Genomic DNA, 72,089 nt, shown 5'->3' with positions numbered 1-72,089 from the left:
AAACTCCTGGGCTCAAGCGATCCTCCTGCCTCAGCCTCCTACATGTAGGCACCGCCATACCTGGCTAATTTTCCTATTTTTTTGTAGAGCCGGGATTTCGCTGTGTTGCCCAGGCTGGTCTCAAACTCCTGGCCTGAAGCGATCCTCCTGCCTTGGCCTCCCACAGTGCTGGACTGCGGGTGCGAGCCGCTGCACCCGGCCGCTCCCACGGGTCTGTCTTTACAGCCTGGTGAGAGGCCACTCCTCCATTACCGTGACTGCAGCTGAGGCACAGGGAAGGCAGAAAACCCTGGAGGAGGGCAGACTTCTGCCCCGTGAGATTGGCATGATGCAGTGGGTCTGTCGTTTTCCTGAGCAGTATTCCGCACAGACCCGCCACCACTGGCCACCCAGAGGAAGCGCCTTTAGGAGTGGAGGCCAAGGAAGTCTTCCTTTACGGAGCTCCTCTCTCCAGCCTACCGGGCAATAGTGCTGCGGTTCATAGAAACTGCTGACACGGGTCGGTCCGACAAGCCTGAACAGAACACAAAAGAGCAGGAGCCAGAGAGGCTCAGACACCGGCTGCTCACGGGCTCCAAGCACAGGCCCGGCTTATTTCCACGACAGCTGGAAGTTCAACGCGCACTATTGTTCGCCACCCCGCAGGCATCACCCTGGATTCAGGAGGCCACCTCTGCCCCCACTCTCAGGGAGAAGGAATCGTGGGAACAGACGTCCTCTACTGGCAGCTCCGCAGGTTGGCAGTGCCAGATCATCTCATCACAGTTTAGCTGAGCAGTAAGTATGCACGCTGGGCAAGACGCTGCAAGGGTCCCGAGCCCCTCCGGGTGGACAGGACAGCCCAGCATCGCTAGTGCTGCTGTTGCCGTTGCCCTTGACCCCTTTTCCAGACCTGTGGAAATGGAGCCTCCCCTGTCCCTGCACTAGGGACCGGGCAGCTCCTGGACCTCCTCCTTCCGCCAGGAAACAACTGCCCTCTCCATCACTGCCCACTCTCTGGGATGCACGTCACGGACCACACTGCCAAGCCCTCAGAGACGCTGGGGCACAAGCCACAGACTCCTGGGGGCCCAGAGCACTAACGACTGGCTGCTCATTCCCCTCTGGAATCTCTGGGCCGACCAGTGACAAGCTAAGATGTCACCACTGGTGCCACAGTGGGCACCACTTATGATAAAAATCTACTGGTCACGGTGGCTCCCCTCCCTTTCCTACATCCTATTACGGGCCCAGACATCTTAACCTGCTGATGCCCACATGGAACAAACCCAAGTTCCTGGCCGTCTTGGTGGGACTGGTATGTCTGCCCTGAACAGTGGCAGTGACTACTTCACCACGGTATGACCTGTGCTAAGGAACTGAGGGGCTGTGGCTCATGATAAAATGTCCTCTAGAAACCAACATTATTAAATATACAATATACTCTTTCAACTGTCCCATTTGGCCAGTCCTTAAACATGCTGTGAGTGAGTGACACCTAACCAGTGATCATATTAAATAGAAACCTCAGTGCCCAGGTACCCCCATCAAGGCCCAAATCCCAAACACAGTTTGGTTAACAGAAGACAAAGAAACCAAACCAAAGCCAAAATTAGTATAAGAAAAAAGTAATAAAGAGCAGAAATAAGTGAAACACTAGACTAGAAAAGTATTTCAAAAACATGAAACTATGAATTGTTTTTTTGCAGAGATAAATAAAATCAAAAACCATTAGCTACTTTACAAAAAGAACTCCAAAAAATCAGAGGTGAAAAATGAAATGTTACAACAGATTCCACAGAAATACAAAGGATAATAAGATATTATCATGAAAAATAATATCTTATTATTATCTTATCTAATAATAAGATATTATCATGATATTATCATCCCAAAATTGGAAAACCTAGGAAAAAGAGAAAATTCCTGGACACATACAGTCTACCAAGTTTGAATCATGAAGAAATAGGAATCTGACCAATAATGAGAAACAAGATTGATCCCGTGTTGAAAAGTCTCCCATGGGAAAAAGCCCAAGACCTGAAAGATTCACTGCTGAATTCTACCAGGCATTTAGAGAAGAATTAATGCCAATACTTCTCAAATTGTTCCAAAAGAATTGTAGAGAAGGGAATTCTTCCAAACTCGCGCTTTGAGGTCAGCATTACCCTGGTACCAAAACCAGACAAGGACAAAACAAAAAAGGGAAACTATAGGCCAATATCCCTGATGATCATAGGTGCAAAAATCCTCAACATAATAACAGCAAATAAAATTCAACAGCACATTAACAAGATGGTTTACCACGATCAAGTGGGTCTTATCCCAGGGATGCAAGGATAGTTCAACATATGCAAATCAATGTACATGATACATCTTATTAACAGAATAAAGGACAAAAATCACATGATAGTTTCAACAGATGTAGAAAAAGCATTTTGAAAAAAATCCAATACTCCTTTATGATAAAAACTCTCAACAAATGAGGTATTGAAGGAATGTACCTACACACAACAAAGGCCACATATGGCAAAGCCCCAGCTACCAATCACACCAAAGGGGGAAAATTTGGAAGCCTTTCCTCTAACATCTGGAACAAGACAAAGATGCCCACTTTCACTATTTTTATTCAAAATAATATTGGAAATCCTGGCCAGAGTAACTAGGCAACAGAAAGAAATAAAGGGCCGGGCGAGGTGGCTCACGCCTATAATCCTAGCACTCTGGGAGGCCAAGGCAGAAGGATCCCTCGAGCTCAGGAGTTCGAGACCAGCCTGAGCAAGAGCAAGATCCTGTCTCTACTAAAAATAGAAAGAAATTATCTGGACAGTTAAAAATACATATAGAAAAATTAGCCGGGCATGGTGGTGAATGCCTGTAGTCCCAGCTACCCGGGAGGCTGAGGCAGGAGGATCGCTTGAGCTCAGGAGTCTGAGGTTGCTGTGAGCTAGGCTGACGCCACGGCACTCACTCTAGCCTGGGCAACAGAGTGAGACTCTGTCTCAAAACAAACAAACAAACAAACAAACAAACACAGAAAGAAATAAAGGGCACCCAAATTGTAAGGAGGACGTCACATTGTCCCTGTTCACAGATGGCATGATCTTACATAAAGAAATCCCTAAACACTCCACCAGAAAACCATTTGAACTGATAAGCAAGTTCAGTAAAGCTGTAGAATAAAAACAAAAACCACAAATCATCAGTGATTTTTTATATTTTAATAGCAAACTATCAAAAAAGATATCAAAAAAGATATCAAGAAAGCAATTTAGTTTACAATAACTACAAAGAAAGCCCCAAATACCTGGAATGAATTTAACCAAGGAGCTGAACAATCTCTACAGTCAAAACTTTAAACCACTTATGAAAAATCTTGAAAAGGACCTATGTTCATGGATTGGAAGAATTAATATTTTTTAAACATTCGTGTTACCCAGAGTAATCTACAGACTCAATGCAGTCACTATAAAAATACCAATAACTTTCTTCCCAGAGATAAAACAAAAAGTCCTCAAGGGAGAAGCTGGTGGGGGCTGGAGGAACCTGTGCAGCCGGAGACGGGTGAGTGTGGCCCAGACTTGGACCGAGGTATTTGTAGAGCAATTGAATTGTTGGAAAAGCTGCAAAGGGGTGGAGAGGTGCCACCAGAGAAACTTCAGGCTTTACAAAAAGTCCTTCGAAGTGAGTTCCGCGGTGCTGTGAGAGGCAGATGCACACGGCTCGAGCCCGTGGACAGCAGCAGCCCCGCGGGGAGAGCTGACGCAAAGGCTCCGGTGGCTGCATTTGCTGCCAGCGAAGGACATTCTCATCCCGAGTTGCTGAGCTACCAAAAACGGAAGGCGGCCTTGGATCCAACATTATGGGAGGCGAAGGACAAAAACTCTCCTGTCTACGTATCTCGAATAATTCCAGATGCAATTGCTGATAGACGTGGGCGACTCAAACGAGGAGGTCAACTCCTTTCTGTTAAATGGAGCGAGCGTGGAAGGAGAAAGAGCATGAAAAAGCTGGAGAACAGCTGAAAGCCGCTCGAGGGAAGGTTAAATTCGTTGTTCGACATACACCCAAAGTCTTGGAAGAAACGGAGTCACGCTTCGAAAAAGTTAGATCAGCCCAACCCAGGCAACAGACCTAATACAGTTTTGCTTCTTAGCTAGAGAAGTTTTATTGTCACCTACTGAGGGCCGCAATGCCCAGGATTGTAAAAAACAGAAACTTCCCATGAAATTCTCTTTGCCGTTTTTTATATGCCTATTTTAACAACACTTACAGTTCCAGAGATGCACACGCTTTTTTTCCGATGAGAAAAAGTCAAAGGTGATGAGGGGAATTCTGACCTGCTGTTTTTATAGGCCTTTTTCAAAGACAGATTTTGTCATAAACTTGTTACAGATTTTTCAAAATGCTTTTTAAATATTTTTTTTAGGGTCCTGATAAGGTCTAAATTTTTGTTAACCTGATCCCCAAAATAAACAAAAACAAAGCAAAACCCAAAAGACCAAAAACTGGGAAAGTAGTTCTCTCACAAGTTGTTCATCCTACTAGCAGATTATTCATCTTCTTTTTTTACTTTGGTTGCACGAACTTGAGTGTTTATTTATTTATTTATTTCAGGATATTATGAGGGTAAACATTTTGGTTACATTTTTGTCTTTGCCTCACCCAAGCAAGGATTAGAGGTTTGCCCTTCCCCTCTACAATGCTCACCGCGTCCATTAGTTGTGAGTTTACCCCCCCAACCCCCTAATCCCTGGAGAAATTACTACCGTGTGAGCACCATAGTGTTGATCAGTTAGTGCCAATTTGACGGCGAGTACATGTGTAGACTATTCCTTCCATCTTGTGATACCTCACTGCAGATAATGGGCTCAAGCTCAATCCAGGAAAATATGAGGTGCTAGATCACCATCGTTTCTTATCATTGAGTAATATTCCATTGTATACATATACCAAATTTTAATAATGCACTCATGAATTGACAGGCAGTTGGGCTGTTTCCACATCCTTGCAATAGTGAATTGTGCTGCTATAAACATTCAGGTGCAGGTGTCTTTATTATAGAATGGCTTTTGCTTTTTTGGGTAGATGCCTAATAGTGCTATTGCTGGATCAAATGGGATTTCTATTTTTAGCTCTTTGACGTATCTCCAAATTCTTTTCCACAGAGGTTGCACTAATTTGCAGTCCCAGCTTTTTAAATACTACAATGTACTTTTACATTCTTAGTCTTTTTTTACGAAAAAATGTTTTCTTCCTTTGGCTGCTTATTGAAAAGTAAGAGTTCTCTAGTTCCTTTTTTTTTTTTTGGTTAGTCGATTTTTTTAAACCTATGAAATTTCTTTAGTTTTCCAAGAAATTAAACGTAACAGTCTCACCTACAGTAGCTTGTTACATCATCAATGTTAACGTGGCTGCTGCATTTTGCACTTTGAACACACAAACACACACACTCAATGGTAAATCATAACCCAGCACAGTGGACATTTTCCACTTTTAAATGTAATGTTTAATGAATATGCATTTATACTGATTTATAAGTTTTTAAACACGGAGGAGGAGACAATCGTTGCTAAAATATGTATTCTTAATATTTGAGTATTGAGGCAAGAGGACGTAATTTGGTTGTTAGCATTATCCTTTTCTATTTATATTCCATATACCATAAATTTTACATATAAAACAGGGTCAGATTTCATCTATTGCAAATTTTTTAATGCCATTATTCATTTTTATTTAAATATAAAGTATTTCTTTTATTTTGGTCCTGTCATTCCTAGAGATGAACTAATTATTTTGTGGTGGGAAACAGCAGAAGGAAGAGAAAGTAATACCTTTAACCTCACTAGTCTCAAGTGTTACATATTCTTACTAGCTCAGTTTAAAGAATTGATTTTTTTTCTTTTTTTTTTTCCTATTTTTGACTGAAATTGAAGTGCAATAAAGAATTGATATTAAATAGGAAGAAAGGATATATTTAAGATATACAGAGATTATATGAGGTGAGTATTCATAAGAATCTGTAGATTCTGTCAAAATGAGTAAGAACTCATGCTAAAATGGTTGGATTTGGAGACGCAGTCTTTATGTTTCAGATATAATGATGGGAATTTTGAGAGCTACCTTACTTCATTTGTCCACTAGATGTCACTGTTACACCAACAGGCGGCGTCAGTGCCTGCCCGGGACCGAGGTCCGAAGGCTGAAATTAGGGTTGAGGTTCATTTCCAGTTACAACTTACAGGCACATTTGTAGTTTTTAAAAAATTTTAAGTGACAGATACTAAAAAGAAGACAATGGATTGAAATATATAAGGAATGTGGCATCATTATTGACCCTGTGTAAAGAGGTGGGCATTTTGTCATATTCCTTCAGGAAGAATAGAAATGTACACTCTTTTCTGCGTGTTTGTGAGCATTGTGAGTCTCAGAAGATTATTCCAGTTTTCAATGATCTTTCAGATTAAAAGTCAATCAGCACTGTTATTTATCATTTAGGGATCGCACCCTAGGTTGCATGGTTGAATGTATCTTTAATCCACTCCAAAATGTGCTTGTTATTGACAGGATCACGTTGTTAAATTGTATATTTTCAAAATCAATTGATGTTTTTAAAATGTAGTAGACCACAGTAGCATAGAAGAGGTACGGACTTATTTTAATTTAATGGTATAATTATTAGAGGTATTTGCTGTAGAGCTTTATATATTAAAGAGAGTTATTGGTGCATATACAAACAGTAATATTATTATTATGCTAGAATTCTTGCATGACAGAGTAAGTAAACTCTAAAGAAATCTTGTTTTAATATAGCTACAGCTGCAGTAGCTTTTAAGGACATAACAGCATTTCACTATAACTTAGAGCTTCCTGGTTCACTGTCTAAGCTGTTTCAGAACTTTCAGCCAAATTAAGTCTTTTTTGGTGTTGCAATTTAGTAAGTTGAGCAAGCTATTTTTTTCCCTTCTACAGTAATCCACAATCTGTTCTTTGTGTGAGTTTGCACCTATTTATAATTCTTAATATAAGGATAGTTTAAAGGAGCCAAATGCAGTAGTTCTGCTTGCTGCTGTTGAGCATGAGGAGCAGCCGTTTGTTTTCATTACCGTAGTTTTTAGAGTGGATCCCAGAATTTTAAATCTTGATCATAAAAAAAAAATTCAGTCATTCAGTGGCAAGATGTATAGTAGCGGCCCAGTATAGTAAGGAAATGAAGGGAATCTTCATCTTATGAATGGATGACTCATGAATAAAATTAGGCACACAGTAAGTATATGATAGGTATTTGATTTATAAATTATAAACAATTTCCATATTTTTTTTTGTATTTCAAAATGGGTTGACTTAGTGGTTCTCAGACTTAGGTGGGTACTGGAATACCTTGCGGAACTTTAAAAAGTATTGTTACCTGAGTCTCATCTCATAACAACTAAATTAGAATCACTCTTTTTTTTTTTTTTTTAAAGCTTCCCAAGTAGTTCTAATGGAGACCCAGGGCCGAGAACCACTAGTTTTCTCCATTATAAAATGATCTGATTACACTGGACTCTTTGGTAGTATCAGAATAGAATAATTCAAATTATAGCTGCTTAATAGGTGATTATATTTCTTAGTAATTTCATTAGGAATAAAAGGTAGCTGGCATACCTTATTTGGGAAATAATTACAGTCTACCTATTTTTTTTTTCTTTTTAAAATATCTACCAGGAATTTAAATGCAAACTTTTAAGGTTTTTCATCATTCTGCCCTCTTTGCTTTTAAAACTTACAAAAATAAAATGTTACTATTTGAGAAAACATGTTTAAAAATTGCATATGAGGAATATTGTCACGATAATTACGTGCTGTCCTAATGTGGCCACTTTATCCATTAGTATAATACTAGATTATAGCAGCCTAGTCCTTTAGGATTTGATGAATGTGTGTTTTTTTTTAATCTTTGTCCTCCTAAGTTTTTTTGCTCAAGTACTTAAGTAATTTGGCCCAAGTACTTTGTTTACAATTAAAATGGATATTATAGCATTTAACAGAAGAAATGGTTATGGCTTATCTGAAAAGAATGTCAGCATGCCTTCGTGTAGACTTAAAAGAATCCATGTTGTGAATATTTTATAATGTGGAATGATCATTGAAATATCAAGGACGCTAGTAATTGCATTTCCTGAATAAATGTATATTTATGAATTTTCTAACTTACGTTGTATTGTCTCCTTTGCCAACAGTATGGTTTCATAGTTTTTATTGTCTAAAATTCACTAGCAGTGTTTCTTCAAAGGTTGTTGTAGTTATGGTTAAACAGTGGAAAAAAAAACAAATGAGTTGCTTCATCACTGATTTTCAAGAACTTTCAAACTAATTTGCATCTGGACATGGTTTTTTAAAAACACTGGCACATGTTATACTTCTACTTTTTTAGTTTGTGATAAATATATCCAAAATGGATGTAAGGTAACACTTCAATACATGACTTCATTTATCAATTTAATTCTGATTTCTAGGTTTATTTAAATAGATTTGAGCTATGTTCTTATTTGGATTTGAAAAAAATTGATATAACTACCCACTAGATATGTCTCTTAAAGCTTTTTATAAAGTAACTTTTACATAAATTGAAAGCGTAATTCATGGTGACGGCAGAAATGCGACTTTGAAGTTCTGTATTTGCTTTGTCTTTCATAAAATTTAAAGAAAACACAGCAAAAATAAAAATATATACATAAAACAAAAAGCCCTAAAATCTGTATGTGTGTTAGTCCATTTGGTGCTGTTATAAAGGAATACCTGAAGCTCGGTGATTTATAAAGACAGATTTATTCAGCTCATGTTCTGCAGCCTGTACAAGAAGCATCAAGTCAGCATTTGCTTCTGGTGAGGGCTTCAGGCAGCTTCCAACCAGGGAGGGGGGTGAAGGGGGAGCAGGCGTGTCACAGTGTCACATGGTGACAGAGGGAGCAAGAGGGGGAAGAGGTGCTGTCAGGCTCTATAAACTACCAGCTCCTCTGTGAACTAATAAAGCGAGGACTCCCTCACTGTTACAGGAACAGCACCAGCCCATTCATGAGAGATTGGCCCCCCATGACCCAAATACCTCCTACCAGGCCCCGCATTCAACACTGAGGATCAAATTCCAACATGGGATTTGGAGGGGCCCAACATCCAAATTACATCAGTATGGAAATAAAAAGGAATGTAAATACCCAAAGCAATTTTGAGCAATAGAACAACAGCAGAAGCATCACACTACTTGGCTTTAATATACACTACCTACAAAGATACCATAACCAAAACATGGTACTGGCACAAAACCAGACACAGAGACAAATGGAACATGATAAAGTACACAGAGGAAAAAAAAAAATCCACGCACCTAGAGCCAACTGATTTTTGACAAAGGCACCAAGAACACATATTAGGAAAAGGACAGTCTCTTCAATAAATGGTGCTGGGAAAATTTGATAGCCACATGCAGAAGAGTAACACTAGACTCCTGTCACCATATACAAAAATCAACTTCAAATGAACTGAAGTCTTAAATATAAGACCCAACCCAAGAAAACTACTAAATGAAAACATAGGGCAAACACTTCATGAGACTGGGTCAAGATTTTTTGGATAAGACTTCAAAAGCACAGGCAACAAAAGGAAAAAGAGACAAACATGATTAAATGAAACTAAAAAGCTTCTGCACAGCAAAGAAACACTCAACAGAGATAGGCGACTCCCTACAGAAAGAGAGAAAATACTTGCCAACTATGCTTCTGACAATGGGTTACTATTGAGAATATATCAGGAACTAAAAAACTCAATAGCCAAAAAGCAAATAACCCAATAAAAAATGGGCAAAAGACCTACACGGATATTTCTCAGAAGAAAACCTACAAATGAATACCATGTGAAAAATGGTATGAAATATGAAAAAATCCTCAATATCACTAACCATCAGGAAAATGTAAATCAAAACCACAATGAGATCCCATCTCAGGCTAATTACAGTGAGTAATATCAAAAAACAAACAAATGCTTGCATGGATGTAGAGAAAGGGGAACGCTTTGGTGGGAATGTGTATTAGTGTAACGATTATGGAAAACAGTATGGAGATTCCTCAAAAAATTAAAAGTGCAACAAATACAAAAATGGCAATCAAAAATAGCAATCCCCCCACGGGGCACATATTCAAAGCAAATGGAATCAGTCTGTCAGTGAGACGTCTGCACTGGCATGTTTAATGCAGCTCTGTCCACAATAGCCGAGATCCGGAATCGACCTAAGTGTCCACCATAAGCCTAACGGGTAGAGAAAATGCGGTGTACACGCACAGCCCGATGCCACGCAGCTGTAAGAAAGAATAAAATCCTGTCATTTGCGGAAACATGGCTGAACCTGGAGGACATTATGTTAAGTGAAACACGCCGGGCACAGATAGACAAGCACCGCGTGATCTCACTCACGTAGAACCTAAAAACGTTATCTCGTGGAAGTAGAAAGTGGAATACTGGTTACCAAGGCTGGGGAGGTGGGCGGGGATGGGGAGACATTGGTCATGGGTACAAAGTTACAACAAGGAGGAATAAATTCTGGTGTTCCATTGCACAGTAGGGTGACAATAGTTAAAAATATTGCATGGTATTTCTCAAATAGCTAGAACGGAGGAGTTTGAATGTTATTAATATCACCACAAAGAAATAATAAATGTACAAGGTGATAGATATGCTAAATATCCCGATATGATCATTACATACATAATATATACATGTATCAAAATGTCCCACTATACCCCGTAAATATGTACCTTATGTGTCAAAACTTCTTAAAAAGAGAAATAGACATAAATAATGCTAAAATTCATATGGAACCACAAAAAGCCCTGAATAGCCAAAGCAATCCTGAGAAATATGGACGAAGTTGGAAGCATCACACTGGCTGATTTCAGTTTACATTCCAAAGCTATAGGAATCCAAACAATCTGGTACCGGAAAAACAGAAACATAGACCAATGGATGGAAAAAGGGAGCCAAAAAATAACCCCAGACACACACACACACACACACACACACACACAAAACTCATTTTTGAAAAGGGTACCAAAAAGACACAATGAAGAAGAAAAAGTTTGTTTAATAAATGGCTTTGAGAAAACTGGACACCCACAGGTGCAAGAATGAAATAGGACCCTGATATTACACAATACACAAAAATCAACTCTAAATGGATTGAAGACCTAAACACACCGTCTGAAACCATAAAACCCCTAAAGGAAAACAGGGAGAACGTACATTCAGCAACGTGAATCTACGCTCCCAGGTTGGGAAATAAAGAGAGAGGATAGGACAGGAGAGAAGTGAGAGAGGGAGAGATGGAAGGAGGGAAGGAGGGGAGGAAGGAAGGGAGGAAACACTGGGGAATAACCTCACTAACAGTGGTCTGTCAATGGTTTTGTTTGTTAATGGGACGCCAAAATCGCTGGCAACCAAAGCAGAAATAAACACGTGCGACGACATCACACAGAAAACTTCTGCACAGCGAAGGAAACAACCAGCCAGATGACTAGGCATCCTACAGATCCCCAGAAAATACTTGGGAAACTTATATCTGATAAGAAATTATTATAAAAAATATCCAAGAAACTAACACTATTAAGTAGTAAAAAAAAAAAAAAACCTCACAAAAACAAAAAACAAACAACCCCAAGTAACAACCTGAATAGATATTTATCCTAAAAAGATATAAAACTGGCCAACAGGTAAAGCAAAGGTGCTCAACACCCTAGTCACCAATCCAAGCCACAAGGAGCTCTCACTTCACCACTGCCAGGGCGGCTGCTGTCCAATATACAGAAATAACAAGTGATGACAAGTGACAATACCTTCGGCGCGAGGTGGCATCTGAAGGTGGTGCCGCGCGTCTCCTGGATGCGCGGGGAGATCACGTTGTTGCCCTTAACGTCGCAGCGCGCGGAAGGAGGACCGTCCCCAGGGCGGCGGGTGGGGCAGAGGTCCCCTCGCTGGCGGCGCAGACTCGGCCCCGGCGGCCCGGGACTAGCGGGGAGCTCAGCGCGGCCCCGGAGGCCGGGGAGGGGACGCAGCCGCCCCCCGCTGCCCGCACTCGCGCCGGGCCCTTGGGCTCCCAGGACGCCCGCAGCGCCCCGGCTCCAGCACCGCTCCCGTCCCGCCCCGGCCCGCCGCGCTCCGTGCCAAGGACGCTCTGCGCTCCCCCTAATTTTGTTTTTTAAAGTCACAGAAATAAACAATGCTGAAATTCACGGGAAACCACAAAAGGCTCCGGGCACACAATGCAATGCTGTCCAATATAAACCAACTGGGAGGCCACAGCACAGAACAGGACTTCCGTGAATATCTGTTGAATAAATGATCAAAACATTTGCACAAACAGAAGAAAAAATTACTTTATATTTTCTTACAGAAAGAGTTGGTGGAAATGCAATTTGTTAGTGAAAATGTGTTCTATGCTAATCACGAGAGCATGGAGCATGTACATACTTTGTGTTGGACAGAAGCAGAATGTCACTGAACAGAAAGAGGTGGCGCTTCTGCCTCTTCCAGCCTCTCTTCAGTTCCACCGGGCCCTCCATCACCAGCACATGGTCGGTGGCCTCCAGTGACATCATGTTTTCACGCTGGGTGTCCACCTCAGGAAAACAGCTTCTCCTGCAACACCCTAAACACAACAGCACTAGTCAGTGGTCAAATATGTGACAGCGCTTTATGCCAAATTGCAGCGGTGACAAAATCTACAAATTATACTTGATCTCCCGCTACTGGTGGGAGCCACATGGAAGAAGAACAGGCAGACGGTAGGAGCAAACACCAGCCCCCAGGGGACAGCGAGCAAAGAAGGGGGGACCTCAATACCCCGACCTCAAGTAACTGAATGCAGCCACACACTTGGGCTCCGAAGCAGAGTCTTCCCCAGAGCCCCAGTGAGGAGCGCAGCTCTGCACAACTCCACCAGCCTTCTGGGGTCCCCTCGGCAGAGGACCCAGTCAAGCCCACCTGAAATTCTGGCCTACAAAACTGTACCATAAATTCCTATTGTTCTAAACCACTAAGTTTGCAGTGATTTGTTATAGCTGCATAAAAACCAAATACGGATTCTGGTCCCTGGCAGTGGCGGCTGCTGTAATAGACACCTAAACACGCACAGGAGGCTTCAGAATCAGCAGTGAGTGGATGTTGGAAGAATTTGGAGAAGCGTGATAGAAAGAAAAGCCCAGATTGTCTTGAAAAGACTGTTAGGAAAAAAATGCACATTAAAGACTGAGGGTGTGGGCGCAGAAGGCGCTGAGGACCAGTGTGGGGAAAGCCTAACCTGCCTTAGCACGTACCAAAATCATGGTAAAGAAACAGTGGAAAGAAATGCGAATTTTATGGCTGGGTGTGATGGCTCATGCCTGAAATCCCCGCACTGTGGGAGGCCAAGCTGAGAGAATGGCTTGCACCAGGAGCCTGAGACCAACCTGGGCAACCTGTTTCTGCAAAAAAATAGAAAAAATTAGCCAGGCATGGTGGCACGTGCTTATAGTCCCAGCTACTCCAGAGGCAAAGGCAGGAGGATCACTTGAGTCCAGGAGGTTTTGGTGGCAGTGAGCTATGTGACCCCACTGCACTCTAGCCTGGGTGACAGAATGAGACCGTGTCTCAAAATAAATAAATAAATAAAAATAAAAGAAATATGGATTTTTTTTTTTTTTTTTTTGACAGAGTCTAGCTCTGTTACCCAGGCTAGAGTGCCATGGCGTCTGCCTAGCTCACAGCAACCTCAAACTCCTGGGCTTAAGTGATCCTCCTGCCTCAGCCTCCCGAGTAGCTGGGACTACAGGCTTGTGCCACCATGCCTGGCTAATTTTCTCTACGTATATTTTTAGCTGTCCAGATAATTTCTTTCTATTTTTAGTAGAGACGGGGTCTCGCTCTTGCTCAGGCTGCTCTCGAACTCCTGACCTCGAGCGATCCTCCTGCCTCAGCCTCCCAGAGTGCTAGGATTACAGGCGTGAGCCACCATGCCTGGCCAGGAATATGGATTTTTAAAGGCACTGCTGGTAGGGGTTCAGAAGAAATATGTTACTGGAAACTGGAAGAAGAGAGATCCTTGTTATAAGAGGGCAAAAATCTCAGTGAAATTGTGCCCTATAGTTCTGTGAAAGCAGACTTTTTACAAGGTAAACTTGGATCTTTTGATGGAAAGATGTCCAAGTAAACAGCTAAAAGAGTGGCTTTTATTTCCTTTCTGCTCACAGTAAAATGTGAGAGGAGAAGGATAGATTGAGAGCAGAATCAATCGTTAAACAAAAGAGAAGCAGAACTGGATGGTTTGGGAGAGTCTCAGCCTATCCACATGCAAAGGATGGCAAACTTCAGAGGCTACTTTAGGAAGTGTGGCCTAGAACAGAAGCCGAGTGTGCGGCAGGACAACCTGTTACTAAATCTTCGCAAAGATCAAAAGATGAGAGTATTCAGTCACAGAAAAGGCTGTTTGAGGAGATTAAGATTGTGGCTCACAGATCCCCTGGATCTAACCAGAGGCCCTCAGATCTCCAGGGCATTGTCCCCTCAGCCATGTCAGCAGAAGACAAAAACACACAAGGGATTATCTCAGACAGACTGCTGGACCTGACTCCTATCTACTCAAGTAACACCACTAACAACCATGGGAGACCCACAAAGTTCTTGAGAATTTTTCTATCAGCAGAAACACTGTCAGACTGGACTGAGAAAGAAAGAGCGAGCTGAGAATGAAAGAAGGTTGTCAGATCCCCAAATCTTACTGGCAGAAAACACACTGATACAACTACTCAGCGGCAAACATGTGCCACTTTCCATGGAAAGGTAAGGATGACACAGAAAGCAGTGACAAAAGTCCAGAGGGCAGAACCAAGGCCCAAAGGGTGGAGCCAAGAGCCAAGAGGACTTGTTGCAAGTGTCCTTAGAGATACTCTCTTACAGGTGATATTACAATACAAGATATGTCTTGTATACACCATATATCTTCAAAGACCGTTTAAAAATTTAGACTACCCATGTCTCTAATCTAGCAAAATGCTGATGGCAGTAATAAAACAGAATGTAAACCTGGAAAAATAGTGTCTATTTATATGGTTATCATGAAACTTAAAATGAAGTCAGATAGCAAAAGCATTCTTAAACTCTAAAGTTGCCATAAATATTTGTTGCTAGGTAATTCTGATAAGAATGACAGATATGTCATCCTTAGAGAAAAGTTAACATTGAATTTTTGGAAAAAAAATCACATTTCCCTAATGTTTTACACTTCTCTAAGAAATGTATTTGTGTTTCCATGGAATCACTTAATACTTACTCTACCTAAGCCACTGTGCTACACTCTGCAAGGAAAACTCAGATAAAATCTAATAGTTTTTACTCACCAAGCATTTAAAATCCAGTAAAGAAAATATGGAAATATTAACAAAGAGACAGAAAGCCTAAAAAGAAACCAAAAAGAAATTCTGAAGCTGAAAATTACAATAACTGAAAAGAAAAATTCATTCATTCAAAGGCAGGTTTGAGCAGGAAAAAGAAATAATCAGCAAATGTAAAGGACCATGGAAATGATGGAGGCTGAGAAATAGGAAAAGAAAAGATTGAAGAGAAGTGAATGGAACCCAAGGGCCACACGGAAGTGAAGCAACATATGCATTGTGGGAACCACAGAGGAAGAGAGAAAGAAAGAGACAGAGAGAATATTTGAAGAAATAAATTCCCACTTTGATGAAAGACATGAACATAAATGTCTAAGAAGCTCCACAAATTCCAAGTAAGATGAGCTCAAAGAGACCCACACCGAGACCCCTGTAATCGAACTTTCCAAAGTCAAAGGAAAAGAACCTTTAAAGCACAAGAGAGAAGGGACTCATCACATGCCAAGAGATGCTCAGGAAGATCACGGGCAGAGTTCTCAGCAGAAACATTGATGTCTAGAAGGCAATGGGCCAATATATTGAAAGTGTTAAAAAAAGCTGTCAACCAAGAATCCTGCATTTGGCAAAACTGTACTTGAAAAGTGAGGGGGAAATTTTCACATCCCCACATAAACAAAAGCTAAGGGAGTCTGTTGCCTCCAGACCTACCTTGCAAGAACTGCTTAAGGGAGTCCTGCAGGGTGAAACGAGGGACACTGACAGTAACTCAGTGACGTGAAAGGACACTGACAGGCTATGTGAAGAAATAAAGATCTCACTAGAGGTAACTTCATGGGCAACTGTAAAAACCAGTTTTGTTGTATAGTGACCTATAATGGCAGTCTTTGTTTTCTATGTGATTTGAGTCTAATACATTTTTAAAAAACAATCCGCTGGTATTATTGTAACTTTAGTTAGTATCTCCATATTTTGTTGTCTACATAATTTAAGAGACTAATGCATTTAAAATAGTAACAGGCATATCTCAGAGACATTTTAGCTTGGGTTTCAGACCACCACAATAAAGTGAATATCACAATAAAGTGATTCACACAAAATTTTTGGTTTCCCAGTGCATATAAAAGTTCTGTTTACACCTCTATGCTGTAGTCTATTCAGTGTGCAATAGCATCATATCTAAAAGCACGTGCATACTTCAATTACAAATACTTTTTGCTAAAAAATGCTAAGGGCCAGTTGAGCCTTCAACAAGTTGTAAACTTTTTGCTGGTGCACGGTCTTGCCTCAGTGTTGATGGCTGCTGGCTGAGCAGGGTGGTGGCTCCTGAAAGTCGGGGCCGCTGTGGCAATTTCTTAAAAGAATCCAACAGTGAAGTTTGCCACATTGAGCAACCGTCTTTCATGATAGATTTCTCTGTAGAATGCGATGCTGTGTAATAGCATTTTACCCACAGTGGAACTTCTCTCAAAATTGGAGTCAGTTGTCTCAAACCCTGCCACTGCTTTATCAACTAACTTTACGGAATATTCTAAATCCTTTGTTCGCATTTTAACCATGTTCAGGGCATCTTCACCAGGAGTAGATTCCATCTCAAGAAACCACCGCCTTTGCTCTTCCCTAAGAAACAACTTCTCATCCATTAAAGTTTTATCAAGAGATTGCAGCAATTCAGTCCCAGCTTCAGGCTCCACTTCTTTTTTTTTTTTTTTTTTTTTTTTTTTGTTGAGACAGAGTCTCACTTTGTTGCCCAGGCTAGAGTGAGTGCCGTGGCGTCAGCTTAGCTCACAGCAACCTCAGACTCCTGGGCTTAAGCGATCCTACTGCCTCAGCCTCCCGAGTAGCTGGGACTACAGGCATGCGCCACTATGCCCGGCTAATTTTTTCTATATAGATTTTTAGTTGTCCATATAATGTCGTTCTATTTTTAGTAGAGACGGGGTCTCGCTCAGGCTGGTCTCGAACTCCTGACCTTGAGCAATCCACCCGCCTCGGCCTCCCAGAGTGCTAGGATTACAGGCGTGAGCCACCGCGCCCGGCCCAGGCTCCACTTCTAACTCTCATTGCCTTGCTGTTTCCACCACATCTGCCCTTACCTCCTGCACCGAAGTGCTGAACCCCTCAAAGTCATCGTTCTGATGAGGCCCAAGACAGAAGTAAGGAACATGTTATTTGTCAATGGAGAAAAGGGAATCCTTGTTATAAAGTGGCCAAAAATTTGGCTAAATTGTGTTTCTTTCTTTTTTGTTTTTTTTTTTTTTTTTTTTTGAGACAGAGTCTCACTCTGTTGCCTGGGCTAGAGTGCCGTGGCATCAGCCTAGCTCACAGCAACCTCACACTCCTGAGCTCAAGTGATCCTTTTGCCTCAGCCTCTCAAGTAGCTGGGACTACAGGCATGCGCCACCATGCCCAGCTAATTTTTGTATATATTTTAGTTGTTTGGCTAATTTCTTTCCATTTTTTTAGTAGAGACGGGGTCTCGCTCTTGCTCAGGCTGGTCTCGAACTCCTGAGCTCAAACGATCCATCCGCCTCGGCCTCCCAGAGTGCTAGGATTACAGTAAATTGTGTTTCTATTTTAGTGTTTTGTGGAAGGTAGAAATTGCAAGTAATTATATTGGATATTTAGCTGAGGAGATTTCTAAGCAAAGTGTTAAATGAGCAACTTGGTTCCTCCTGACTGCTTAGAGTAAAATGCAGGAAGAGAGATAGGAATTGCTAAGCAAAACAAAACCAGAACATAAAGATTTAGAAAATCTCATCCTATGCACGTAAAAATATTGAGAAAGCATGCTCGGAAGAGAACACTGAAGGTGGGGCTGGGCGACCATTCGGTAAGCAGGTTAGTGCGGGTGTGAAACGTGGCCCTAATCAGAAATCTCAACAGAAGCCAAGAATAGAGATGGGATTAGATTAACGCACTGACAGCTGGGATTAAAGGAAACAGAGAAAAGGGGGTGAAATGAAGGAAAATGATCAGACTTCTGAAGACTCTACAGGACTAGATTGTAGAGCTATTTGGCTGCGCACATGGGCTGTTCTTCACGATGAGGGCAGATGACCCAGAACGTGTCCATATTTCTACCAACATTCTATACGAGGTTATTTATGTATTCTCTAAGAAGCTGGAAGCTTTCTCTTCAGCTCTCCGCTTTTCTTTATAAGCCCTCATCAGAATTGCCTTTCAAACTATCTTCTTGGCTTTTTCTAGCATGAACCTCAAAAATCTTTCAATCCCTACCCATCACGCGGTTCCAAAGCCACTTCCACATCTTAGGTATTTGCTGTAGCATCATCCCACTCCTGGTACCAATTATTGTCTTCATCTGCTCAGGCTGCTATAACAGATTACCACAGACTGGGTGGCTTACACCAACTGACACTTCTCACCGTTCTGGAGGCCAGTAGTCTGAGAGCAGGGTGCCAGTGGAGCCAGTGTCTTGCGAGGCCCTCGTCCTGGTTGTGTGCTCACGTGGCCTTTCCCTTGGGGCATGCACAGAGGGAGATCTCCTGTCTGTTTCTCTTTTCATATGCGCACTAGTCCCATCATGGGGGCTCTGCCCTCATGACTTAATCGAACCCTGTTCGCTTCCCAAAGTCTCCAGCAACAAGTACCTACCACATTAGGGGTTAGGGTTTCATAACTTCTGGAGGGATGGTGCTAACATTCAGTCCACAGCAGAATAGGCAGGTATCTGAGAAATACAGTGGGACTTACTGGAAGGTTTAAGCAGGGAAGTGACATAAACTTAGATTTCAAGGGATTACTCTGGCTGCTGAGTGGACCATCAATGTGGGGACAGGTGTAGATGTTGTGATTTCCCCTCATTTGGCTTTGAGGTCTCGCTCTGAAGAGTGGCTAGAGAGAGGTTTTTAGAAAAATCGTAGATTTTTAGGAAACTCTTAGAGGACTATGCAACTCGGAGGATCTACACCAGTGTTTAAACTCCAGCCCTGCCCTGATGGGGCTCTAGGAGAAGTGGTCAGGAGTGTTTGTAGACTGCCTTGCCCGGCGTCCCTCTCACAGGAAACTTGTCTATAGTTTTCTTTTCTTGTAATATCTCTGTCTGGTTTGGGTATGATAGCAATGCTGGCCCCATAAAATATGTAAAAACTGTTCCCTCCTATTTTCTGAAATAATATTTGTAATACTTGTGTTCTTTCTTTCATAAGTACTTAATAAAATGACAAGGTAAACCCAAGGGTGTGTGTGTGTGTGTGTGTGTAAGAAAGTGCCTCATTACAAATTCAGTCTAGGCACGGTGGCTCAGGCCTGTAATCCCAGCACTCTGGGAGACGGAGGCAGGAGGATAACTTGAGGTCCAGAGTTCGAGACCAGCCTGATCAAGAGCAAAACCCCGTCTCTACTAAAAACAGAAAAAATTAGCTGGGCATAGTGGCGCATGCCTGTAGTCCCAGCTACTCGGGAGGCTGAGGCAGGAGGATCGCTTGGGCCCAGGAGTTTGAGGTTGCTGTGAGCTAGGCTGATGTGACGGCACTCCAGCCTGAGTAACAGAGTGAGACTCTGTCTCAAAAAAAAAAAAAAAGTTTCTAATTACAAATTCAGTTTCATCAATAGACATGATAGTAAGCATTTTTGTATTTTCTTACCTCAGTTTTTGTTCTTAAATGAATTTTTCAGTTTCTTCTCAGTTGGTCATGAGGTGTTATTAACATGTCACCTGGTGAGGAGGGAGGACATCAAGGAGGGGAGGGGAGAGACTGCCAGGTGTGGTTTCCCATGGGGTGGGAAAGGCAGGCCTCTCTGCAGCCTATTTTTGTAGAACACTATTCATTTTACCCAGGTTTCTTCATTAATTTGCAGAAGCGTGCTAATTATTCTCTGATAATTGTCCCCATTTCACCTCTCTGTAGCCATTTCTTCATTCTCTTTTCAACTTTGTGATTTCCCCTTTCTGCCTTAATTGGGCTGCATGGTGGTTTAGCTATTATATTGGTTTCTTAAAGAACTACTTCCTCATTTTACTTATTACTTTTATGTATTTTTCACCTTCAGTTTCATTATGCTTTTCCATGAGTTGGCTTTTATTAGGTTTATTTGGTGTGTGAATGTTTTTTTTTTTCATTGCAAGTGTAAATAAACATATGTACATACCTGATATATTTCTGACATACATATGATATATAAATATCCAACTGTGTTTAGTAACCTGCTTTTTGCCTGTGTAGCCTCATTTCACCTGCTCAAACACTAGTTTTTCTTTCACTGCCTTTCTCTTCTTATTGCCCACAAAGAAGACCAGCAGTTTTCTGCATTTTGTCCCTTCAGAACTAAGGGGAATCAGAACTCTGTGTCATTTGGGGTTGCCTATGAGAGTTGTAAGGTAGACTGGTTTGCTACTGGATTCATTATTAAATGTAACCACCCATCCATCCATTGATTCTCCCTTCACATAATAATTGAATACTTTACTCTTTGCCAAGCACCACTGTATGTGATGGAGAGGGAACTGGGAAAGACCAGGCCAAGCCCCTTCCCACGTGGCCCTCACCATCTATTGGTGAGAGACCAGCAATACCCAGGTATATAAGCTGCATGGTGCCCAAGGATAAATCTGTCACATGACCTGTAAGACCAGTGGGCCGCAAAATTGTAAGTACAACTTTCCTCACAGCCATTAAAGATGACCTACTGGCATCCAGGTATCATGACGAGGTAGGTACGCACTGAAAGATGCGCTCCACGTGTGATTAATGCAGGTTCAAACAACATTTAATGAGCACCTGCTACACACAGGTTCTGGGCAGGACGCTGTCCCCACAGCGATGTCTGAGAGTGCCTCACCTAATCCACTGCCCCAGAGTTTTCTCCTCTCTCCTTATCCTCTCTTGGTTTACCTCCCACAAGCTGAACTAGACTCTTAAACAAACCAGAAAACACAGGAGAACGGCCATTACCCAGCAGACCCTTAAGGCTGGTTTCTATGACTAACTCCTAGCAGTGCCCTGAACACTGCAGGCATCTTCCTTGGGATCACTTATGAGCACTAGGATTTCTTAGGAAAACCTCCGAGGACTCTGCAAGTTGGAGAATCTAAACCAGTGTCTAAAATCCACACAAGCCCACAGTAACAGGACAGCAGAATTTATTACATTCTGGAGTCCAATGCAATCAGTTCATTTGAAAAAACAGCCAGGAATTTTCAAGTGCTTAGCAGGTCCAGGTTTTTCTAGTCTTTAGAATACTTTCAAGATATAGTAAATGAAACAACATGCTGTTGGTGGACCACAGACCGTGCACAATTGAGTCACACGCAGGTTTCTGTAGGATAATGCTGGCATTTCAAAGCAGTAAGATAAAGGTTAGTCAAGAGAAGGTGTCTGATAACTATTAAATATTTCTCTCTTAATTCAATGGGTATTCAGTGTGTGCATCAAGGATTTGAATATAAAACAAGGCAACCATAAAAATATTAAAAGTATGTGATTTAAAAGAAAAAACTTAACTGGCAAGGCCAAAGAGTGACAGAAACCTGGAAGCAATCAAGGAAAAAATGAGTTTAACAGACATAAGGTTTTTTTTTTTTTTTAAATGATCCAAAATACTCAACAGCTTACAAATCACAGAGAATCCACTTGCAGGATCTGTGCCAAGGAGGTGATTACGGATGCGTCTAGATTTAGAGCTAAGGACGGTTGTAGCAGCTGCATCAATAATATTGGCAACATCAGGGATTTGGTTAAAGCCATTAAGCGGTAATGGCCACATTCTGGGGCTCCAAGTGTACATCGTTTTGCAAGGTCACCTGGCAGGCATATCCTGGAAGGGTTAACGAGTGAGACGCAGTGAGGCGAGAAGGCCGGGAGAGCCGCCCTCGCTCCCAGCTCACCGAGCCTTCCGGGTCTCTCTGAACCCGCCAGGTGCAGCTCGAGTTTGGCCTGATTCGGGCGAGATGGGGGCGGTGCCATAAGAGGCCGGGCCGGCAGGATTGAAACCGACACCGACACCGACACCGACACCGGGCTGGTCCTGCGCTCTCCCCCCGCCCTCTGCGCGGCTGCCGCGGGCTCGGGGCTGCGTCCTGGGAGAGGCCGGGGGCTGGGCGCGGCCTCGGGGCTCGGCCCTCGGGGAAGGAGCTCGGCGCCTCCACCCGGCCAGGATCCGCGCTGACTGCGGAGTTGCGGAAAGGGGCCGCGCCCGGGGGAGCCCGGCTCCCGGGGAGCAGCGAGGGGCGCCCAAGGGGCCGACGGAGGAGACGGGTGGGCGGAGGACTCGCGCCAGACGCAGCAGCCCAGGGGTAAGTGTGGGGCGTGAGGGTCCGGGGACACCTGGGCCCCTTGCGGTGCTACGGGGACGTCTGGTCGGTGCAGAACCCAGTGCTCACCTGCCTCATTCAGACGAGTGCAGTAGCCTGCAGCGTGCTGTGAGTCGGTGTGTAGAGAAGACCCACGGACCACCCTTGTCTCCAGGTTCTGGGAATGCGCCACAGGTCGCGTCTGTTACTGCAGCGCGTTCCTCTGTCAACTAAGGGGCAGTCTCACTGGTGTGATAGGGAGACGTGTGTAGTTATCATAGTAACTGCTTTACTTGAAGTAATTTTTTACGAGTTACCGAGTGCTGTGGTTTGGATGTGTTTTGCCCCCGCCCAAACTCGTGTTGCAATTCGGTCCCCACGTGAAGGTGTTGGGAGGCCGAGGCTGGGCCTGGCGGGGGTGTTTGGGCGGCGGAGGGCGAATCCGGGTGAGCAGGATGGTGTCCTCCCTTGGGGCTGAGTGAGTTGGGTTCGTTCCTGCCCGGGTGGGTCAATAAGCAGTCTGGCTTCCTCAGTTTCTCCCCGCGCTTCCAAGTCCCCATGTGACTTACTCTCGTGCAGCTTCCCCTCCCCTGCTGCCTTCTGCCATGAGTGGGGGCGGCAGGGACTCTCCCGAGGGGCTGCCCAGTCTTGGGCTTTCTCGCTGCCAGAATCGCGAGCCAAGCAAGCCCCTTTAACGGAAATCTGAGGATGAGTAACTTGCGGTAAATCGACCAAGACACCAGGCAACTTCAGAGACGTGTAACATAACCATGTTCTTCTAGGGCCTCTTGCCTTCAGGACCACAATGACCGGCAGGGCCAGGACTCGCGCCCGGGGCAGAGCCCGCAGCTGGGAGATCCAGCAACAGGAGGCACCTGGAGCCGCCGCGGTGAGCCCTGTAATGTTCGTTGTTTCCTTTACGCAAAAGACACATCCCTGTGCTGAAAGGAGTCTGTGCGTAGAGTTCTCTCCTGCTAGGTGAGACTCGGTCGTAAGAAAAGCCAGGGGCTGTGCATGACGGGATGGGGAGGTTTCGTCTACCTGGATGTGCCCTTGACGGCTTCCTTTTCGGGTTTTTCACATGTACAACAGACTTACTTTCAACCCAGAGTGGATGCAAGAGATTCTAAACTTTTTTGCTTCAGCTAATGACTTCCCGTCTTTGGAAGTGACCTCAAAAGGAGCAACTTCGTTAAAGTACTTGCACAGCCTGAGTTGGATAGAATTTCCAATCTTGCTTAGAACTTGTTATCCTTGATTTATGTTCTGTCTTCTCTTACTGCATCCACTTTGCATTCATGCAGCAGAACCCAGAGTGGTGCCGGGAGGGGGGTCTCGCTTGACAACCTCCAATGGCATCTGGTACTGCCGGTGATCGAGTGACACCATCCAAGTGCACTCATCCTGCTGTGATGACTGCTCCCCTCCCCTCCTCCTCCTCCTGTGCCCTCAAACCTCAACCCCTCCTCCCAGTCCTAATCTTGGCCTTTGACATCAACTCCTAAGTCACCGAGACAGATAAAGCATCTGACAAGAACGTCAATGGCTTCCCCGCCTGGTTTCCTCACTCATGAGCACCTAAAACCCCTGGTCTGGCCCCTCCCCTGAGACTCCAGGGCACTGGCTCTACTGCTTCCCACAGCAAATACCTCTACTTAAACCCAGAGCCCCTTGGCCGATCCTCTATCCCGGGGCCTCTCACCAGCAACTCTCCCTTCTTTCTCCCAGGTCAGCACGTGTGTGTTCTCTTAAATCGTTGCCATCTGCTCACAATCCCACTGAGTTTACTCCCACCCAGCTAGAAACCTTCCCTGGATCTCCCTCTATTTTACCAATCCTGGCACCTGCCCTATCACCTGCATAGTGGAGCCCTCTTTCCTGCTTGATAAACTCCCTCTGCCCCGGGTTTAGGCGATCTCCTGCGTCACTGGCCACCCCTGCTTGTTTTCCTTTTCGGGCTTCACCCCCTTGCCCTCTTGCTATGCCCTCAGGCCTCATCTCTTTTCTACATATACTCACTGCCTTGGGAATGTTGTCCAGTGTCAAGACTTTAAATTAAATGCTGTCTAGTCGGTGGACAGGATCCCAGTTTGTATCTCCGGCCAGACGCCACAGATGCCCGCGGACACCTCCCGCTCCCCGTTTGCCCTCCCCATCATGTCAAAGCCCTCGTCTGAAGGAGCTTTTCATTCTTCCACTTGCTCAGGCCACAGTCTTCGGGTTCATCCCATACTCCTCTTTACCTCAATCCCTTTGCAGAAACCGCCAGGGGACACTGTTGGGTGTCGTCTTTTTCCCCCGAACCTATCCAGTATCTGACAGTTTCTCACCATCTCTACCCCATCCTCTGGCCCAAACCACCCACGTCCTTGCTGGACACAGCAGTGGCCTCCTCACTGGCCTCCTGGCTCGTCCTTGTCTCATTCTCTGCTCCCAGCACAAAAGCTGACGCGTGTCCATGCGGCTCCTCCAGCCGGCACCCTGGAGGGGCTCCCAGGCTCTGAGTCGGAGGCAAATTCCTCACAGCGGCCCCTCCCTTCCCCTCACAGTCCCCTCTCTCGCTCACCTTCCTGCCACACGACTGGCCGCCTTGCTCTTCCTTGGACACCCCTACCTGGAGACTTGTGCTCTTTCTTCCCCACTTGTGGCTTGTGCAGCTTTGTGAATTCACCCACCTCATTCAAGTCATTTATTCCATGTCACATTCTCGCTGAGGCCACCTCTGCCCCCACTGACTGGCGTGTCCTGCCCCCGCATACCCCCTTCCCGGTTTCGCCTGTTTCATTCTACTTTTTCTTGTTTCCCTAGTAGTTACCACAAAAGGTGCTATATACACTATACTCCTTAAAATTTGTTTTATATCCCTGGACCATGAGCTTTGCAGGGGACAGTCCTTTGCTTTGTGCCCTGAGAGTGCCATCTGGAGGGTAAACGGACATACAGGGAACACAACTCCTTATTTCTATCTCGGAAAACATGCAGACCCAGGAGCCCGCGCGGCGAGAGGAAGGCCCAGTGGTTGAGCCTGAGCCACCAAGAGGAGCGGAAGGAGGATCCCGGCCTCCAGGTGAAAGGAGGGAAGGGGGATATGAGGAGAGGCAGGGAATGCTTAACCTGTGAAGGTCCACCATGGCAACAGAAAGTTCTAGATAGAGCCTCAGGATTCCTGTGAGGTTTGGCAGGACGGGAAGCACGTGAAGCTTGTACCTCTCTCCCTTCCTGCAGTGAATTATCTGGCTGTCAGTGTTTTCTCCACCTTATGTTTTAAAACTTAAAAGGACATCACTATTGACTAGCCCATTCAGTGTAATTGCTTTTTGAATTTAGACAATATATTTGTACGTGATAACTTTCAGTTAACTGGGAACAATAGGAATACCACCATGTTCTTGACTTCTTAAATCACTGCATTGAAAGATTGATCAGCTCCTTGCCCAGCTAAGTGTTTACCTACCTTGCCCCATCCTCGTGGGTGATGGGCCATCCTCATTATACAGGTGCGTACACAGGCTCAGATGTAGTCATTTTGCCAAGGATTTGGCTAATGCAATTAAACTTCACACCTGATTTTCCACTTTGCCTTTCACAGCAAAATAACTTATGATGGGTCAAAGCTTTAAACACTAAAAAAATTTTAGGTAAATATTTTAATAACAAAATCATATAAAATCCTGAACCCATAAAATGAAGCTATATCTTTGAATACATAAAATTAAAACGTATTTGTCGGCTGATCATATCCCTGTGAAAGGTTGTGATTAAATATATGTGAAGTACAGGGTGCGCACCAAGTGCCGGGACAGGATGCCCGGTTTGCTTCCACTGAAACTTTACTATGAGTTTGACTGCTGGATGTATCTGGAACTAGTCGAAAGTTTGACAAAACTGTATTAAATGTTATGTGTAAAGTGTAGTTAGTCTCTTATAGAAATTGAGACTAATATTTTGTAAGATCATTATAAACCAGAAATAGCTTCCTAGAAGTAACATTTTGAAGAAAACCATCATGGTAACCCAAGGCATGGACTGTCTTGGCCACTCGAGAGTGCCAGATTTCTAGATAACAGGTGCATATATGTCTTTCCCAACGCCCCACTTCTTACTGAAAGACCGCTTCAAGCTGTCATTCAAATGTTGATTTTGTAAAATATTTAATTCTATGATATAGAAACTTTAGGATGTGATAATATTACAGGATCCTTCCTCAGTTGATCTAGAAAAGCTAGATCAGTCATTCTGTATCAAAAGCCAATTTCAAGTAGGAGCAGATGGGGGAGCCAAAACAAAACAAAAAGCCAATTTCATGAATTTCTTTTTATAGACTGTTCTTGGGCATCAGAAAAATGCCACATGAGGGAGCAGTGTAGTGCTAGGGGATGGGCTTAAAGCTGTAGAGCCAGAACCAAGGTCTCCAGTAATTTAATTTTTTTTTTTTTTTTTGAGGCAGAGTCCTGCTCTGTCACCCTGGCTAGAGTGAGTGCTGTGGCATCAGCCTAGCTCACAGCAACCTCAAACTCCTGGGCTCAAGCGATCCTCCTGCCTCAGCCTCCCGAGTAGCTGGGACTATAGGCATGTGCCGCCATGCCTGGCTAATTTTTTCTATATATCTTTAGTTGTACAGCTAATTTCTATTTTTTTAGTAGAGACGGGATCTCGCTCTTGCTCAGGCTGGTCTCGAACTCCTGAGCTCAAACGATCCGCCCGCCTCGGCCTCCCGGAGTGCTAGGATTACAGGTGTGAGCCACCGCGCCCGGCCTCCAGTAATCTTTTAATGTGAACAAACACCTGCTGAAGCAGGGCAGGTGCTGCGGCAGGAGTGGAAGAGCTGAGGCAGCCACTGGTGCGGGCTGGTGGGATTCACTGGGAAAGGTTTCTGGGTAACATTGCCCTTTTCTGGCAACTCGTCACTGAAATGATATTTGGATCCTGAGGCGGCATCTTTTCTACCTTCAACAACCTTAACCATTTTACTGAAGAGCTGGGGGTTAATGTCATCCTTTCTACTTACAGTTCCCCTTTTACTGTATAATTCATGGCTTTTACACTTATTCGTAGAAGAACTTGAGCTGGTACCTGGATTGCGGACAGTATCACTGCAGCAAAAGAGTGTTTTTCAAGACCTGGTGGTGAATACCAGGCAGAGGATGGAACACGTTCGAGTCTCAAAAACGGGTATGCCGGCCTGTCACAACTCGGTGTCATGCAGCTGTTCGTTTTACACTTGATAAGAACTTTGTGTTTAAGAGATTCTATAAAGCTTCACACCATCACTGTAAGTAGAGGTACCTCATTCTCACCCTCACATGTTTCTGTGATAATATTCACCTCTGCAGAAATGACAATTTGTTTTAGAATCCTGGTTGGATTCTTTTTCTCTTTTCCTTTCTAGCTCCTAAAATAGAATGAGCCGGTTCTTTGGTTGCACTGAGGTAGTTTTTTAAATTAAATAGCATCATACACAGTCACTCTTTTCCACAAAGGTTTTGTTTTGTTTTGTTGATCTACTTTTATTGTTAAATATTTCAATCTCATTTAAACTTAATGTATGCTTTGCATAAGCGTTCACCTAAATTGACGGGCATTCTGGATATCGGGTGCATACAGATATCTGTTTATCTCCTTGTTTGACCTAACTTTGGCTTTTAATATTATAGTGTCCAAATTGTTTTGGATCAAATCAGTCACTTTGTTTCATTATTGGCACATGGCACAATTTTGCAGGCTCAGAGGGTCAGGTGGTAAGACTGCTCGCAAACCATTTTCGAGTGACATCTCGTCCCCAGTGGATTGCGTATAAGTACAACGTTAACTACCAGCCAGACATAGAAAGCGGAAATCTCCGTGCAAATTTACTTTCTCAATATGAAGAAATTGGGAAATGCTATATATTTGATGGAAACTCTTTATTACTACCTTATAAACTACGAAAGCCGGTTAAGTAACATTGTTTGACATTTTCCTTTGTTCTTTCTCTTGCATTTTCACTTTACTATTAATATAATAAGACTCCCATTGTTTCTGTATAATAGTTCGTAGAGATGTCCTAAGGATCTCGACCAAATGACTTTTAACAAAACCTATGTGTCATACTGGTGATTGATACTCAGTGGCTCTAATTTTAGTGCTTAACCAGAATTTAACAGCAAAGTGTGCCTCAAATGCTGGTAACAAAGTTTCAGATAACTTTTTTCCCTCCGAAATGTCAGCCCCCTAAAAAACATCTGGAGAAGTACTCATTCTTTTCTTCTATAAATCTTTATAGTAACAAAGTAATTTATAGGAGCTTAAGTAAAGTATTTCAAAGTAAATATTCCAACACTTGGGAATCCCACTTTCTACATGCATCTGTCTGTGGGAAAGACTCCCCATCATGACGTGTTGGATAGCCAGGTCATATATTTCATATGCAGTGGGGCTTAGTTTTTTTTTTTTTAAGAACATCTGGACCTTTTCTGTTTTTCCTTACCTCAGAAAACGGTATTTTCCAGAGAGAGTGGAACATTAACTGTGACAGTTACAATCGAGTTTTCCAGAGACCTCACGCCCAACGCGCCAGATTGCCTACGCTTTTACAATATTCTCTTTAGAAGGTATGTTAGAAAGGTATAGTTCCTTCACGATTCACTTGTGTTGTGTGTCAGGGATCCTGAACGTAGCCATTTGCGTCTAGCATTTTGTGTTCTTGATATTCCCCGGTTTTGGCCGGGCGTGGTGGCTCACGCCTGTAATCCTAGCACTCTGGGAGGCCGAGGTGGGCGGATTGTTTGAGCTCAGGAGTTCGAGACCAGCCTGAGCAAGAGCGAGACCCCATCTCTACTAAAAATAGAAAGAAATTATATGGACAGCTAAAAATATATATAGAAAAAATTAGCCGGGCATGGTGGCTCATGCCTGTAGTCCCAGCTACTCGGGAGGCTGAGACAGGAGGATCGCTTGAGCTCAGGAGTTTGAGGTTGCTGTGAGCTAGGCTGACGCCACGGCACTCACTCTAGCCTGGGCAACAGAGTGAGACTCTGTCTCAAAAAAAAAAAAAAATAAAAATAAAAAAAGATATTCCCCGGTTTTGAGAATGACGTGATCCCTGGGCCCCAGCTGGGACGTGCGAGTTCAGCCGCTGATCCCCCAGGAAGACTCTCCCTGCCCAGAGGAGTCAGACACCAGTGTGTAGCCAAGCATATTCTTCTCTGGCACAGGATACTTGTTTTCTAGTCCACACTTACTATGAAGACCAAATAGTCAAAACTTGGGACACAGTTTACTAAAAGATATTTTAGTTCTAGGAATGAAGGACATTTTGATGGCTTTTCTACAATGTTTTGTTGTATAAGGAGGCGGAAAAACTGAGGTTAAGTGAACCTTAATGTCCACTTCATAAAATGATTTACTTATCAGGTACTTTGTATTAACTGATAGTATAAACCAGGCCATTGACAGACTTTTTTCCCTTAATGTATATTTATGTGTGGTATCAAATGCTTAATCATATGCACTGTACTTTAACAGAGCCTATTTTAATTTCTAGAACTCTGAAGTCGATGGATTGGAAACAAGTCGGTCGCAACTATTACAATGACATGGAGGCGGTGAAGTTCAGCGAAACACAGTTTGTATAAAGTGGAGACCTTTATATTCTGCACACTGAAATGTAGAATGTTTTGAGAAGGTTACTTTCATTTGAGGTGGTATGACTTAAAAATGATGGCCTTTTAAATGGCATTTCTGGCCATGGGTAACTTTTTTAGTTTAATGTAAATCTAAAATAAAGTGAAAAGATACACTTTAAAAATGCTAGCATGATAAACACAAAACTTAAGGTATTCAGTTGGTGTGTAAACATTATAGGATGCCTAAATAGTCACCCAAAATGTGGGTAACTCATCCCTGAAAATACTTTCAATCATAGCAATTATATCTACCTGTATATTATGTATTGGTATATACATATATTATACAGAAGTTACATTATAGCTAGATATGGATATATTTTAAGCTTGTGGGTGATAAAAATGGCTTAACAAAGATGATACTACTTGTAAGTAGAGCACCTAGTACATCTTTATTTGAAGGTCCTTCAAAAGACTAGTTATTACTAAAAATAAGGAATTAGAATTCACTGACTCTTAAGTACCAATTTTAGACCCATAGCTCAGCCCCTGAAACCCATGGCTTTATGTTAAGAGCTTGGACTTAATACTCTCATGTAATTTATTCTAGAGTCAAGTTGGAAATCTGGCCTGGTTATGCTACTTCTATTCTTCAGTATGAAAACAGCATTACTCTCTGTGCTGATGTGAACCACAAACTGATCCGAATACAAACTGCTTATGACTTAATGAACAAGATAGCTACAGATAATAAAGAACGTATCAGAGAGAAAATAGCTGATGAGTTAGTTGGATCAATTGTTATGACAAGGTAAGTCTGCTTTTTAAAAAACCTATCCAATCACTTTAACTTTTTTCCAGAAGAGATGTTTACTAGTTTTCTAATCACTAACTGTTGAAGTGTAGGAGTGGACATAGAGTTTCTTGCATGAGAATGGTAACAATCATTTGACCATTTTCCCATCTGGTTATATGACACTGGAGAAAAATGAGTCAACTGTAGGCTTTGCTGTTCGTACAACCTCTAACGCTGATTCATTTGTGCTGAACCCTGGCTTGCACATAACAAGGTATGCTTCTTCTGAATTTCTTCCTTTCCCTCTTTGTTGTAGACATCTCGCTATTTTAAAAAGCAGTGCTTAATTATCCATCAGCAATTTTCCACCAGAAATCTTTCTACACCAGAAATCTTCAATTTGTAAGAGAACAGACTTAAGGAACCAGTTACTCAGCCAAAACAATCTTAAAAGAAAAAGGTTGGAGCACGCATACTTCCCATTTTCAAAACTTACTGCAAAGCTACAGTAATCAAGATAGCGTGATACTGACCTAAAAGACAGACACATAGACCAGTAAAATACAACAGTCCAGAGGGATAACCCTCACACCATAGCCAATTGACTTTTGACAAGGGCATCCAGGCACATCAATAGGGGCAAGAATAGTCTCTTCAATAATGTTGCTGGGACAACTGAATGTCCACCTGCTGCTTCCAAATATGATAAACAAAATTCAAATTTAACTCGATAGACCTAGATGGAAAAACTAAAAGTATAACATTATTAGAAAATATAGGAGTAAATGTTTTTGACATTGAGCTAAACTAAACCTCCTTAGGGCATCAAAGCACAGGTGATAACGAAAGAAAAACTTAGGTAAACTGGGCTCCACCAAAGTAAAAGCTAACTTTTGTTCAAAGTACACTGTCAAATGTGAAAGGACAACTGACAAAATAGGAGATATTTGCAAATCACATGTATCATAAGAGTTCTTTATATATGGTATCTAGCATATAGAACATTTATGATTCAATTAAGACAACACAATTATTAAAAATAGGAAAAAGAGCTCAATAGACATTTCTCCAGAAATATTCAAAGAAAACATACAAATGGCCAAGAAATGCATGGAAAAAAATGCTCAGCATCATTAGCCATCAGAGAAATGCAAATGAAAACCACAACATTGTTTCACGTCCAGTAGGATGGCTAAAATTACAAAGATATTAACAAGTGCTGGTGAAACTGTGGGGAAAACCAGAACCAACTCTCACACGCTGCTGTGGGGAAATACCAAATGCTATGGCTTCTTTGGAAAGCAGTCTGGCATTTCCTTAAAATACTAAACATAACATTACCATATGACCCAGAAACGCTATTCCTCAACATATATCCAAGAGAAGTGAAAACATATCCACCAAAATTGGTATAGGAATGTTTGAGCATTATTCATAATGACCAAAAATATAAACAACCCTAATGTTTATCAACTCAATAGCTAAACAAAATGTGGGATATCCACATAATAGAATATTGTTTGGAAATAAAACGGAAGGAGCAAACCTTGAAAACATCATGCTGAGTGAAAGGAGCCCGTCAGGAGAGTGGACATGCTGCAAACGTGTGGGGACAGAAAGTAGATTAGCGGTTGCTTGAGGGCCGGTGGATTGGGCAGATATGGGAAGTGGCTGCTCACGGTGATGATATTTCTGATAAACTGATTGTGTTTAGAACAACTTCACAACTCTGGGTATATTAAGAACCAGCATCAGCTTCTGTGCTTAAATGGGGGGGGGGGGTTGCGCACACTGTGAATGACATCCTAACAAAGGTGACATATCCTGCTTGCTTCCTGCTGGTTTCCGTGCAATGAGTATCAGAAATGTCACACTGCAATTATTCCACAGATACAACAACAGAACCTACAGAGTGGATGGTATTGCCTGGGAGCGGACTCCCAAAGATACATTTGAAAAATCAGATGGCGAGAGAATTACCTATATAGACTACTACTCCCAGGTACTTTATTTCTTTAAACATATTCAAATTATAAACGTTTTTCATGTTGTACAAATAAGTTTGTCTTATTTAGATACTTGAATATACTTATACAAACACATCAACATATTCTCCTTTTAGGCGATTATAGCTTGACTTTTATCCACGTATCTTGTGTGTAGGGTAATGTCACGTACTTGGAATGGCTCCAGTACAGTGTCTTCTTTCAGGCTTAGAAGCGGCTACAGTCATTATACTTTTTTTTTTTTTTTTTTTTTTTTTTTTTTGAGACAGAGTCTTACTCTGTTGCCCAGGCTAGAGTGAGTGCCGTGGCGTCAGCCTAGCTCACAGCAACCTCAAACTCCTGAGCTCAAGGGATCCTCTGCCTCAGCCTCCCGAGTAGCTGGGACTACAGGCATGCGCCACCATGCCCGGCTAATTTTTTCTATATATATTTTTAGCTGTCCATATAATTTCTTTCTATTTTTAGTAGAGATGGGGTCTCGCTCTTGCTCAGGCTGGTCTCGAACTCCTGAGCTCAAACAATCCGCCCACCTCGGCCTCCCAGAGTGCTAGGATTACAGGCGTGAGCCACCGCGCCCGGCCTACAGTCATTATAAACACGGATGGACCGTTAGGTAGAAAATGAAATGTAGGACTTCAGATATAAGTGTCACTTACCCAGAAGTCTCAGCTCTACAGAGCTTGGTCCAAAAAAATAAAAATGACGAATTGCCATGTGAAATCATGTCAATGATGTGTTAATGTGGATTCCTGAATCTGAGTGTTCATGGAAAATAAGAGGATAGACTAAGATGCTCCAGGGGATGAAGTTGATTCTAGTTTTGGCAGATGAAAGATTACTAAGAGAATTACAGATACTTAGGGTGACTAGAAATAACTTACAAGCTACTTTTTAAATCATCCATTTGTATTTTTACATGAGAAACTCAAATGTAGCTACTTGGAGCCGTTCAGGGTACACAGCACTCTGACATTCCTCCAACAGGATGATTCAATTAGGAGAGTCCTCATTTGTGCACCACACTTAGTGCTGCTTCCTTTAATCCACAAAGTGTCCAGTGAGTTCCTAATATTCATCTTGAGTATATCTTGGTAAGAGAGTTATCTGATATCAAAGAACTCGCATTCCCATGGTAGGCAGAGGTGGCAAACGGAAGAAAACGATTCTGATGAGGAGTGTGCAGATCATTAATCTTGGGGGACTGTGGAGAACAGCTGGCTACTGAGACTGGGTGGTCACGGGGAGCTTCTCTGAGAAGCTGCTTTGTGAGTGTCAGAAATGAGCCAGCTCCTAAAGGTCAGGGAGATGAGAACAGAACAGAGCACAAAGGTGCACAGGAGCTCACTGTAGGTTATAATCGTTAATTAACTCATGCATGTTGGCCTCAAAGAGCAGTGGGGTTAGAAATAACTTGGGAATTTGACACATTAAGGAAAAATGCTTTCCTGGCATGTGTTGACAGGTAGAATACTTAGATATAGACGAAAAGCAAGAAAACAATTTCAGCAAATTCACTTCAATAAAACAGATGGGCTGGCATATTTGAAATAATTAGGGTAGTCTCTGCCTGCCCCTGTGGGAATTCAGTCTAATAAGAAGTAACAATTTACATTTAGTGTCATAACGAGAACTGCACTAAATCACTGAAATGGTAGATGAGTCGTTAGAAGGGAAGTTAAATCCTGGCTTTCAAAAGATTTAGGCTGGGCATGCTGGCTCAGGCCTGTAATCCTAGCGCTTTGGGAGGCTAAGACAGGAGGATTGCATGAGGCCAGGAGTTTGAGACCAGTATGAGCAAGAAGAAGACTGTCTCTACAGAAAATAAAAAAATTAGCCAGGCATGGTAGTGTTCACCTATAGTCCCAGCTACTTGGGAGGCTGAGGCAGGAGGATCGCTTGAGCCCAAGGGTTTGGGGTTGCAGTGAGCTATGCTGATGCCACTTTACTCTAGCCCGGGTGACACAGCAAGACCCTGTCTCAACAAAGAAACAGATTTAATTATAGGAGCAAGAGAAATAACCCTTGATTATCAAGGAAGTCAATGTTGGAAGGGACCGTGCTGGGCATTACGCAGAAGCAGTAAGAAATGGGAAGTGTGACTTCCACATCTCCCCACAGGAAGAACAGTCTATTCACAGGCTTCGATCACCGGGTGGGAGGAGTGATGTATGGGGTCTGCCCCACACATATGTGCCCTCCCAAGTTCCTGCCATGAGAAGGCTCTGGGACAGGGGTATGGGTGAATCTCAGCTGCCTTTTAAATAACTACACGCTGCTTTAAGGAAAAAGTATATAATCTGCAATAATGTCATAAGAATTGAAAGTAGTGGCCACCCAGCTCGAGAACAGAGCTGTAAGCACTGTATTTGAAGTTGTCTTGTTTGAGGTGACAACTCAAGTTCCCAGAAGCTTAAAAGACAAACGACGCTAGAACGCATGTGACAAAATCATCATTGGCAAGGACCGTGTTCATAAGTAGCACAGCAGGATCTATGAAGAGTCGCCACTTTCTGTTGGAGAGGGAAACGCACTTTGTTCGAGAACGGCAGCGTCAGTGTAGAAAATTCTGTCACTGATGTCTCTGAAAATGTCTTTTTCTACTGGAAACGGGGACAGGCACTAAGCTTAGGAAAAATAATGCAGGAGGCATGTTGGGAATAGATGTGCAACTGTACTTCTTAAAAGGGCTAAGTTTTTCCATCCATCATTAAAGTGGGAGTCTCTTGAAAGTTTTCAGTATGCTTTAGGAATTTTAAAAGCAAAAGTGTGGTAAGTACTCTAAGTCTCTCACCCATCATTTGCGAAGTTTAAAAAAAGTAGAGTACAATAACTCCAAGGTAATGTTTAGTTGGAGTCCTGTCTTCAGCCCTGTGTACATATGAGAAAAAAAAAAGTCTCTGGCACATCCAAATTAAGAGTATTTTAAGAGTTTAGTACATTATTCAACTTGGGGAAACAATCTCACTGATATACTTCTGGGCCTTCATTTCCAATCCCAAATATGTACTTCTTAACCTATATATGTGATGTTTCTAAGCTTTTACTGGTTACCATGCTGGTCTGTCTTCTGTTGAGCAGCAACATAAAGTACTGATCACAGACGATCATCAGCCACTTTTGATCAGCCAAGGAAAATGGAAAAAGGGCCAAAAGGACACAAAACGTGACCCCATCCTGCTGGTTCCTCAGCTGTGCGTCCTGACAGGTACAGCCGATTCATGTGGTCTGTAGAGAAGACAAGCCCCCTTCGTAGTCAGGTACAATTACGGCTCAGAAGTGCGGACGTTCCATGGAACTCGAAATGCGTCCTCTGGTTTGGTTCTCGCAGGTATCACAGTTAAGTCTTCTCTAACATAAACATATTCTTGTTCAGCTATATCTTCTGGATTTTTTTTTTTTTTAAAGGTCTAACAGACGAGGTGCGTAAAGACTATATGACGATGAAGGCGTTGGCTGATCATACGAGATTGAACCCAGAAAAAAGGCATCATGAATTAAAAAAATTCATCAATACTATCCAAACGTGTGTGCTCCTTTTCTGGCTGGTACTTGTGCATGTGCATAGGGTGGGACTGAAATTGAGAGCCTGGCATGTCAGAGTCTTCTGTGAGAAAGACAATGGGGAAGAAAATGATGACTGGGGGAGACAAGTCTAGTTTTGCATGTCGCTGTAATGTTAGGAGGCCAAGGGGGGGAAGAACGAGATAGAAAGGTTCCAAGATCCTGTACAAGTTTGAGAGCAAGAACAAGATTTCAGAGTTTCGGGGAATTTAGCTGCACCTCTGAGGGCAAGTACTAATGAAGCTGGGAGGAGGGAAATTGCCCTGTGTTTTTCAAATGGCTAATGCCTTGCGCTGCTTTTCTTTGGTTTGATCATGTTGGAAATGTGATATTTTTCAGAAATAAGAGCGTGCAAAAGGAGCTTCGATACTGGGATTTGAATTTTGATTCCAACTTTTTGTCCTTCTCTGGAAGAACTTTGACAACTGTCAACGTTCAAAAGGAAAGAAGGGTAAGACAGTTTCGAAATTGTCATGTCATAGTTGGGTCAAAGAGTAATGCAAAAAGGAACTCGATCATGTTAATCATGACTGCAGCTGCCTTTTCAGGCTGTGCATCCTATGCTGAGAGAACAAGCAATACTCCGTAAGAATGCATGTAAAGTGATCGGCACATGGGAACCTTTGTATTACATCTCTACTTAATACTGTGAATATTTGCTGATGGCAAAATCTTACCCTTAAGAGTTAAATAACTACAATCAAAATAATTCAGGGTAAACAGTGTTTAAAAAAAAGAACTTTAGGCAAAATGAATTTAACAGTTTATTTGAGCAAAGATGGATTCGTGAATTAAACAGCACTGAGAACCAGAAGAGGTCGGGGAGCTCCACTGCAGGAGCACAGGCAGCGAGCTTCCGTAGGCTGATGCAGAACCAAGACAAAAAATATACTTGCGATGGGTTACTATAAAGACCTAGTCAGAGGTTAGTTGGTGGTTTCTGACTGGTAAAGCTTCAAGTTTCATTTTACTATTTACATTGGGCTTTGGTTTGCTTACATAGGAACCTAAAGCTCTAGAACTATCCCAGCCTAATAGCCTGTCAATTAAAAATGTCTGACACCTATGATAGAATTTGAGTTTTACTAACCTATATCTTCATGAAAAATATCTAATTCAGCCATTATTTAAGTTTATAATTATAACATTTCAAAAGGAAATAGCACAGATTTACAAAGGACAAGCACTTGGAGAATGTTGATCTTTATGGTTTTATACTTAGTTTCGTAATTCTTTTTTAGGTCAACGTGCGTCCACAGCAAGGGCAGTGGATACTGACAACGAGTAGAGTGCCCTTATTTACTCCAACGCCACTTACCCGTTGGTTAATGCTCTACAGTAGGAGCGATGACTCAGCAGCCTCTTCCTTAAAATTCAGACTTGAGACGTTCATTTCCCAAATGGGTATACAAATGAAACCAGTAAAAATGTAAGTAGAACATAAATGACCTCCAATTTGAAAATCAGTTAGCAATCTGAAAGTAACATAACTGAAGTATTAAACTGTAAGAATCAGTCACTTTATCACAACTTTGAAAGTGTGTAAAGTCTAATCTCCAGTCAACACACATTAACACAGGCTTCAGTTACGTATGGCTTATGGCATTGGGATACTGGGTGAAGGCATGAGAATGAGCAACTTGATGTGAATGGATGAGGGGATGTTAAAAACTAGTTCCCAGTTCCTAAAAAAATTGAACTTTTTTTAGGAGACTTTAGGGCAGTTTTAGGTTTGTTGCAAAATTCAGAGGAAGGTATGGAGATTTCACACATACTGTCTGCCCCCAGCACGTATATAGCCTCCCCCATTACCAACATCATCCACCAGAATGGTACATTTGTTACAACTGATGAACCTACATTGACACATCCTAATCACCCAAAGTCTACAGTTTGCCTTCGAGTTCCCTCCCAGAGTTATATATTCTGTGAGACTGCACAAATGAATATGACACGTATCTATTAGTTTCATGTAAAATATATTCACTGCCCTAAAATCCTGTCTACCTAATTATTCCTTCCCACCACCCCCAACCCCTGATAACCTCTGGCAACTGCTTTTTTTTTTTTTCTACTGTCTCCATAGTTTTGCCTTTTCCAGAATGTCATATAGTTAGAATCATACGGTATGCAGCCCTTTTCAGCCTTGGCTTTTCACTTAGAAATATGCATTTAAGGTTCTTCATGTATTTTCATGGCTTGATAGCTCATTTCTTCTTGATAATAATATCATGTTATCTGGATGTACCAGTTTATCCATTCATTCACTGAAGAATAACTTGGTTGCTTCCAAGTTTTAGATATGAATAAAGCTGCTATAAACACCCAAGGTGCAGGTTTTTGCATGAGACAAGCTTTCAGCTCCTTTGGGTAGATACCAAAGAACACAATTGCTGGATCATGTGGTGTAAGAGTTTGTTTAGCTTTATAAGAAACTGCCAAACTGTCTTCCAAAGTATACCATTTTGCATTTAAATCAGCAACGAGGGCGTTCCTGTTGCTCCACATGCTAGCTAGCTTTTGTGTTGTCAGTGGTCCAGATTTTGATGACTGTTTGTGTGTAGTAGTGACTCATTTTAATTTGCATTTCCATGATGACATATGATGAACATATTTTCATATGCTTATTTGCCACCAGATATCTTTTGTGAGGTGTGTAAGGTCTCTGGTTCATATCTTAATCTGCTTTTTTTTTTTTTTTTTTTTTTTTTTTTGAGACAGAGTCTCACTCTGTTGCCCAGGCTAGAGTGAGTGCCGTGGCGTCAGCCTAGCTCACAGCAACCTCAAACTCCTGAGCTCAAGCGATCCTCCTGTCTCAGCCTCCCGAGTAGCTGGGACTACAGGCATGCGCCACCATGCCCGGCTAATTTTTTCTATATATATTTTTAGCTGTCCATATAATTTCTTTCTATTTTTAGTAGAGGTGGGGTCTCACTCTTGCTCAGGCTGGTCTCGAACTCCTGAGCTCAAAGGATCCGCCCACCTCGGCCTCCCAGAGTGCTAGGATTACAGGCGTGAGCCACCGCGCCCGGCCTTTTTTTTTTTTTTTTTTTTACAGAGTTTTAAGAGTTCTTTGTATATTTTGGATAACAGTCCCTTGACAGATATCTTTGGCAAATATAGTCTACCATTCTGTGGCTTGTCTTCACATTCTCTTGACGGTGTCCTTCAGAGCACATGTTTTTAATTTTAATGATCTATTTATTAATTTTTTTATGGATTATACCCTTGAGGTTATATGGAAAAAGTCATTGCCATACCCAAGATCACCTAAGTTTTATGTTACTTTCTAGCATTTTTATGTTTTTGCATTTTACATCTAGGTCTGTGACCCATTTTTAGTTAATTTTTGTGAAGGGTGTATGGTCTGCATCTAGATTCTTTTGCTTTTTTCATGAGAATATCCAGTTCCACTATTTGTTGAAGAGACCATTTTTACTCCATTGCATTGCCTTTGTTCCTCTGTCAAAGATCAGTTACCTATTCTCATGTGGGTCTCTTTCTAGTCCCTCCATTCCATTCATCTACTTGTCTGTTATTTCAGCAACATCGCAACTGTCTTGATTACTGTACTTTTCCAGTAAGTCTTGAAGCTGGGTAGTTCAGTCTCTCCTCCACCTTTGTTCTCCTTCAATATTGTGTTACCTGTTCTTGGTCTTTTGCTTCTCCTTATAGATTTTAGAATCAGTTTGTCAATATCCACAATATAACTCACCGTGATTTTGATTGGGGTTGCAATGAATCTATGGAGTAGATTGGGAAGAACTGACATCCTCACAGTACTGAGTCTTCCTACCCATGAACATGGAATAACTACATTTATTGAGTCCTTTTTTGATTTCTTTCATCAGAGTTTTGTGGATTTCCCTGATACAGATCTTATACTTATTATGTTGGTTTGATACTAAGTATCTTATTTTGGGAGGGTGCTAGTATAAATGATATTTCATTTTGAATTTCAAATTCCACTTCCAGATTCCTCTTTTGTTCACTGCTGAAATATAGGAAAGCAATTGGCTTTTGTATATTAAACTTGTATCCTGTAACTGTTATAATCACACTTATTAGTTCCAGAGTTTTTATTTCTCAATTCTCCTGGATTTTTTACATAGAAAATCATGACATCTGCAAACAATGACAATTTTATTTCTTTCCTAATCTCTCTGTCACTTATTTTATGTTGAATTACATTAGTAAGGACTTCCAGTATGATGATGAATTGGAGTGGTGAAAAGGGACACCTTTGTCTTGTTTTTTATCTTGGTGGAAAAGCTTCAAGTTTCTCACCATTAAGTATGATATTAGCTGGGGGATTTTTGTATTAATAGATACTCTGTATCAAGTTGAGGAAATTCCCCTCTTCCTAGTTTCCCTAGTTTTTATGGTGTAGGATTTTGACAAATGTTGTTTATCCATCTATGGATAAGATCATGTGACTTTTCTTTTTCAGCCTGTTGATGTGATGGATTATCCCTTAACTTTTGAAAATTGAACCAGACTTGCATACCTTGATATGCATGACTTGGACAAATCCCACTTGGCTATCATATAATTCTTCTTACACACTGTTAGACTTAATTTTCTAATATTTTGTTGAGGCTTTTCACATTTATTTTCATGAGACATATTGGTCTGTAGTTCTTGTGATGTCTTAATATGATTTTGGTAGTAGGGTAATGCTGGCCATATAAAATGAGTTGGGAATTATTCTCTCTGCTTCTCTCCTCTGACAAAGACTGTAGAGAATCAGTATCATTTCTTCCTTAAATATTTGGTAGAATTCCCCAGTGTACCCATCTTAACCTGGTGCTTTCTGATTTGGAAAGTTTAGTATTGATTAAATTTCTTTAATAGACAATAATCATATCTATTTCTTGTATATGTTTTGGCAGATGATGTCTTTCAAGGAATTAGTCCATTTCATCTAGGCTATCAAATTTGTCAGCACAAAGTTGTTCATAGTGTTATCCTTGTAATGCCCATGGGCTCTGTAATGATGTCTCCTCTTTAATTTCTGATTAGTAATTGTGTTGTCTTATTTCTTTGTTAGTCTGCTTACAGTCTTATCAATTTAATTGATCTTCTCAAACAGTGGTTAGATTTTTTAAATTGATTTTGTTTTCAGTTTCATCGACTTCTCCTCTGGTCTTTATACTCCTTTCCTCTGCTTACTGTGGATTTATTTGCTCTTTTCTAGCTTCCTAAGGTGGTAACTTAGATTATCAATTTTAGGTCTGTCGTCTTATTGAACATATTTATTCAGTGCAATAAATTTCTCTAAGCCCTGCTTTTACTACATCTCACACATATTGTAAGTTGTTTTCACATTCACTTAGTTTAAAATATTAAGTTTCTCTAGATTTCTTCTTTGCCCCCATGTATTACTGTGTTTGGGGATTTTCCAGTTAACATTCTGTTATTCATTTCTCATTGAATCCCATTATCCCAGAGGGGAACTGCATGACTTCTATACTTTAACACACCGCCAAACTAGAAAACTTTTTTTCCTTGGGGCCATGGTGTTTTATGGTTGAAAATAGAATAAAAACTTCAAAAACAAAGTGATCCTTTGTAATTTAATGAAAAATTGGTCATTTTTAAAATTTCTATGCATGAATTATATGCAACTTGATAAATAGTTCTCATGGCTCCCAAGGTGAAAAGACATGTGAGTTACATATGCTTCACAAGGCCCCAAGCTCAAAACTAGTGTGAGTTAAATACAACTCACATGGTAGTTAATGTGTTGTGTGTTTTATGGCCCGGAATGTGGTCTGCCTTGCTCAATATTCCATGTGAGCTTGAAGAATATCTACTCTGCTGTTGTTGAATAAACAGTCTATAGATGTTGCATATCTAGTTAACTTATGGTTTGTTGAGTTGAATGGTGTCTTTACTGATTTTTCTGACTGCCTCAGCTATCCATTTCTTTTTTAAATTTATTTTTATGGATACATAATAATTGTACATATTTATGTGGTATATGTGATTTTTTTTTTATTTCAGCTTATTATGGGGGTACAAAAGTTCAGGTTATATATATTGCCCATGTCCCGCCCATCCATTTCTGATAGAGGGGTGCTGAAGTCTCCAAGTATGATAGTGATTCATCTAGTTCTTGCAGTTTTATCAGTGTTTGACTTATGTAGTTTGCTCTGTTGTTAGGTGCATACAAGTTAAGGATTCTTACAGAATTGACCATTAATCTGATAACTTTCCTTGCTTTGATGTCAGCTTTGTTTGAAATTAATATAGTACTTCTGCTTTCTTTGATTAGTGTTAGCATGGTATTTTTTCTCCATCCCTTTCTTTTTAATCTGTGTCTTTAAGTTTAAAGAGGGTTTCTCATAGATAATATATAGTTGGGTCTTTTATTCACTCTAATCTCTTAATTGGTATATGTGGACCATTGACATTCAAAGTGATTGATATAGTTGGCTAATATCTACCATTGCTGTTTTGTAGTTGTTGACATTTATTGTTTGCTTTCCTCTGAGCTTCCTGGATCTGGGATTTGGTGTCTGACATTAATTTGAGGAAATTCAGTCTTTTTTTCCCCTCCAAATATTTCTTCAATTCCTTTCTCTTTTTCTCCTTTGGTATTTCCGTTATGTATATGTTACACCTTTTGTAGTTGTCCCACAGTGTTTAGATATTCTCTCATCTTATGTTTTCAGTCTTTATTTTTTTCTGCTTTTAAGTTCTGGAGGTTTCCATGGATATCCTTGAGCTCAGGGATTCTTTCCTCTGCCATGTCCAATGTCCTAACAAGGCCATCAGAGGCATTCTTTATTTCTATTACAGTATTTTTGATCTTGGCATTTCTTTTGGTTCATTCTCTGGATTTCCAGTTCTCTTCTTACATTCCCATCTGTTGTTGCATGCTGTCTGCTCTATCCTGTTACATTAAACTAAACTTGGCCTGAGGCTGCCTCTAAACCTTGAGTTTGTTTTGCTGCTGCTGTGCTTGATAGACATGAAGTAACAGATACTGTACTTCTTTCTGCTAGCATATTTTTTCTTAGGCTGGACCTATAGCTGTATGATATTACACATTTAAGGGAGGTGTAAGCTGTGTGTCTGCATCATATTTAATGCTGGCAACTCTAAAGATGAGCCCGCTTTAATTAAACCAACAATATTTTTATTTACCAAGATTTCCCAAGTGAGGTAAACTTAAAAAGCTTTAGATTAGCTCTCAGTTTTCGGAGAAAATACTTAGCTTACACTATCGTTTGTTTTTAAAAGAATTAGAGCTCTTTTACAATTTGATTTTGGCAATACCATAAAGAGATAAAGAAATCACACGTATATGTACAGACATACATACCCATGTAGACAGAAAGATCTTATAGCCTTCATTCTAAAATTTTAGCCATGTGTCAGGTACAGTAATATCAAGCTTACTAATTTATTAAAGCGTGTCTGAATCCAAATTGTTTATACTAGCTGATGAAACAAGACTACCCACCCAGAGGGCCAAAACCCTTACTAACATTTGTTAGAGAACTTAATTTTTCATTTGCCAGTTTCCAAGTAGTTTCTGGTTTTTTCTTCTATTTTCTTTAGAAGAGCTATCTCACCTAAATTTGTATTTCCAAAGAGATGACTCTTGGGGTAAGTCCAGGTAGAAAATTTACATCTCAAAGGCACAGAGCTTCAAGTTCAAATACCAACATTTGGCCAAAGAAGAGTGTAGCTGTAAAAGCCCACCTCAGACACACAGTAGCACCTTAAACCAAGGGAAGGGTTGTTATAGATTTAAGCCTTTGCTTTCTTTAGCTGTCAAAGTTTCTAGTGATATCGATGCAGACAGAGGAGGAGACATCCTTACAAATAGAAGACTGCTTTTGTAGATGTAAGTTTGTTTCTTTTACAAAGAGTGGCACAAAATAACTAAAATAGGCAGATTCCCAATCCAGCTTGTTTTTTTAAATTAGATTACTGAGTTGGGGTGGGGTCCTTTAATGAAAGGAACAGACGAGGCATCCTCCATGCTGGACTTGGGATTGCTTTCACTATTGGTTTGACCTTAAGATTCTTACTGAGGCCTAAAGGGGGTTGTAGAAGCAGACACCATTGATCAGAGTGCCCAACGTCTACGTAAACCCTTTCTTCTAGGTCTTTGGTTCTTTTTGGCCTTTGAGAAGGGAAAGCAATTAAATGGAAGAGTTAGCGAGTTCAGCCTAGGCAGAGGGAGGATAAAGAAAGATGAAGGTACAATCAGAGTTGTCAGTCAGTGTAAAATTTCTCATTGATTAGTTGCTTGATCTTTTCATTTAGTCTTTCAGATGCCTCTCTGTGTCAAAAATACATTCTATTGTTTCTGAGGCACTCGAGATTCCTTTGTATTCCTTCTCCGAAGCTCCTCATAGATGAACGACATTGTTTGGTTCAGGCTTCCCCACTGTGGTTACTGAAACCGTTTGTTATTCGCACGGTTCACCTTTCCCTCAAACACGGGTTCCAAGATGGGGAGGAATCCTGGGTTCCTTGAATTCAGGTGAACTCACTATTCCCTGTCTTCTCATAACTTTACCTACTCAACCTAGTACAGTTTGTGTGACCCAAATACCTAAGGTCTCCCTAGAGGACCTGGGTCACATTCTGATGTGACTTTTGAACCCCATCTAGATTAAATGCTCAAAGTGGAGAGCTAAAATCACAAGTTCCTAGAGGTGAAATCCAAGAGATTTGCCCACAACCCCAGTTGCTGTGAGAGATCAATGGGCACAGTGGGCCCTGGTGGGTACCTTCACTTGGTCAGCTGATGCTCCCGAGGTCACTGGAGGTCTACGTTGGGATCCCACTTCTGACACTAGACTGTTAAAAGAAAAACTTTAGACAAAATTCAAGAGTTTATTGGAGCAAGAAATGAGCTGACAGTCCAGCAACCCTCCTAACCAGGAGAAGTTCAGTGTTCTGCTCCACAACATGGGCAGGCAGCATTTATGGACAGAGAATGGAAGTGAGGTATAGAAACAGCTTGACGGATTATGGCTTGGTGTTCGCTTTGTTTGGACATGGTCTAATCAGTTGGCGGCCTTTGACTGACTAAAGCATGACTGCTGTGATTGACTGAGATTCTGCTCTTTTTTGTGGAAGTACATGCCCAGAGTTAGGCTCTTAAGGTAAAGCTGACCAACAAACATCCCCCAAAAGGCAGAAGGCATCCTAGATGTGGACACCTTTCCCAAGATCACAGAGAAAGTCTTTTCTGCCATCTGGAAGCCCTAGTTTCCCCTTCATTTTCAGCTATCCTAATCCTTTTCCTTTTCTCTTTTCATTATAGAAAAATATGTGGGATCATAATTTGTAGATGGCTTTGCCCTAAGCTTACTGCTCTATCAAAAAAGGAAACTAGAGTAACAGGTTTACAAAAATAAACTAGTTTCCACTGAGGAAGAATTCCAGTGGGGTTCCTGGTGGCTCACTCTTGGCAGTAGCTGGAGTGCTGGTTGTATGGAATTTGAAAGTAATCTCTAAATTGGGGAAAGTACTGGAATTTATCTCAACTAGTCCTCGCAGGGTCAGACTGGTAGAAGCCACTCTCCGAAAGGTGGGGGACCCACATACATGTGCAACACAAACACTAACAGAACACCATGCGGCTTTAGATCTGCTTGCGCGTGTTGGAAGCTCGGACGTGGTGCTGAACAAAACAATGTTTTGCCTATCTTCCCCTTCACTTTGCTGCTACTCTAAGCTTAATTTTAATGGTGGCTGATAACACTGTTTCTTTACACACTGCCACTAAATACCTTAACAAGCCTCTCGAGGGCAAGGAACACATGATGTGCTTACAGGAGCCACCAACGGTTGACTCGCAGGCATCCTAAGTGGAGGAGGTTAAGTTGTTCAAGGCTTTATGATCTTCATGTTTCTTGCAGTGGGTCCCCAGGCTACCATGACTACTGTGACCAGGCTAGTGACAAAATAGTGTATGCCTTTACATCAGACCATTCTACCGCAAACTACGGTCCTTAGTTGCCATCACACCCTGAGCAAAGATTATGACCAGCTGGACTCCAATAGTGTCAACCTGCCTTTATTTCCCGAACTATGACTTGTTTGATTTTTGATTGGTTTGGTTCGTGGAGGCTCCTGGTAAGGAGTACACTGCAGTCTCTTGGTATCATTCTCCTGGATGGCTGTCATCGTGTCCCCCCGGGGGCACTGTGCCCCCTCAAGCATTAGGCGTTCATATGCAGTCCCCATCGAGAATGGAATAATCTGACTTCAACTACATCAGTAAAAACACAAAGCGTTATGACCTTGTGGCTGGTGACTTTCATATTGAGACCAGATAAGTTTATTATGGTGACAGAGTGGTGTCAATGCCCAAGGGTTTGGTCAACCTCTCTAAATTGACTGGCTCACCAAATGGGGAAATTGTTCAGTGAAACTAAATTTGGTCTGAGGCTGCCTCTGAACTTTGAGTCCCTACAGAAAACTGCAACCTAACTTGTGACAGAAACAAACTGAAAACCTAATTGTGAAGGGTATATTTTTGTGACAAATAGCTGTCTCAGACAATCACAGCAGATAAGCTTGTGTCAGTCACAGGCAGCAAACTGATCAGACCATGTTCAAATACGGCAAACCAAGCTGTAACCCATCAAGCTGTTTCTAACCTCACTTCCGTTTTCCACCATAAATGCTGCCTGTCCACGCTGCAGAGCACAGCTCTCTGAGCTTCTCCTGGTTTTGAGAATTGGCAAATTTACTAATCATTCTTTGCTCAAATAAGCTGTCTAACATTTTTCTTAACAATCCATTAGAGCTCTTTGCATAGAAGTCATAGTTGTTTTAAATTTTGGGGCTGACAATTCCAACATTCCTGCCATGTCTGGTTCTGATGTTTGCATTATCTCTTCAAATTGTGTTTTTTGCCTTTGGGGGGGTCTCGTAATGTTCTCCTCATGGCCAGACAGGAGGTATTGGGTAAAAGGATCCGCTGTAAAGAGGCCTTTAGTGAAGTGGTGGGAAGGCGTGGGGAGAGGGGAGGGGTCCTACAGTCCTGTAATTTGGTCTCATTCTCTAAATGAGCCTTTGCCTCTGGACTGAACTCTACAAGTGTTTAAGATTTTTTGTTTCTTGTCCCCCTCCTCCCTTAGGTGGGTCAGCACGGTTAGAGTAGGGCAGTTCCCTTTTCCCACATGGAAGGCTAGAGCTGAGCGAAGTTGGCATCTCCTGCAGTCAGTCTGTCTCCAGCCTTCCGTGGTGGTAACTAGTTTCTCCTGAGGGCAGGCGGTGTTGACAGCACGTTGCCCTGGGGCGCTGCAAAAGGGCGGCTCTTCCTCGCCCTCTGCTGGCAACAGGAGGGAATTCTTCTCTGATCCTCACTAGGAACCTGGTCAAGCTCCTGGAGGTCAAGCTCCCAGAGCTGTGGGGTCGCCTGTGACTGGGCACACTTGGAGCCCCTAAGCCTCTGACCGGGCACACCTGGAGCCCCTAACCCTGTGACTGGGCACACCTGGAGCCCCCTAACCCTGTGACCGGGCACACCTGGAGCTCCTAACCCTGTGACCGGGCACAGCTGGAGCTCCTAACCCTCTGACCGGGCACAGCTGGAGCTCCTAACCCTCTGACCGGGCACACCTGGAGCTCCTAACCCTGTGACCCGGCACACCTGGAGCCCCTAACCCTGTGACCGGGCACACCTGGAGCCCCTAACCCTGTGACCGGGCACACCTGGAGCTCCTAACCCTGTGACCGGGCACACCTGGAGCTCTAACCCTCACAGTTGCCCATGCTGAGCCTCCAGCATCTATCAATTCCAGTCCAGCGTTCTTACCCCAGAAGTGTTTCCCGGGGAGGTTTCCTGAGTCTGTGCTGGTTAGCTACGACGCCTGCTCTCACCTCTCTCTGCAGTCTTGGGGCAGTGGTTTGCCCTGTGTCCTCACCTCTTAAGAATTCTGGGAGTGTTGTTCATCTTCTCAGTCTGCTTAGCTTGTGCTTGTTGTTAGGACAGAATGGTGAGTTCTGAGCTCCTTACAAGGAGAATCAGAAACTGGAAGTCTGTTTTTGTTTTTTGTTTAACAAACTTTGTACTGAAATGCTTATCTTGGCATTTTATCACATCTCATTTCATTTACTGCATGGAATGTTTATTACATTTTCCTATGCATTACCTTTTCAACATAGATGATAAACTTCTTTTCTAGGATTGCAGTAGATGGTGCTGACGCCTATCAAGCCGAGTTACAGAGACAGACTAAGGAACCACCACAGATGGTAAGTGTCCACTTGGTATGTGGACAGTCCTCAGTTATTCTAAACTGCATCTGCATGTATTTCAGAATTTGGAATGTTGTCATCATTTTCCTAAACTAGCCAATGAATGCAAATTCATTGCATTCATTACCTTAGTAACGTTGATAAAAGCGAACTTTCAGTGTTTACCTATTCCTTAGTATCGCCATCTTATGCTAATTTGCTCAGGCTTGAGGACTTGGAAGTATAAAAACCTACACATAAGTTGAAAAAAACACTACAAATGTACAGTAATGTGGATAACAGTAATCCTCACATCATTTTTATCCCCAGATATAACCAACCTGCTGAGTCTATGACTGATCACTTCTAGTGTGTGCTTCCGCTTGCCTCACCTGGGATTTTTCCTGGGATCTTCTTTCCTTTCCTTCTATCCAGTATCTTAGGCCATGTGGTTTTTATGTTGTAATTCAACTACGATAGTGATTTTTTTTCTTCTTTTCTTGGGTTCTTTTCCCCAGTTCACCTTGTGGTGTTCTTTCTTCCCCCAGGATGATTTGGGGGGGGGGAATCTTTGTTTCTTGACCATAAAGCCAGAATGTTTTTCCCTATTGTCTTTTACATACAACCTAGATTTTCTTAATTGCCTCTAAGGGAATTGTAGACTACCTTGGAGAATACCTTATGAGCCATACTTATTCTTAAATGAAATGTATTCACTTTAAAATCTTGTTATACTTAAATTTTATGGCTTGCTTCCTGTTACTTGAGTGCTTTGTTTCATTCCTTTCTGGGCCTGTAGCGTTAAGGCCTCAGCTAAATCAGAGAACCCCCCTTCGGGAACCAGCAAACTATCGTATTTTGTATGTTAGAATTAGAGTTAAAGGAGCTTTGGTTGCTGTTTGAATTCCAGCTCTTTCTCATGGCAGGAATTTCTCGGCACATTTAGCACCGCACTGAAATTTTAAAGATTGCTTTTTTTAATTGTGGGACTTTCTTTAAAAATATTTTCTTTTGACTATGAAACTGTCCCACTCTTACTCATTTACCCTATTTTTGCTTTTTGGAACAGTGTCTTTCCCTCCTCGGGGTACCCCTTAAATAGCGTAAGGGATCATGTCAGGTGGTGCGGGAGCACGGCCACAATGTCGCGTGCTCCAAAGAGTTAAGATGGTGACCAATCATATGGGGACCAAAATTCATGTGCAAAATTGTCCCTAAGAACAGATGGAAATCTCCACAGACCAGGACTGGAGGGGAACTCACGTGCGTGACGGGAGTAAAGCTGCTGTGGCTCACAGACCCCAAAGCTCCGAGTCACTGGGCAGGGGCAGAACGTGGCTGTGACAAAACAGCAGGCCCCGTGTCTATGTTGTGTCTCAAATAAAACGTCAACGTCACAAATATGAATATGAGCAGAAGTAACCCTACTAATAAGTACTCACAGTTTGGGGGTATGCTTGTTTTCCTTCTGGTATATGGAGACAACAGCTTGTAGATCACCATTTTAAATTAGTTTTGATGAAGAAACACATATTTGTTTTAATTGGGGAGTAAGGTAGAAGTAGAAGAAATGATAGTATATTCGGGTTACGCTTATTTTTCAGAAAGGAAAGCAAATCTAGTATTAAGGCTATAAAAATAAACATGAAACAGTCATCTCACTTATATTATTAACGCATTTCTGATCATCAGACTCTTGCAGTTAAAAATGCCAGCTGGGAACATAGTCATGGTTATTCTAAATAGAAAACCATGAAATTGTTCTATTTAAAATGATTATTACACATCAACCCAATCTAAACCTCCAATTCCTCTTTTCTAAATACTTAAAAACTTTTATTCCCTTTAATCTTATATTTTAGTATAATTTCAGAGTTAGAGGAAGAATTACAAAGATAATACAAATATTCCCTCTATACCATCATCCAGATTCCCCAAATGTTACATTTTACAACATCCATTTTCTCCTTTTCTCCCTGGCCATATATATATGTGACTCATATTCACAGGAGTCATTCTGTGTGTGTGTGTGTGTGTGTGTGTGTGTGAAACACATGCTACTCCACTTATCCCTAATTACTTATTTTGAAAAGAACAGATATGAGGACATACTCTTAACCAGGTGTTACCTGTATTTAAAAAATTAATACTGACATCATACTATCTTCTAATATATACACCTAATTCAAATTCTTCCCATCATCTCCTTTATAGCAAAATAAGTTATTTGTCTCACTCAGAATCCATCCAAGATAACATGGAATGTCTGGTAGACATTCTTTTTTAGTTAACTTTTAATCCGGAAAATGTCCTTGGTCTTCTCTTGGGTTGTATGGCCTTGACATTTTGCAAGTGCACCGGCAGTTACCGTGTAGAACATCCCTCCACTGGGGTCTGCCATTTCCTTGTAATTGGGTTCAGGCCATGTGCTCTCACGTAACACCACGGAAGTAACGCTGGGTTCTTCTCAGCCCATCACATCAGGAAGCACGTGACGTTGACTCCGCTGGTAATTTAAATTTTGATCATTTGGTTAAGGTGTGGTCTGGTAGATTCCACTATTTTAAAGTTATTTTTTTCTTTGTAATTGTCTTTTGTGGGTTTAAAACATGTGAAGATTATGCAAATTTCCTGTTCTCACTGAAATTTCACTCACAAGCTTTAGCATCCGTTGATACTTGCCTGAAACAATTATTACTATGGTGCTCACCAAATGGTGATTTTTTTTTTTCTGCTTTCAGTATCCTTTCTGTATATTTATTAGTTGGTATTCTATTGTAAGGAAGAGGTCTTCATTCATTTTTTTACTCATATAAACATGGACTCATGGATTTCTAACATTTAGTGGATTATAATCTTTTACTCATGCTCAGTTTGTTCCCTTCACATTTAGTACCTTGCAAATACAACTGATGCCCCGACTTCTATCACCATAGCTTAGTGACGCCTGGTTTTGAACTTTACCTAAACAAAATTGTGCAGACTTGTCTTTTGCTCAGTGTTGAGGTTCAACTTTGGGTGCAGCCATGGTTTACTCATTCTCTTGCTCTGTGCAGTATCCCATTGTTTTTTAACTTAACTCTTTCCGTTGTTCATGACCACGTGGGATGTTTCTAGTTTGGCTATTACTTATACTGCTGTTATAAATACTCTTGTACACATGTCTCATGCACACAAGTATGCAATTCTGGTGGTGATGTACCTGGGAGTGGAATGTTCAATGTTATTAGGTACTATTAGTCAGTTTTCCAAAATAGGTGTACCAATGTTCACACCCACTGTCAGCCTGGGCATTCTGGTAGCTAAATGTCTTTCCCAATGCTGTGTGCTAAATCCACTGTGTTTAGTTTTGAGTGGTAGACATGTGAAACTTAAGCACACTTTTCTTGGCAGGACGTGGTCTCTAATTTCTGTCCCTCTCCCTCTATATGGCTGTCACAGTCTCTTTAACAGCCTCCCAGCCACATTTACCGGGATGGCAGATACCTCAGGGGAATGCAGCCTCAGTTGCTGGGATCCACTCTCTAGGTCCCCCCTTCTCTCCTATAGTAACCCTCTAATTCTTTATTGTCTTACTGGACCTGTTTGGGCCTTAACCAGACATGCCCTTATGTTTCCCTTCTGCTTGACTAGCTCTTCTCGGCAGGAGATAGGTCCATGCTATTTCAGAGGCTAAAATCTTAGGAGAAAATGTTAGTTCACCACTCTTGGGGAACTCAGGGGACAGCGGATAAAAAATTAGAATCTCAAAGATTTGACACATGTTTAAAAACTTGACCTATTAACCTACTTACATCCATGGGCCTGTCCTCGGGAGCCTCTCCTTAAATACATACATACACACATATGTAGAGATGCATGTGTCTGTAGTGTATGTGTGTGCAATTTGTATCCAAATGATTAGGTGCTTTGGAAAATCACATGTATAAGTGTTGGCAGGAACTCTTTAAATCATGACATTGTACTTGGAGAAACCCTTGGCAACTCATGTGCTCGGTGTCGTACCACACACACAGACCACAATACCTTACAGTTAGAAACCATAAAACCATATGCACTCAGGAACCAAAGAACTACTAAGTCACAACTGTGTTAAAGAGAAGTGATATCAGTGAAGAAAAACTCTTTAGAACTGTGAGACCATGCAAGTACTATGTGTTAAAATCTGTACGATGCAGTAAACCAGTGATGGGAGGAAGGGGCCGCTGGACACACTCCTACACATCCTATAAGTAGCACCATGTCAAATACATTGATTCTCCTATTAACGTCAGGAGCAGGCCAATTGGTAACCATTCTTCCTACCCACTGAGGGTCCTACTGGAGGTCCTACCCAATGTTTGAAACTTTGTGAATCAGGTAGTTTCCGTAACTCCCGAGTTTTTTTGTTCAGCAGTAAAATGGGGATACTATGAATAGTACTTATATCAAGGGGTTGGTGAATTAACGGAGCCAAGTAAAGCATTTGGCAAGTGCCCTGCACATAACCCCATAAATGGTGACTATCCTGACCATGGTATCCTTTCATCTGTTTCTTTAAACCATCCTTGTTAACATTGTGATTAAATGCCTAGAAACTGAATAACTTGGCCATTGATGCTTATTGCTAATTTTTGCCTGTCTTGCAGCCTGTTTCCTCAACATGCTCTTACCATTGCCTAATGTGATATGGTTCTAGACCCTTCACCCTTTTGGACTCAGATATTTGCTTAACAAGCAGGTCCCAGTTTGTCAGTCTTCCACCTAAATTGCCTCCTTGAGATGGTTTTCATTTGCCATATCACTCTTATTCTATCTTAGCGAATTTCACGTTTGCTTGCTTTCCAGGTGGTTTGCTTACTGTCTAATGATGAGAAAGACAGGTATGATAAAATTAAAAAATACCTATGTACTGCATGCCCGACTCCAAGCCAGTGTGTGGTGGCAAAAACCTTAAAGCGCCCCAAGATACTTACAGTTGTTTGTGAAAAGCTTGCCCAGCAGATGGTTTGCAAGATGGGAGGAGCCCTCTGGAAGGTGGACACAGGTGTATGTTAGATTTCATTGCCTTTTCTTTGATTCGTGTTTGATAAAACTTAAGAGTCTATCTTTTAGTTTATGGTTAAGTTTTGCTCATATTCTAACTCAATTTACTTTTTTAAAAAAATTAAGATAAGGAAAGCGATGTTCGTTGGTATCGACTGTTTCCATGATACTGTAAATCGAAAGAAGTCAATTGCAGGATTTGTGGCAAGCACCACTGATGAATTAACAAAGTAAGTACGCTCTGGCAGATGTTGTTTAGTTGTGGCTGTCTGTGGTCAAATGGGAGAGGAGAAACCAAGTAACACTTGTTAACTCAAGAGGTCAGGAGTTCTGTGGATGAGTTATTCTTAGTCATGTGCTCTCCTGATTTTTTTTCTGGCAAAGTGATTGCTCCCAAAACTTGTTTATATGGAGACTGGCTCTACATCATTTTCTGTAGCTGCCTAAATACCACAAACGTGGTAGCTTACAACAACACCCTCTTGTTTCTGCATAGTTCTCTGGGTCAGACGTGTGGCACTGCATGGCTCTCGGGGCCTTCTGAGGCAGAAATTAAGGTGTCAGCCAAAGCACATTCTCATCCGGCAGCTTGGTGGTCCTCTTCCAAGCTCCTGTAGTCATGGACGGTGGAATCAATTTCTTTGTGGTTGTAGAGCCAAAGTCCCTGTTTGCTTCCTGGCTGTCAGCTTCCAGTCTCAGCTCCCAGAGGTTGCCCACATTTCTTTCCATGTGGCTCCCTTCCATCTCTTGACCAGCCAGGGCACACTGGGTCCTTGTTCTGCTTTTAATATCTCTGACTTCCTTTTCTGCTTTCAGCTAGAAAAAACGGCCTGCTTTTAATGGAGCTCATGTGGTTACACAGGCTTCATCTGGAAAATCTCCTTGTCAGAAAGCCCACTGAGCCCAGAGCACAACATAACCACAGGGATGGTATCTCGCCATGGTCACAGGCTCCAGGGTAGGACAGGTAGATTCTGCCCAATGTAGGCTCTGATCAGTAAGTGCCTTTATGGGGATCACCAGCTCGTAGGGCAGAACCTCAGACGGATGTGCGTAAAGCAACATTGAAACTGAACCAGCGCCAGAGGCCCGTATGGGACCTTTTCTCTTTGCGTGCTTGTACATAATGTGCTTGCGAAAGGACACTTGCTTCTCTATCCCAGGTCTCTCCTTTCCTCCCAGGCCCTTTTATTTTCTGTCTTTAGACTAGAAATCACACTTCAAATGGAAATGCATTTGCAGTCTTGTTTGCAGTCCCTTGTACGTTACATGATGTACAGTCATCGCAAATCACCCTAGGTTTAATGATGTTTGTGGCCCAGTAGGTGTAATTCCAGAGTCATCCGGAAGATCCATCTTTATTTCCACAGCTGACATCACTCCTGCCAGTCACACTTTATTCCAATATAATGCATTGCTTTGTTCCACTTTTTTCTTTAGAATTAGAAAATTATGCTGCAATAACAGGGAAAAATCAAGCTCTCATTTATCCAACAGATATTCGAGCGCTTATCACATTCCAATGCTGAGTCTACAGCAAAGGAAGTGTAGAGCCACCATGCCCAATTGTATCCCACGGGGCTTACGTCCCAGGGAAGAGGAAGACAGACAAACACGTCAGTGTGTCAGGGGCTCAGACAGGGTTATTCTAAAATAGACAAAAACACAGTAAGGCGAGAGAAACTTGAGACAGACGTATACCTTTACTTGCTATACTGAAGTTGTCACAATAGCCGTCACTGTCCTAAAGTAAGCTGCTTCCTCAGTGATGATGGCTATGGATGATCCACTGTTAAAGATGTTGACCCCAAAGCAGGAACCCTCGGGAGCGATGGGTTTTCATCCTATCGCATTCCCCGGCAGGGGAAACCACAGTGGTCATGCACATTAAAGCATGATTGACTTGCAGTCATGTCAACAAATGCTTCCATTGCATCATTACCATACACGTGCATTCAAAACTACATGCAATGCCTATGCTATCAGAAGAGGCCCCTACTCTGACCTCTGTGGGGACATGAAAGAATCGGTCCTTAACTGGATCCTAAGCTACTGGTTAGCAATTTTTTTTTTTTTTTGGACATAGACTAATTCCAAATCCAAATGATGAAATTTGAAGAATGCCTTTTTTCCAAATGGGCGGTGTGCTTTTCTGTGAATAGGTGGTACTCCCAGTGTGTCATCCAGGAAGCAGGAGAGGAGATCGTGAACGGGTTGACCGACTGCTTGAGAGGTCAGTGTCTTGTGGAGGTTGGGGACCCTGACTCTGTATACCAGTGGTTCTCCACCAATGGAGACACGGCCCCCAGAGGACATTGGGTCATGACTGATAAACCTTTTTTGCGTGTCACAACTGGGGTGAAGGTGCTACTGGCATCTAGTGTAGTGGGACGCCAGGGATGCTGGTAAACATCCTACCACAAGTAGGAAAACCCGGCCACACACACACCACCGCTGATACTTACCTGGCTCAGAATCTCACCAGTGCTGCTGTTGAGAAACTCTGGACTAGACTGAGGAGGTGAGCAGTGAAACTGCCCTGAAAGCTACAGCGAAAGGTGAACATGAAAGTTGCCAAAGATAGCAAAGGCTGGTTTATTCCAAGTTTATTCACACGTGTTTCTGGCTTCCTTGCAGCGGCTCTGGAGGTCTGGTATCAAAACGAGTCATGTATGCCACGTTCTGTCATTGTGTATCGGGACGGAGTGGGGGATGGTCAGCTGCAAGCACTGCTTGACCACGAGATCCCCCAGATGCTGGCCTGCCTAAAAAACATCCCCTCCCGTGAAAAGTAGGTACAAAAATTGTGACATGCAGGTTTTATGAGCTCCACATTCTAGTCTTTGTAAACAATCTGTTTGGTGGGAAAACCCAATACAACATGTGATGAGAGAAGGTACTTCATACAAACACTGCCTTCCACGGATGGGTGGGGAGAAAAAAGGCCCTTCCCCTCTGGCTTTGCGTCCCACATCCAAGGCAGAGAGTCACGCAGAACTGCAACGCAGGAATAGCAGATTGCGCCCCCACGTAACCCCGATGAATCTTTTCCCCACTTCATTCCAAGTCTTTCTGTGGAGGCTTGTTCACCTCAGATGTTCATACAAATCCACGAGCATGGCTTGCCAGTGGTTTGCACTTACCCCTCCGTCATGCTGGAGTTGTAAGTCTCAGGGCTGGGGATCCTTCCCAGCTGTTCCTCCAGCCGCATCTGCTTGAGGCCGGCAGGGATGGCAGGAAGGATCCCGGGGTGGTGAGGAAGGGACCCTTCCCCTGGGCTGTGGGTGGCTGTGAAGAGATCCCTCCCCATCAGCTTTGGTCAGGTACATGGAGCCAAGACTGTAAAGCTGGAGTGTGTTGGGGGAAGCTGTCTGCAGATTCTCTAACAGGTCTTAAGCGTGTGATGTCTTAATACCTTGACTGCCTCTGAAATAAGACTGAGTAAACATAGTGACGCTTATCCTCACTTTTAAAGTGTAGCTCTGACTTTCATTGTGGTGAAGAAACGAATAAACACCAGATTTTTTGCTATTTCTGGAAGAAGTCTTCAGAATCCAAACCCAGGAACGGTTATTGACGTGGAGTTGACCAGGAAGGAATGGTAAGCCACTGCTCACGTTTGCATCTGCATCTGTGATGTTCCGTTCACTTCAGCACAGCCACTTAGTTCCAATGACTTCACCTTAAAACCCCTTTAATTATGAATATATAAGATATCAAGTTATGTTTATAGTGACAATTTAGAGTTATCAAAAATCCAGTTATATTGAAAATCCCCTAACCATCAAAATGTTTTATATAATAGCATAAGAGGTGTTAATTTTTGAAATGGTTTTTCTGTTTTTAAAGGGGGCAACGTGTAAAATGAGACCAGCTTCTCTTCTGTAAAGGATTTTGTGAATGTATTTTATAAGCAAAAATACAGCATTCAGTTTTACATGGCCAGCCCTGTTATTCATAGACATAATGTAGTAATTCCTAACAGTGATTTGGGATTTTTTTCTTAGGAGAAAGTAATCTACCATGAATGAGAACCAGCAGTCAAAACATTAGGATTAGATAGCCAAAAACTTTCAAAATATGAAGTGTTTGAAGACATTCTATGTAACAATATTCTTAATGAGAAAAGATATAACAACGGAATAAAGGGCAAAGAGAACTAAAATACTGAATATCTACTGATATAATCAAAATGAAGAAAATCAATGGAAGGGCTAAAGAGCAGATTAGACACAGAAGAAAACAATTAAATGGAAATACATTCACAACATTCCCATAATGCAGTGGAGAGCCATAAAAATGTGGAAGAAAAAAGTTTATGAAAAATGTAAGGCAACGGCCAGGCGCGGTGGCTCACGCCTGTAATCCTAGCACTCTGGGAGGCCGAGGCAGGAGAATCGCTCAAGGTCAGGATTTCAAGACCAGCCTGAGCAAGAGCAAGACCCTGTCTGTACTAAAAATAGGAAGAAATTATCTGGACAGCTAAAAATATATACAGAAAAAAATTAGCTGGGCATGGTGGCGCATGCCTATAGTCCCAGCTAACTCGGGAGGCTGAGGCAGGAGGATTGCTTGAGCCTAGGAGTTTGAGGTTGCTGTGAGCTAGACTGACGCCACGGCACTCTAGCCTGGGCACCAGAGTGAGACTCTGTCTCAAAAAAAAAAAAAAAAAAAAAAAAGTAAGGCAAGATAAGATTTGCTATATACCGAATAGCAGCTCCTGTAGGAGATAAGATGTGATGGGGGTGGCGCAATATTCAGAGAGAAAGCCTGAGATTCGGAACCCTTGGACTGAAGAATAATAGAACTTGAGCAGGAGCAATAAAAAAAAAAATGTTTACACTTAGACAAATTATAGTGAAACTTCATAAATCCTAAAAGCCAGAAGAGTAACATATTTGTAAATAAAAATTATTTAACAGTAGAAGCAAGAATACAATGAAAATAATCTTTAAAATGCTAAAATATAGCTGTTACACTAGAACTTGACATCCTAATAACCTATCAGGGGTGACAGTGAAATACAGACATGCTCAGTTAAATACATACAGTACGTACATTAACAGATCCACTAGACCCTTACTGAGAACTACCTAAAATTTGTATTTTAGGAAGAAAACTGACCAACTAAGGAACTGAGATGCAAGAAGCAATGCTGTTCAATGATGTTGAGGAGTATAAAAACACCTTGACTTCAGAAATAATGACTACTTTATAGGGTATATTAAAACAACATAGATCTAAAATACTGGACATAACATTTACATAGGAAAGGAGTTACGGGGTTAAAGCATTTTGAGATTCTTCAGTTAGGAACATTGGTAGAACTTCTGATTAACTTTGGGCTGAAGTCAAATATGCAAATGAAAGTTATGTGAAACCACAGTGGGGAAATAAAACATCCCAATAGATAGGGAAAAGTAAAGTAAAAGGCAGAAATGTTAATCCATCGAGTACTATAGAAAGCAGGAAAGGATTAAAGAACAAAGCAAATAAAAAGTATGAAACAGAGCACAACATAAAATTCCGGTATTTATCATATCAATAGCTCAAACTTGCCAGTTATACCATTTAGAGGATTTGAGTATATTCCAGTGATTCTCGGGGAGAGGGAGGATGCTTCATCCAGGGATCTCTGAATCTGAAAATTTATGGCCATATCAAATGCGCCAATTTTGTTTGTTCCTCTAGGCCTCCGTAGGTGTACTTTGACTATAAATCTCATCAGTTATTCTTACTAGTGTCAATGACTTAAGTGTCCTTTGTATATTTGCTTTATCAAGTCAGCGATCACCTGTTAGGCTTCTAAATGTAAAGGAAATTCTGTAGAACGGATTTCTGTAAACTAATATACTAAATGTCTTCATGTACTAAGTTTATGATGTTCTTTTTCTCAAATAAGCTGATATCCACATGTTCTATAATTCCAGGTACGATTTTTTTATTGTGAGTCAGTCTGTGAGAGAAGGAACTGTCACCCCCACTCACTATAATGTCATCTATGACACGGTTTGCTTGCGTCCAAATACAGTACAGCGTTTAACTTACCAACTGTGCCACATGTATTATAATTGGGCAGTAAGTATTTTTTGGTTTTGATTTCCTTTCAGATCTATAAAATGTACTGTTTAAGACTGAACAATTTTGAACCTTTGAATTCTATGAACATTTAAATTTAGGGAAAGTAGACGTAAAATGAAGAAAATCCTCAGTTTTACTCTTTCTTTCTCCCGAAGGGTATCATTCGGGTTCCTGCTCCTTGCCACTACGCCCATAAGCTGGCTTACCTTGTGGGCCAGAGCATTCACGAACAACCAGATAGTTCACTGTCGACCCTTCTCTATTACCTTTGACCTACCGAAGGAGGCCTGAGGAGGTGACGAAACTACAACTTGCAAATCTGTTTTAGCTTTTGAAGCTGGGTGTCTGCAATATTTTCGTAGATCCATAGCTGTAAGTTCTAATCCCTGACTGGATACGAGAGAGGTTCTGAGTAGTATATTCTGCTTTCAGTCCCATTACTGACTTTTTACACAAGATGAATTTTCCAGGAGGAAAACTGACAGGGTTTGGCTAGCAATTTACCCTTCAAATACGTCACAAAGACTTCATCATTATACACACCTGAGCATTTTGCATCCCAACCAGTGCCACTTTAATAATGAAAAGATTGGACACTAGTCACATAGGGAATACATCTGTGAATAAGTAAATCCTACTTGGAAAACTTTTTCAAACATTTCATTTGTTTTTAAAGAAGAAAGGAAGTTATAAAAGTAACAAAATTAGATGGGGATTTGTTACCTAATATTTAGTCCTTAGAAGAAGCAACTACTGATAAGTTACATATGAAGGATTGAATGTAGTGATATAAAAGTTGGCACCTTAGGAACAGGAAGACATTATGTCACTTTTTCCACAAAGAAGGGAAGTCGAGAGCTGTTAGCATTTCTGTTTAATTTATTCTATTGTGCATGTTCCCAGTGACATTATTATGTTAGCTGTACCCATAATAAGAGTCTTAAGTTGTTTAAGTGAAGCTACTATGTTTTTCCTGAACATTTTTTTCTCTCCACTTACAACTGTCTTTAAATGGACTTGGGAAACAATCTGTGAGAACCTAGTTTTCTTACACTCCTAAACAGTGGTATTTTGGGGGTGTGGATGGGGATTAACTTCAAATATGTCCAAAATGGTATGTTTAAAAACAACATAATTGCTTTATGTTAATTTAGGTTTGTAATTTGAACCAGTCTTAAAAAATTAAAACATTTAGGAAAACGCTGTAATCCGGTTGTCACGGTACTGCCAGCAGTGAAAACATGTTATGATATAGGATATGGGTTCGTAGTTTAAGAAAAGCTAAGTTGACATGTTCTTTTCTGAATTTAGAATTTGATTTGTGATACATTTTAAAGGTCTAAAACCATTTGGAAGGAACAAACTGAAAGTAAAACTTTCTGAATGTTTCCTCTAAATACAGTATGTACACATATCACGTACTCCTAACAGTATTGTTTAAAATGTGACTGAATAAAGGTATTCATGTTAAAATCACTGGAATGGGTCTCATTGTTTTAAAAATGTTGTTCTTAGCCTTCTTAGTCTGACCAGAGAAAACCCTTTTTTAAAATAAAAGGAAATATCGCCGTGACTAGGGGATTATCTAATTCCATTAGCCTATTAGTTTTTATAAATTAGATAAAGGAAGCTTGGCATTTGATATTTCCGGGAGAAGGTCTTACTGTCTTAAAGGCTTATAGATCAAATTTCCCATAATGTATCACAGTATGTAAGTTTCACCTTATTGCATGGGGGTTGGACAGTGCTAATTAAAGGTTTCTCAGGAATGCACTTGACCTGTGTAGCAATGCAATAACTTAAATGAACTTCCTGACTGGCAATAGTGAATGCATGTCAATCCTCCCCGAGTACATCTCAAAAATGGACAAAATACTACAAGACCATGTTGAATAGCATTAAAGAGGACAAAGGAAAAAAAAGCAAAAACATAGTACCAATATCTGGCAGAAGGAAATCTAGAAATACAACCCTCGTAGGGGACTACTTTTTATGGCATAAATTCCAGAAGAGGCAGTTGAGCAAGAAGTTGGATTTATTTTGACAGATTTGCAGTCCATGTTGAAAATACTCAAGTCCGGCACCTGCGTGGAGCGTTGCAGTTAACTTGTACACTCCTTGATTTGAGAACTTCAGGCATACACCCTGAGAGGAGCTTGAAGTACACAAGCATTCCCGGCAACAGAATGCCACCTTTAAATCATCTGGATTGTTAATCCCCCACAGTCCTCTTTGATGTCAAATATTTTATTATCCTTCAATTTCTAATACTTATGCAACATATAGTATTGAACCCCAAATCACCAATATTAGGAGGATAAGAAGACAAAGTTGAGGAAAACAGATAATAGAAATTGAACCATAGGGGCTAAAATTATGAGTTATCAACACAATATTCCAAGAGATAAAATTTAAAAATCTGAAGAGCAATTGCAGGAAAGAACCAATTTGGAGATTCTAAAACTGTATCTGCGTTCCATCACTTATCTCTTCACCTGTAACATCCCACTAATATTGACTGTGGCTACACATGTCATCTCTGTAATCCAACAGGAAGGAAGAACCATGAGCCATTTGCTGGTGAGGGGAGGGTAGTGGAAAAGATGATGTAACAGATAAAGGGGAGGGTCCCCATAAAGTGGCCAGAGAAGTTGAGAGGAGAGAGGATCAACAGCAGGCACAGGCTGAGGGAACTGGCTTTTGGCAAAAAGGAAGACGGTTCATGCTCAGGTGGTGGGACGGACAGAAGAATGGGGCAAACGTAGATTATATGTGTGGTGCAGATGAGGGGTTCCAGCCTCAATTTTCTAGATCAAGTAGGTTCTCAATCTCCTGAAATAAAAGTAGTGTAGCCACGCCCACTCAATTCACCTATTGCACACATTATTTAATAACAAATCCCTTGACTTTTCTTTGTCTTATATAGTACAATTGGGGCATTGCCTTGATGGTTTTGAAATCATATGTATATAACATTAACAATGACTTCAGGATACGGAAGGAGGCATTATAAAGTATTTCTCCTGCAAAGATGTGTTGCATAATCCAGGATTTTCTTTTTCTATGTAAAGAATGTTACTGGGACAACTGTCAATACCTGAATAAAGTCTGTAGATAACAGTTTTTATCACGGTTAACTGCTGATTTTGAACTTTGCACTGTAGTTTTCTGAAAGTACCAATGCTTTTAGGAAATATAAACTGAAATATTTAGGAGTAAAGGGGTGTCATATCTACAACTACTTCTCAATGTATTTGTAATTAGAGGTTGAGAACCAGTGAACAAGATGATCTTTTTCAAACCTGGGGCAGAGGAGGACTGTGAAAACTGTCCTACTTCCTACTAATGATCTGTTTTCTTTAATAGGGAAACAGGACAGACTCTGTTATCAGGGTGTAAATACCAAAGGTCTTGTCTATGATTAATTATTACTGATTTCATCTGAAACATAACCTAGCAGGCAAGAATAGACTCCTGCTGCTGTACCTTTTCGGCTGACTACAAACCCCGCACCATCACAGACGCACCCTTGGCCTTCCTCCCCGACTCCGACGCAGTTCACCAACATTCCATCCTCTCCCCACCACCGAGAACCCTCCCCTCCAAGATGCTACATCCCTCAGGGGTCTCCATGGTTCCTTGTCATTCTGCCCCAGCACCTTGCTCATGCTCTTTAGAACCATAAAGGTGTAGATGTCAGAGTTAGCATGTAACTGGGAGACCACAAATCTGACCCACTTGTGGAACATGGAAGCAGAGAGCCACTGTCACTCATGGGCTCTTCTGCTTCCCTCTGCCTTTCCTGACCTTTCTGTCCTGGGGACTGTTTAAACGCCCCCTCCATGAAGATGGCATCCAGTTTCACCCAGCAGGGACCACCGTTTCTCCCTGCTAGCTGTCCATACCACATCTCCGGTACTTGTCCACACCGCTCCTCCTGGTGTTTTAGTATATTTGCATATATCCTCATAAGGTACTTTCCTGTGTAGTATTTTTATCTCTTTATCCGTGTGGTGAGGTCCTGATACACAAGAATCTTTGTAACCCTAACATGGAGCTCGACAATCTACAGTAAACGCTAGGAAATGCTCACGTTGCTTTAGGAGGTTCATGCCGTCTAATGGGAGCAGCTGGTTTGGTTCCAACAATGATCAGCTCAACAGATCAGCAGTGGGAGCAGCTACTTCTCTCACGAACACTCAGCTGCCTGGGCTGCACCCTTGAGATAATTTCGTCAGTAACCTGAGGAGTTACTGATTATTTTCTACATACGCTATAGAATCTTGAGGTTCCTTTCTTCTTTCCTCATTATCTGAAAGTATATAACTTTTAAAATCTTCAAAATTCTTTTAACACTCATTTCTGATGTCTTTTTTACAAGAGCAGTGTTAGATAAAAATAGAGTTAATGTAAAGTCAGTGAATAATAATGAAAAGCCGTATCTTTCTCGTTCACATGTCAGAATCGGGCTAAAAATGAAACCACGAATCCAGAATGGCTTTCTCAAAGAGAATAAAGAGGTAATAGTGTAGGGGAAAAGGAAGGAGATCAGAGAAGACCTCCTGTTTTCTACTGCTAGATAGGTTTATTATTTAATGAGATAACTTTTCCTGTATATTTTGTATATACCCTTAATGAGAAGGTAAATTTACCTTGGAGCCTCTCACAGATTAAGTCTACTACACCTTGAATGCAGAGTGTCTGAACCCTCTTTTTTTTTTCACAAATACCAGGAAAACTGATAAATTCAGTAAAGTTGAAGAACACAGAGTAAACTTAAAAAAATTAGTGACAGTTCTATATTTTAATAACACCCTATCTGAAAAAAGAAAGTCAAGAAACCAATTTCATTTACAATAGCTACAAAAAACCCGTAAAATTCCTAGAAATAAATTTGACCAAGGCAAAGAGGGAGGGAAAGAAGAGAAGAAAGAAAGAAAGGAAACATTGGGGAAAAATCTCATTGACAGTGATTTGGCAATGATTTTTATTTTGGACCCCAATATCACTGGCAACCAAAGCAGAACTAAACATGAGAAACATCACACAGAAAAGCTTCTGCACAGCAAAGGAAACCACCAGCCAGATAAGCAGGCATCCTACAATTTCTCAGAAAATACTTGAGAATCCTGTATCTGATAAGAGGTCATTATGAAAAACATCCAAGAAATGAACACTACTGTGTAGTGATACTAATAAAACAAATAACCCTAAGCAAAGAAAATGAATTAAAAACCTGAATATCCTGAGAAGACATAAAACTGGCCAACAGGTAAAAGAAAGGTGCTCAATATCCTAATCATCAATCCAAACCACAATGAGAGCCAGCCCAGGTCCCAGGGGACCACAAGAAAGTGAGCCAGCTCAAGGATACGACGGCAGCTACCTGCTCAATCCAATCTAGGGAGGAAATGCCAGCAGAAAATAACATAAAAGACACTAAGATGTCACTTTGTATCTGACAAGATGGATGCTGTCGAGCAGAAATAACTGACAATACCTTCTGTATGGTGTGGCATCTGAAGGTGGGGCCGCCCGTCCTCTGGATGTGCAGAAAGAAGACCGTGTATTTGTGGCTCTTCATGTCACAGCCCAGCAAGCGCTCCAGCTCCCGCACTGGGAAGGTGGACTGTCTCTCCCAGGGCAGGTCCAGTGTAGGGAAGAGGTACCAGTTCACTGGCGCCTGTGGCGACTGCCCAGGCTCGACCCCTTGCCCCAGGAATTATCTAAAATGGGCATGAAGCTCACAGTCCCGGCCAACCCCGGCGCCTGTACTCAGGCCCAGCTGCTACACGGTGCCTGTACTCAGGCCCAGGCTGTCCGCAGCTGCACGGGCCCAGCACTCTGCCGGTTCTTCATGGCTGCTCCCTGCCTGGCCTGACATCTGGCTCAGCTCCTGTCTGGACAACACTACACTGTGTGCTTCACACCCCGGCACCGTCCCATTGCCCTCTGAGCCTAGAATGTTCTATACTCCCCTGAGCTGCGCCCAATTTGTTAAAAAAAAAAAAAGAAAGAAATACAAATAATCAATGCTAACATTCATATACAACAACAAAGTGCCCTCAATATGCAATGCAAGGCATGCATACTAACAAAGTTGGAGGCATCACCTACAACTTGGCCAGAACAATTAGGCAACAGAAAGAAATAAAGGGCACCCAAAATGTAAGGGAGAAAGTCAAATTGTTCCTCTTCACTGATGACAGGATCGCTTACGTAAAACTCCCTAATGACTCCACCAAAAGTACCAGTAGACCTGATAAATACAGTGAAGTTGCAGAATACAAAGTGAACTTAAAAAAAAATTAGTGACAGTTCTATATTTTAATAGCAGACTATCTGAAAAAAAAAAGTCAAGAAACCAATTTCATTCTCAATTCCTACCAAAAAACCATAAATACCTACAAATAAATTTAACCAAGGGAACAAAAGATATCTCCAATGAAAACTATAAAACATTGAATATGGATATTGAAGAAGACACAAGTAAATACAGAGAGAGCCTGTATTCACAGATTGGAAGAATTCATATTTTTAAAATGTTCATACTGCCCACAGTATGAAGAGATCTACAGATTCAAGGCAATCACCACCAAAGGACCAATAACTTATTTCACACAAACAGGAAAAACAGGCCTAACATTCCCATGGAAAGAGAAAATATATATAGGCAAAGATACTCTGAACAAAAGAACCACGAACAATAGACACAACATACTACTTGGCCTCAAATTATACTGCAAAGCTATACCATCCGAAACAGCAAGGTATTGGGATAGAATCAGACACAGAGACAAATGACACCCCAATTTTAAAATGGGCAAAAGATCTAAATAGACATTTCTCAAAGGAAGACATACAAAGGAAGTATACAAATGTATACTGCCAATATGAAAATATGGACATTAATCACCAGGAAAATGTAAATCAAAATGACAATGACATACCACCTAAACTTACTTCCAGTTAATATTACCAAAAAGAGAAAAACAAAACCAAACCAACCAAAAAAGCTGACATGCATTTGGAGAAAAAGCAAATCTTACACATTTTGGGGAGGAATGTGAGTTACTATAGTCATTATGGAAAACACTATGGAGGATCCTTGAAAAATACAAAAAAGAATTATTATGTGATCCACAAATCCCACTTCGGGATACATATTCAAAGCAAACTAAATCAAAATGTTGAAGAGATAACTGCAGCCCCTTGTTTATTGCAGCACTATTCACAGCAGCCAAAATCTGGAGTCAACCCGAGTGTCCCTGAGCAGATGAACGAAGAAAATGTGGTGGATGTACGGGAGAATAAATATTGTGAAACTCACCATACATCCCAAGGTGATTTACAGATTCAATGCCATCACCATCAAAATACCAATGTCATATTCCACAGACCTAGAAAAAATAAGTCTACTCTTTGGGACAATAAAAGAGCCCAAATAGCCAAAGCAATCTTAAGCAAAAAGAACAAATCTGGAGGCATCACATGACCAGACTTCAAACTACACTACATGATACAGTAACCAAAACAGCATGGTATTGGTATAAAAATAGAGACATAAACCAATGGAACAGAACAGAGAACTCAGATTAAAACCATCCACCTACAACAAATGACCTTTGACAAAACAGAAACAACATACACAGGGGGAAAAGAAGCCCTATTCAATAACTGGTGCTGGGAAAACTGGATAGCCACATGCAGAAGACTGAAACAAGTCTCATATTTCTCACCACCCACACAAATTAATTCAATATGGATAAAAGACTTAAATGTAAGGCATGAAGCCATCAGAATTCCCGAAAAAAATGTAGGAAAAACTCTTCTGGATGTCAGCTTAGGCAAAGAATGTATGACTAAGACCCCAAAGGCAATTACAACAACAAAAATAAATAACTGGGACTTGATTCAATTAGAAACTTCTGCACAGCTACAGAAATAATCAACAGAGCAAACACACAACCTACAGAATGGGAGAAAATGTTCGCAAGTTCTATATCCCATAATGTGCTAATACCCAAGATATACAAAAAGCTCAGAGAAATCAGCAAGAAAAATCAAACAACCCCATTAGGACTGGGCAAGAGACATGAACACAAGGTTTTCAAAAGAAGATAAACACATGGCCAACAAACATATTAAAAAATACTCAATGTCACTAATCGTCAGGGAAATGCAAATTAAAACTGCAATGAAATATCACCCATGTTAGAATGGCTTTTATTAAAAAGTCCAAAAACAATAGATGCTGGAATGGATGCAGAGAGAAATGAATGCTTATGCACTGTTGTGAGCATTGCAAATTAGTACAACCTCCATGGAAAACAGTATGGAGTCCTCAATGAAGAAAAAGGAGACCTGTTTGATCTAGTAATCCCACTGCCATGTATCTACCCGAAAGAAAAGAAATCATTTTGTCCAACAGGCACCTGCACACAAATGTTTATTGCAGCACCATTCACGATTGCAATGATACGGAATCAACCCACATGCCCATCGGTGCATCAGTGGGTTAACAAAATGTGGTATATGCACACCATGGAGTAGTCCTCAGCCATAAGAAAGGATGAATTAATGCCTTTTGCAGCAATTTGGATGGATCTGGAGACCATTATCCTATGTGAAGTTATCTCAAGAATGAAAAAACAACACCACATGTACTCTATAATAAACTTGAACTAACCGAGAGGCACACATGTGCACAGAGGGAAGTAAAAGTCATAGGAAATCAATCGTGGTGGGGGGAGGAGAGGAGGGGCAAAAACCTACCTAACAGGTACAATGCATACTATTTGAGCAATGGGCTCACTTACAGCCCTTACTCAAGCATTACAAAATCTATTCATGTAACAAAAGCATTTGATGCCCTAATATTTTGAAATAAAAAAGAAACTGTGCTGGATACACACACCCACACACACAACACAGTGTGATTCAGGCATAAAAGTATTGGCAGATAGAGACATAAAAGGTTTCAGGAGTTTTGCAGGGCTTTGCCTTGAAGGAATCTGTGAACATGTTAGTTCACAGGTCAACAGCTGCCTCGCCACAGGTAGGCATCTCACTGATCAGGGGCACACGCAAGGCGACGCCTGTCTTGAGACCTGGAGGCTTGCACCTGACGCTTGTGTAAGACAGAGCTCGGCATGAAGTCACAGGTTAAGGACTGATCAAAGAATGCCCGCCCGACAGACACCTGCAGCTACAGACAGTTAACCTCAGGGACAGTTCCTGCTTCACTCCTGACCACTTGTCTCAGTCAGTAAGAAACTAGATAAAGAAATATATAGCCTCTGTATTTCTGTTTAGCCTTTCTGCTAATTGACAATTTTATCTTAGGGCTAAGAAGTTTATCTTAGAAAAATTTTGTAACCATTTGCTCATGTAGATAGAGTTAATTAAGGGATCTCTAGAAACTTTTCAGGAGATTTAAAACCTACATGAATTATCTATTATATGTAAATCTGTAACCACTGGCAACTAATTGCTGCACCAATAGATGCTGATGCGGGACTTCACTCAGGGCCTCACAGCTCAGGGGAATGCTGGAGGACCCCTGACTTCCCCATCACTTTGAACTATACTTTGTCTCTGTCTCAGTTATTTCTCTATCTCTATTATTTCTCTATTTCTATTATTTCCAAATCTCTTGCACCGATCCTGCCTGGGGCCTGTTTTGCTGGGAGCGTAACTAACTCCCGGTGAAAAAGAAATAGAATCCTGACATTTCCAGCAACACGGCTGAACCTGGAGGACATTAGGTTAAGTGAAATAAGCCAGGCACAGAAAAGACAAACACCACATGATCTCACTCACGTGAAATCTAAAAAAACTTGATCTTCTAGAAGTAGAAAGCAGAATACTGGTTACCAGAGGCTGGGGAGGGGGAAGAGAGGACGTGGAAAGATTGGTCATGAGTACAAAGCTAAAAGTACATAGGAGGAGTACATTCGGGAGTTCCACAGCACAGTGCGGCGACTATGGTTGGCAATATTGTATTGTCTTTTTCAAGTAGCCAGAAGGGAGGATTTTGAATGTTCACACTACAAAGAAATAGTAAGTCCATAAGGTAACAGGCACACTAAATATCCCAATTTGATAATTACACAATGTATACATGTCTCAAAATATCCCTCCATACCCCCTAAATATATACATACATATATTATGTGTCAAAACTTTTTATTAAAAAGCAATATATATAAACAACACTAAAATTCACATGGAACCACAAAATGCCCTGAATATCCAAACCAATCTTCAGAAACAGAAACAAAGTTAAAAGTGTCAAACTCACCAGTTTCAAATTACATTGAAAAGGAACAGAAATCCAAGCAAGGTAGTACTTCCTAAAAACAGAAACCTAAATCAAGGGACAAGTAACAGCAGAAAAAAATACGCAAACATAAATATACCTAGTTAACTTATGTTTGAAAAGGTCACCAGAGGGCTCAACATGGAAGAAAAAGTTTAATAAATGGCTTTGAGAAAACAGGATATCCATATGCAAACGAGTAAATTAGAACCCTTATGTTACACAATATACAAACATCAACTCGGCATCGATTAAAGACCTATGCCGGGCCACTTCCCAGAGGACATGCAGCCCCATGTGTCTTGTGCAAGTCCCTGGGTCTCTCCTGATCCTGTCCTACCATCCTCCCATGAGCGCACCCACCCCAAATGACAAGAGTCCGAGCAGCCTCCCCTCCATGTTGACCCTGACCTCCCTTTAAAAGAGCCACACAACTAGATCACCTCTGCACTCGCCTTCTTAGTGTGACGCACACACCCTGGGAGCTGGCGCTGGGCTGGGCTGGCACAACACCCACCATGGCCTGTTGCCCGCCCTGCGCCTGGATGCCCAAGTTTAACCTGGTCAGTGTAGGAAGCTGGAGGAAGGCTGGGGGTGGGACCTTTGGGCCAGAAAAGCCAAAATTAAAGCCACTTCCTCCTGGGTAGTAACCTCATCTGACCATGCCTTAGCTTGGCCTGTGCTGCAGAAGGCCCCCTGCTCCCACGCCCGTGGTGACCCACGCCTGCACCCCATGGTGGGGCGGCCGGAGTGGCTGAGTGAAACCTGGACTAGGGGAGAGGCCCCCACGGTTATCTGCCTCCTGAAGCTGCTGTCCTCGCCAGCCCCAGCCAGGCAGGCTCCGGAGCCCCCTGCCCTGTCCCCCAGTCAGCCTGACGTCTCTGTGCACACACACCTGCTCTCTGGGGAGTCCAGGGCAGAGGAGACCCAGCCTGACCTCCTAAGGTGCACAGGGGAAGGGAACGGGTCACAGGACAAGGGCTTAGGATGGATTTGGGGCACGATTTCTAGTAGGGCCAGTGTTGGCCTGTGGGGCTGCTGGGGACAGAGCTGGCCAGCCTCTCAGGGGTGGGGGCGGGGAGGTGAGGAAGGCGAGGAAACCCTGAGTGAGGAGAGCTGAGTATCAGGCTACCAGGGAAGCCACTTGGAACCACATCGTCCAACCCCAGCTGAGAACCTGAAAGCCTGAGTCCCCTTTCCTGGCCATCCAGAACCAACAGGGCCCCAGGGCATGGCCCATGGCAGCTGCCATGGTCCCCTCTTCTGGCCAGTGGAAACCTGGATATACTTATGTGCACGGGGTCCCGGGAAGAGTGGCATCTGAGCCCATGAATAAACATCCCCGGGACGGGGTGGGGGTCAGGCTGCTAACACATCCCAGAGGGTCAGAAAGGAGAAGCAGGGAAGAGGGAGCTCTCGGTCCCCACCCCTTCCCATCTGAGCCTGGTCCGCCTGGGTGGTCACCTTCAAAGGCCATTTGGGGGCTTAGGCACAGGTGGCAGCGTCGCTGGTCACAGCCTCCACGCCTAGGCTTCCCCTCTGCCCACAGCAGACGGCAGTGCAGCGTGGGGCCCGCCCCCAGCAGCCCTCCTCGGTCTGAGCAGTGGGAAGTGGATGGGAGTCCCAAGGTCTGCTCTGGCCTCCGGATCCAAAGCACGAAGCCAGACTGTGAGTTTTGACCCCGGACCAGAGAGGGGAGTGGGTGTCATACGGACGAATGCTGACCTTGAAGCAGCTATAGATGGGTGAGTCCAGAGCTTCCCAGGCCCTGGGGTCGCCAGGGCCCGAGGAGTGGTAGGACGCCCTGGAGCTGGGGCAGCTGCCGGGAGCTGGTCTCTAACCGACACCGG

General features: G+C 42.0%; 1 protein-coding gene and 1 pseudogene across 1 annotated transcript; both read left to right on the top strand.

Moving 5' to 3' along the window:
• LOC138401660 (protein lin-7 homolog C-like) overlaps positions 1-4,143 on the top strand; it is a 6,699-nt pseudogene extending 2,556 nt beyond the window's left edge.
• Positions 4,144-23,431: 19,288 nt separating this feature from the next.
• On the top strand, positions 23,432-60,190 carry PIWIL3 (piwi like RNA-mediated gene silencing 3). Its single transcript, XM_069497489.1, has 21 exons — positions 23,432-23,515; positions 24,243-24,354; positions 27,682-27,798; positions 28,348-28,559; positions 29,098-29,216; positions 30,149-30,229; positions 30,841-31,041; positions 32,917-33,028; positions 36,111-36,237; positions 36,438-36,555; positions 36,933-37,052; positions 37,308-37,317; positions 37,853-38,022; positions 48,761-48,830; positions 53,640-53,840; positions 53,964-54,067; positions 56,000-56,070; positions 56,475-56,628; positions 57,313-57,438; positions 59,768-59,915; positions 60,074-60,190. The coding sequence occupies exons 1-21, from the start codon at positions 23,432-23,434 to the stop codon at positions 60,188-60,190; spliced, it is 2,574 nt and encodes an 857-aa protein (XP_069353590.1).
• The last annotated feature ends 11,899 nt before the right edge of the window (positions 60,191-72,089 follow it).

Source organism: Eulemur rufifrons, chromosome 21 (assembly GCF_041146395.1).
Source record: "Eulemur rufifrons isolate Redbay chromosome 21, OSU_ERuf_1, whole genome shotgun sequence".
NCBI lineage: Eukaryota > Metazoa > Chordata > Mammalia > Primates > Lemuridae > Eulemur > Eulemur rufifrons.
The sequence above is the reverse complement of the archived record's forward strand: the minus strand, read 5'-3'. Positions and strand labels throughout refer to the sequence as shown.

What these genes read in the sequence shown, in the direction of transcription:
- PIWIL3 (XM_069497489.1), top strand. Translation starts at nt 23,432, where the DNA reads ATGACCGGCAGGGCCAGGACTCGCGCCCGGGGCAGAGCCCGCAGCTGG. An exon ending in CTAAGGAACCACCACAGATG is followed by an intron (nt 48,831 to 53,639) that starts GTAAGTGTCCAC and finishes CTTGCTTTCCAG; the next exon opens with GTGGTTTGCTTACTGTCTAA. An exon ending in TCTGGAAGGTGGACACAGGT is followed by an intron (nt 53,841 to 53,963) that starts GTATGTTAGATT and finishes AAAAAAATTAAG; the next exon opens with ATAAGGAAAGCGATGTTCGT.